This window comes from Phodopus roborovskii, unplaced genomic scaffold (assembly GCF_943737965.1).
Source record: "Phodopus roborovskii unplaced genomic scaffold, PHOROB, whole genome shotgun sequence".
In the NCBI taxonomy this organism is placed as follows: domain Eukaryota; kingdom Metazoa; phylum Chordata; class Mammalia; order Rodentia; family Cricetidae; genus Phodopus; species Phodopus roborovskii.
This window is the reverse complement of record NW_026126480.1, coordinates 18443610-18507500: the sequence shown is the minus strand read 5'-3', so window position 1 is coordinate 18507500 and position 63891 is coordinate 18443610. Positions and strand designations below refer to the sequence as shown.

Sequence of the window (63891 nt, the reverse complement as noted above, 5' to 3'; positions counted from 1 at the left end):
AATCTAGGCAGGGTCAGGGGCACAGTCTGCAGGACTCCTAGTCCTCTCCATGGTCCCTAGCGAAAATGTCAGTGCTCTCTTGCTGCATACCTTCAATTCCTTCACTAAATCCTCTCAGGGGGGCTGTTGTATGCCTCCTCCAACAACCAATTGTAGGTTCGTTGATTTCTTTGGTTGCCAGTGATGAAGCTCTAACTTATTTTTGGAACACCCAAATGAAGAGGAAAGTAAGAATGGTGGTAGGATTCTGCAAATAAAGAATTAGGTAATAGAAGACTATGGGGTCCATGTCTATCACCCCATCTCTACCTGTCTCTTCTGGTGAACCTGGTCTTTGTTTCCACAGAATAGTTTCGTCTATATACAGACACCGTGAGTTTTGACTTTTAAATTTTACAGCTTCAGTCACTGAAGAGGGACTAACTCAACTCTTGGTCTTGAGTCCAAAATTCCTATCAGGGAGACCCCTTGACCTTGCTTGGGTCAGATGTCTGCTCCAGGAACCACAGTGCAGTGGGGGTATGGTTACATAAGAACTGGCTATCCTTCATATGAGCATATGAATAGAGTGATGGGTGGGAGCGATGTAGTCACAGGGAAGGAAAGGGAAGAGAGGGAAAAAAAAAAAAGGGGGAGAGAAGGGGAGGGGAGGGGAAAGGAAGGAAAGGGAAGCTATGCAGACATTCCAGTATTTATTCATTATAGTAACCTTGGCATCCAGCATGAAGATGCCTTAGAAAGCCCATGACACTGTTGGCTGCAGACAAGAGTACCATGAGGAAGGATGAGTGTGCTGTCAGGCCAACCAGCAGAAATCTCAGCTCTACTTTTGCTTGTTGATTTGGCCAGCCTAAGCAGAACTGGGTTATCCTAGGCCATTAGATTCTGGGACAGTTGCTTCCAGTCCTCATGCTCCTAATAGGATCACATCTAGACAGATATTCAAGGTCAGGCTGGCCTGAACCAAGCTAAAGAGCTCTCTGGGGCATGGGCTTGCGAATTATTATAATGTTCTAGAACTTCCAACGAAGGCATAAGATAGTTCCTTGACTTGTCTTGTGTCTGTAGGCTTTGACTTTGTCTTTAACATAAAAGTCTGATTATAGCAACCGAAAGGGAAGATGAAAGTAGGCTCTGCCACAGGCTTTACAGTCAACACAATTGAAATAAAGGGGTGGGGTGGGGGTGGGGGTGGGGGTAGGGTCTGAGCTTACCAGAGAGGTCCTGACATCCAAAGCAACCTTAGACAGAGGTGGTAGTTTGTACTAATCCCCTTGACCTTGGCTTCCTGTTCCTGCTGTGCTCTAGCTCACAACAAAAGCGCTTGAGCCTCCTGCAGGTCAATCTGCATCTCCCCAAGGGTGAGACTTGGCAATTGAACATTAGAGAATTTCTTGAAATAAGGAAGGAGCCAGGCACAGGTAGAAAGTAGGGGGAGTAGGAGTGGATATGTCAAGGTTCAGACTTGGATCCAGGCTGAGGCCAAATTCCTGTACTAGGCAAGCTTTAAAAAGTTTCATAAAGCAGAATCATAAAGATTCTGAAATGTGGTGAGGGGAATATCCAGATGATTTTATTAGTAGGAATCAGGATCCATTTATTTGTTACCAAAAAGGTTTTTCTATAACAAGGCCCCAAGCTACAGTAGTAAGAGTTGGAGCTTTATTTCTCTCTTTATAACAGATTTAAGTCCAAGTTGGGAAGGTGGTAGAAGCAGGAGGATCAGGAGTTTGAGACCAGTTTCAGCTTCATAGCAAGTTCAGGGCTACATGAAACTATCTAAAAATAAATAAATGAAAAAAAATCAAAGCCAAAAACAAAAATAAATCCGAATTGATAGGGTTACTTCACAAGGTCAATCAAGAGCCCAGCATCCTTCCATCTTCTTTCTCTGAATTTCTGACAGTGTCACTCTTATCTGCATAGAACACAAGATCCCAGCTCTGGGAAAAAGAGAGGCCAGTATGCTTTGGACAAGCAATTTTTTGTGTGCAACTAGTTGATCTTTTCTGCCCGTACACACGAGTCACTAACCTACCTGAGGAGTTGGGAAATGGGGTCTCTGGCTGATTAGCCATGTCAGGAGAAAGGGGAAGACAGGTATGAGGGGCACTACTAGCAGTCAGGATTGCCCAGGAAGAGACAACTGACCTTAGATCTGCAAGGAAACTAAGAATTTGGATCCAGGCTTCTGTCACTGTCACCAAGATGCCACCTTGGTTGCACTTGCTGGCTCTAACTGAATCAGCAGCCTGTCCCCCAGGTGGCTCTATTTGCTCTGTTTAGGCAAATCTAAGTGTGGGCTCCAAGTGGTGGCTGAACAAGACCTCTAGCCCTGATAGGACTCAGGTATCTCTGTGACTCATCACAGGAGGTGGCCCAAATACAGGGGCTCAAAGTCTGACTTGGAGGGGCCCAGACAAGCCCTGGGTAGCACTAACTGCAGAGAAATGTAGGCTTCTAAATTGATGACTCTTTTTCCAAATTTGCATTGCTTAGGAGTTGGCAGGGCCTCTCAGACAGCTTGGGTGCTAGGTAAAGAGGAATTCCTTTGGTCTCTTGGATCATGAGTCAGAGATGAGACATGAAGACCCTACCAGAAACGAGGGAAAGAAGGAATAAACTGAGTGAGTGTGCCTTGGAGCCAGCTGTCTCCACATACCACAGCCCCTGCAGCATTGGGGAGAACTCTTTCTGAGATCTGTGTTTTGTTGGGACATGTGGCAGTAGCTTGGGGGGGACCACCTGTGTGTGGGTGTGTTCACTCTGACGAGCTTGTCGGGAAACTGTCTGTTCTCTGGGAGTGAGTCATGGTGCTCAGCTACATGGACCAAGCCATGGCAGTCTAAGAAGCTTATGGACCAGCACCAGCCTTGGGAGCATTTGTCAGAATCTGGCCTCTCAGAACCAGCCCAGAATGGCTGGAACGCTCCAGTTCTCAGTGGGCAGGAGACAAGGGGGGCAGGAATGGGAACAGGTGATACCTCATTGTGCAAAATGGGGGTTTAAGTCAAGATTCTAAAGCATCAGGTCACGCTAGAGTTCAGTTGCTGGGTATTTACAGTGACCATTAAGGAAAGGTCCTGAAGGACAGAAACTATAAGAATAAATCCAGCTGGAGACTGGAGATCACCCAGATTTTGAGAAGCCCATAACTCCGCAGAAACTTGGAGAGCTTTGCTGTAATCAGAGAAAGCTAGTTGGCTAGACAGATCAAAGAGTAGAAGGAAATAAGTGGAGGGCAAAGGTTATGATACATGGAGGGCAAGGGCAAGTTTAAAATCTCCAACATGGGTTGGACTGCAGAGACCTCGTCTGACCTATTGCTCTCCCAAGTCAGGGGCTGAGAGAGATGATGTGCATACTTCTAGCTTAATAGTTTTCCTTTTATCCTTGTCACACAAATAATTATACAAATAACTATGTAATTAACTAGATCGTTGTGATAAGCGCTGTGGAAAAAAAAAAAAAAAAAAAAAAAAAAAAGGATATAACAGGGAGATCTAGCCTAGTCTTGCAGAGACAGGCCACCCTGATGTAAAATCCCAGACTTCAGGGGTGAGCAAGAGGTGGTCCAAAGGAGGAGAGGAAGGACATTCCAGGCCAGAGACTGAACTTCTGCAAGTCTGGAGCTGGGTAGTGCTTTGGGCAACATGCCATAAGGGCAATACATTGCATCATGAGAGCAAGGAGGGGGTGTTGGTGGTGGGAATACGTCAGGAATCTACAAGAACCTGCAGAGGATGGAGGTGAGGGTTGCTTGCTCCAAAGTGCAACAGGAAGCCACTACAGGCTTGGTGGTCAACACACTCTGATTTGGTTTTTAAAATATCTTCTGGTTCTGTATTGAGCTCAGAGTGAATTGCGACACCAACACGCTGATCTTGCAGTCATGTGCAAGAAGTCATGGTCCCTGAACTGGGTCAGTAGCAGTAACCAGGATTAAGTATGTCAAAAAAACTGACAGACTGAGGACCCAGCTTACCTACCACACATGAAGCCCTAGGTTCAGGCCTCAGGGTTGCACAGACTGGACAAGTTGCATGTAACTGTAATCTCAGCACTCAGGAAGTAGAGGCAGGAGAAGCATAAATTTTTTGTTGATGTGTTTGTTTTGTTTTGTTTTGTTTTGTTTTGTTTCTAGGCAGGGTTTCTCTGTATTGTTTTGGAGCCTGTCCTGGAACTAGCTCTGTAGATCAGGCTGGACTCAAACTCACAGAAATCTGCCTGCCTCTGCCTCCTAGAGTGCTGGGATTAAAGGAGTTAATCATCAAGAAGCATACATTTGAGGATATCCTTGTTTACATAATGAGTATAAGGCCAACTTGGGTCATGTCTCACAATACCAAAACAAAACAAAAAGGGGGGCATCAATTTGTTTTCAATCAAAATAATAAGTTCTGTAGCCATTATAAATAACAAGATTCTAAACATTCCCTCCTCCCCCGTCTTTCATCTTCCCCACTGAGGCCTCTAAGTTTGACAGTCTGAGCAGAGTTAGCGCTTCCCACCAGCTCTCATCTTTCCTCAGTGGAAAGTGCAATTTCCACTGCAATGCATCACAGCCCATTGTTCAGGGCTACATAGTACTCTACAGCAGGGCAAGGGGGGGGCAATGTTTTCAGCATTTTTGTTTGATTATTGTGGGATTTTGTTTGTTTGTGTTTTGAGTTAGGGTTTTACTTTGTAGGCCTGGCTACCCTGGAGCTCCCTTTGTAACCAAGGATGGCCTGGAATTCCTGATCCTTTACCTCCTAAGAGCTAGGATTACAAGAAGCTTATAGCACACCCAAACACATTTGCCCCAGACTATAATAGATCTCGCAGATGCCCTGTTCAGTAGCAAAGTTTTAGTAAACGTGAACATTTTACCCTTTTATACTTTCTTTTCAAAATTGATTAATTTGAATAATGAAAACTTACTTTGTTTTAATTTGCATTTTCCCAGGGGATAATGAGAGTAAGCGTTTGATGGGCCCTTGAAACCTCCTGCTGTGAGAGGCTTCTTTGTATCCTGTTCAACTTTCTTTGGGGCTTTCCTCCTTTCTTTGCAAATTGCAGAAAGTCTTTATGTAGACAGCAATGCTTTTCTTTTATTCCCACATGTTTAGCAAGTATTTTCTCAGAAAACTATTTGTATTTTTCCTTTGTTTATGTTACTGTTTGACATCCAAGCCCAATATTCAGGTGTCCATTGTGTCAGTACATGCCTATAACTCCAGAAATCTGGAGGCTGAAGGTTCAAGGCCTGACTGAACTTTATTGCAAAACTATCTCTAAAATAAGTAACAACCAAAAGCATATGGAATATTTTCTTTTCCCCCTTTGTTACTCTCAACAAATTACTTGTGCTTTTACTTTTCAAACTCATTAATTTCTTTCTCTTAACACTTTTTCTAACATTTTTGTATTTTGTTCTTAAAGTAGCTATATCGTTTGGAACATAAGAGATTTTTTTTATATTTCAGGGAACAGGAATCTCCAATGTTTCTAACGATAGATAGAGCTGGGCACAACAACAGTGCACACTTGGGAGGTAGAGGCAGGAGAATCAATTCAAGGTTATTCTCGGCTACAATAGTGAGTTCCAGGCTAGCCTGGGCTGCATGAAACCATATCTCAAAAAAAGAAAAGAAAAGAAAAAGAACAAAGATACACAGCTTTTTATTAGCACCATTTTTGAAACAAATTAATTGAGATGTAATTCATATTCCCCATAATATACCTTTTTAAATCATCAGAGTCTGTTTTAAGATATTTCTATGAATTTGGAAAAGAACTCCATGTCTTTTAGCCATTACCCAGTCACTAGTCTTGGTCCCTGGAAACCGTTAACCTGCCTTCCTTTTCTACACCCCCAAAAGTCCTGAGCATCTCATAGAAATGGAATGACTCTTATGGCTTGTGTGACTATCTTTCTTCACATTATGTTTCCAGCATTCACTCATCTTATGGCATCCCTTTTTATGGCCAAGTGATATTCATTTTTGGTAGATATTCTATTTTCCTTCCATCTTTTGGCTTTTGTGCACAAATGTTTACACGGATACCACATTGTCAATCCTGGGTATATATAGTGTACATAGTGGAGTGAAATTACTGGTCAGATAGTGACTCTGTGTTTAACTTTTTGAGGCACTATCAGGCTGTTTTCCAGAGTGGCTATAGCATTTATGTTCCTGCTAGCATGTGGAAAGATTCTGATATTTGTCTATGTCCTTGCCTATATTTGTTACTGAGGGATTTATTAATAGTTTTTTTTTTCTGTGCATAAGTATTTGGCCTGCATGTATTAAGTACTTGCAATCCTTGCAGAAGCCATAAGAAGGCGTCAGATTCCCTGGAACAGTGGTTACAGACAGTTGTGAGCTACTATGTGGGTGCTGGGAGTATAACCCAGGTTATCTGTAGGAGCTGTAAGTACTATTCACTGTTAAGCATTCTCTCCATCTCCTGTCTGACTTTGAATTGGATCTAATTGGTGGGGTGTTATTGGCTTTTGAGAGCATTTCCCTGATAACCAAAGAGGTTGAGAGTCTTTTAGGTACTTGGTTTTATTATGTATGTCTTCTGTTGGAGATATCTTTGCAGATGACAACACCATTGATTATTTTTTTTCCTCTAATGAGTTGAAATGAACATTTTGTCATAGTTTAAATTACTTTCTGTACTTGGATCCATGAATTAGCCCTCAGATTCTCTGATTTAGTTAATTTCTCTGCCTCATACCATTAGATTATGGGTAGCTTTATAGAAAGTTCATTATCTGATAGCACAAATTCCTTATACAGGCATTCCTCAGATGTGTTTTCATAAGTAACCTTAGATGTTTATTATTTTTCAGATGCATTGCAAATTAGGACTGGTGTGATGGCTCAGGCGGTAAAGTTCTTGCAACACACACATGAGGACCTGAGTTTAGACTCCAGAGTCCATATTAACAAATGAAGTGAATTGTGCATGTCTGTGACCCCAGCACCACAGGCAGACAGGTGGATCTTTGGAGCTTGCTGACCTGTCAGCCTGCTGGGTGGGTGAGCTCCAGGTTCAGTGAGAGAAAATGTCTCAAAAAATAAGACGGAGAACTATTGAGGAAGATACAGGATGTCAGTCTTCTGCCTGTATGTGCATGTGCTCACCCGTATTCACACACCTATGGGAGCATGTGTATAACACACCCACAGATATGTTGCACATGAAACCTTAAGTTCTAAGAGTGTTGAATTAGAGATTCTAAAGAAAAATTGTATCAACTCTATATACTAATTTAGGGAAGACTGTTTTTTTTTTTTTTTATGCAATTCTTTCCTTCCTTTCTTACTTCTCTCTTTTCTTTCTAATGTCTAACGCTCAGACCTTGCCATATGCTTCTGACATAATATTGTCACTTTCTCCAAAGAAGACCTTTACATGTCATACATAGTGCTTCTTGTTTTTATATAACTCCTAGATATTCGATTCCTTCACCACAAATAATCTCTTTAATTCTTTTTATATTTGTAAAGGCCTGAAGATTTTCACTTAGTTATGTGTTTAGCTGCCTTCTCAATTACTGAATTAATTATGTTGCTTTTAAGATAAATTTTATTAGACTTTCTTGTTACACACGACATAGCTTCTAAGTAAACATATTTTATCCTTTAAGAACCAACTATTTATTCTCACTAGTTCATTTTCATATCTTACTGAGTCTCCAGAAAATGTTGAGTAATAGAGGCAGTAATGGGCCTGGCTGAAGCTCAGTGGTAGAGCACACTTACCCACTATATGTGAGTCCCTGGGTTTGAACCCTGGCACTGTACAACGAAACATTTTGTCTATTTCAGTGTCACTGAATGCTTTGTTAGCAACATATGCTGAATCTGGTGACTCTTGGCTTCTGTTTTGGTTATTTTGAGACAGAATCTAACATAGCACAGGCTAGCCTCAAACTGTCTGTGTAGCCAAGGTTGACCTTGAACTCCTGAGCCTCTTATCTCCATTCCACTAGTGCTAGGATTATAGGCATATGCCAGCATGCTAGGTCTGAGTTTTGACATCTGTTGCTATATTTTGTTCTTTTATTTGTTGATGTGGGTATTCATGTAGGTAGATTGTCTAATGCTGACTCAGGTTTGTAGTGTTACAATAAACCTGCTTCTTTTATAGTATGCTATTATGTTGGTACTTTCCTCATCTCCAGTTGGTTAATATCTTATTTCAGGTTTTATACTCCTATCAAGCTGTTCTGTGATTCTTTTCCCCTTTCTTTTAAAAATCAATCTTTATAAGGTTAGGGAATTAAGAAATTGCTAGCTCATAAAACAAACCAGGAAGCTCTCCAACTTTTTATATTGCCTAGTATGGTTTAAATAGCATTAAATTGGGCCTTAAAACACATAAAACTTGCTGTAATATAATCTATGCTTTGAGTTTTAAAATGTTTTAATTGTGATTATATATATATATATATATATATATATATATATATATATATATAAAATCACTGTCTCTATACCCATTACGTGTATAGGTTGGTTGTTCATTCATATTTATATTGTTGTCCAACCATTCTTCTGTCTTGAAATCAGAAGTGGTGTACCTATCAAGCAATAACTCCATATGGCTCTTCCTCCCTGTCCCTGGCAGCAATCATTCTGCCACAAGTCTGAGCACCAGTTTCCCCATGCTCTACATATTGTGAAGTCAAACAGGATTTATCTTTTTGTAACTGGCTTGTTTCACTAACCATTATATCCTGAAGGGTACCCATGTTGTAGCACATTGCTTCTTTTTAAGGTTGAGTAATATTTCACTGTATGGATATACTGCAGTTCACCCACTTTTGTATTGGTGGATTTTGGATTGCCTCCACATTTTGACTATTGTAAACAATGCTGTTGGGCAAACTTGCTTTCAGTTCTTTGGGGGTGTATATCCAAGAATAGAATTGCTAGAGTGTAGGGAATCTTGCTATGTTTTAATGACAGGCTGTTGATTTCTTTTTAAGTCTCTTCCTCTATTGGTTGAATGTGGATTTTGATTTCTATACTTGGTTTTCATAATTGTCTACCTTGCTTGATGTCATCCCTTTTCTCTAGATTTTCACAGGGCTATACATATGTATTTTACAACCTTTTAACTTGTTCTGTACGAGAGATGCTCTCTGTCCCCTGCCCTCTGTGCTCTCTCATTCTCTTCTTGTTTGTATTTGATACTGGGCATTTTTGCTTTCTATATTTCTTAGTCAAGTTTGCCCAGAAGGATTTTTTTTTCTATTTTGTTGGTCTTTTTATCAAAGTAGACTGGGGTTTCAAGTCTTCTTATTAATTATTATTTTTTATATCTTCCATTACTTTCTAGCTTTAACTTGACTGGTTTCCTTCTGTTTTATGGACTTGTTTGTACTTTTTATTTTTAAATAATATTTAATTGCATTTGTTATTGGTGGTGGAGGCATGTGGAAGTCTCAGCACATGTGTAGAGGTCAGAGGACACTTACATGAGTTGGCATTCCTACCCAGTAGGAACCTGGGATTGAACTCAGACCCTTGGTCTTGGAGGCTAGCACTTTAACTAGCTGAACCATTTAGAAGGCCTTTGTCTGTCCTTTTGTAAATTTCCCATGTTGTGTATAAAGATCATTTACTTTAAGTCTTTCTTTCCCACCTCTATTTTCTATTTTCTTTTTTATATTAAAAGCATTTAAGGGTATAGATTTCCCCTCTGACTACAGCTGTGTCTCGTAGGTTCTGCATGGTATGCTGTTGTTGTCATTTCCATTATTAGATAATTTCTATTTTAGGTGTGATCTTATTTTTGATTCAGAAGTAACTCCAGAGTGTATGCTTTCATTTTCAAGTGGTTTATGCTTTTAGGCTTGAAGTTTGCTTTGTTTGACATTAATATTTCTGTTTCTACTCCCTCTCTGCTTGCATTTGCTTGGTATATTTTTCGCCCCTTGCTCTATTTTCAGTCTTTTTTGTCACCTTGTTTTGGGAGAATTTCTTGTAAACAGCATTTGGTTGTATTTTAAATTTTAACTTACTCAGACAATCTGTTTTGCAGTAGGGAAATTCACTCTCTTTGCATTCCCTGTAACATACTGATACATGGAACCTCATTGCCACCAGGGGCAGTGGACAATGGGCCTGCTTTCTTGTTATTGTTCTGGTCAGTTTTTGCAGACAAGGCCTTTCCTATCCTGTCTGTTGGGCAAGTAAAGCAGATTGGAACATAGACTATATAAATGCTAAATACCAGTCTTACGAAGTTACAATAATTTACCCCATATTCTGTTGTTCCAATTCTTTTTTCCAGGACATCTCCTCTACAATGTGCAAGACCTTTTAAAAGTGCTTATGTGTACAGCTCAAGTCCCCTCTGGACACCACTAGATTTCAAGTTCCTGAGAGTAATTTCCTGACAATCCAAGGGTTGAGAGGTGAGATTGATGGGCTAGAAGGATCAATGCCTCCCTACAGTTAGAGCAGCTGTCTCATTCTCTGCCAATGCCACCATGGTGCTGATCTCTACCTTATTTTTTTTTCCATCTTAGCCCAGCAAGGTGACACCTTAGCTTCTAGGGACAGTTATTTCATGAGGGGCTCACAAAGCAGCACGGTAGAGTTCCTAGTTTCTTACTTTCACCACTATTCCCTTCTCAGTCTAGCAGCACATCTGAAACCATTGCTTCCTCCAGACTAGGCCTTGCAGCCTGGCCTAGTGCATTGCCTCTCCCTCAGTTTGCACCCACACACACACATACATATGCTATGGGAACCTCAGCCTGTCTGCTCACGTCCCAGTGTCAGCCATGAACTAGTTCAGTATCTTTCACCAAGATTCTGGGCCCTATGCAAACATGCAGTCTTTGTTGGTATTCTGTAGTAGTTAGGTAGTTAGGTCTCTCTCTCTCTCTGCCTCTCTCTCTCTTTCTCTCTCTCTCTCCCTCCGTGTGTGTGTGTGTGTGTGTGTGTGTGTGTGTGTGTGTATCACTCTCTGGGTCTGTGTCTGTTTGCTGTCTCTCTTTGTTGTTTCTCTGTTCTCTCTGTGTCTGTCTCTGTCTCACTTTGTCCATATCTCTCTGTTTCTCTGGTCTGTTTCTCTCTCTCTCTCTTCCCCCTCCCCCTCTCCTTCTGCTTTCCCCTCCTCCCCCCTTCCCTTTCAGCTGGTCCCTTAAGGTTCATACAGGCTCTTGCCACAGTCAGGATGGCTGCAAAGAGACCTGGGCCTCATGCAGAGTTCCCGATGCTAGTCCATATGGTACTTTGTATCAATTATCAAAAGATGCCACTTTGTATCAATTATCAAAAGATGCCTTTCCTTCTTGGGGTAGGTGCAATTTATGCCAGGCACATGGATTGGGGAGTGGAGGGCAGAGTTTCAGGTTCCAATAGCCCCCTTCACCAATTTTAGGCACGTGAACCTTCCTGGTCATACAGAGAATTAAACATAGAGAGTCTTACCTATTGGGCCTGTAAAAGAAATATACTGTTGGGCTCTGGTTCCAGGCCATATTTTTGACACCCTGGGAAACCTTGGTGTCCTGCCTCTGAGCCCCTATCTTGAAGTATACAGTTCAGAAAAGGAGAACTTCGAGCTGAGCACTGACCCCAGGGCTGACCTCATGCCCCATGTCTCCACAGACTCGAGCACACATCACACAGCAAACACAGCCTTCATGCACACAGCAACTTGGAGGAATGCAGAGCACAGTACCTTTGCAGGATGGACTGTGAGAAACAGGGAAGGGCCTCTGTGGAGAGGGTTACATACGAAAATCACTAAGACAAGAGTGAAGCAAGGGGCATGGTGGTGGCCAGGGGTTCCCAGGACACCAGGAGCCTTAACTGGTAGGTGGAGCACTTCCAAGTTTGTTTATCTGCTGAGCCCTGAAGAGCCACCTCCAATTGTCTGAGCAGGGCATGGGGAGAGAGCTCAGTTGCTGAAATCCTTGTCTCAGGAGACTGGAGTTCCAAGAGCTGAGGAGGAAGAGACAGGAGATCCTTGGGGCTCACTCACTGCCCAGCCAGTCTAGCCTAATTGTTGAGACCTTTTGTCCACAGAGATGGACAGTATTCCTGGAGGTGACATCTGAGATTGTTCTCTGACCTCCAGATACATGAGCCAACCCATATACACACATGTACACGTGCCTGAGTACACGTGCACGTACACACATACACACACCTGTGGGCACACACACACACACACACACAAATGCAGGAACACATGAGTACGCACATGGAAAGATTGTTTAACTTTTTGAAACACATGTATTTGGTTAGTTGCTGGGGCAGAGAACACATGCCATGGAGCACATATGGAGGCCAAAGAGCCACCACCAAGAGTTTATTTTCCTCTTCAGCCGTGTGGGTCCCCAGGATCCAACCCAGGTTCCAGCCTTGGTTGCAACTGCCTTTGCTTGCTGTGCCAACTCACTGTACCCCCTCCCCCCAGTAAGACTGTCAGAGCAGGAGAGGCACAAGGTAACATTTGGCACAAGAAAGATGACAATTCTGGAACTGTTTAGGATGTAGAGAAAAAGGAATTGGCAAACCCACCATGGCACGGATACACCCAGGATCTCAGCACTACTGGGAACCTAAGCAGCCAATTTGGAGGCACCCTCTGAAGAGCCTTCTTTTCATCACTAAATTGAACATAATCTGTGCAATAATTTCAGAAACTTTCCCAGATACTTTGAGACCATTTGCAAAGACGGAGGAGGGCAGGAGGATCAGTGTTACCCTCCCTCTTCTCCCTACCCCTTCATCAGAATGTGTTTTGATAAGTGGGGGCTTGAGTGCAGCATAAGGGCTACTAAGCCCCCACCACCACCAATTAAATTTTTTAAGCCTCCATGGAAGGAGTGAATATTAGTTTCCTGATTTATAAAAGCCAAATGGATTAAGCTCATTCATTGCCCGAGGAAACAAAAAGGAAATCTTCAATACCTCTGTGCACATTGAGAACTTGAACAATACCAGTCTTTGGAAAGCAGAAACCTAATTTGGGGGAATCAATTACCCTCTGTGTCCCTGCCTCTGTGGGCTCTCTCCCTTGCTCCCTCAATAGAGATTTCCTGGGAGGTAAAATGTAGAGTCGGTCCACCATAAGCACACCCCCTCTACAGCTTTGAGGCTGGAGGAAAACTAGGATGGCGTGGGTGGAGTTGCCCTGGTGTCAAGCCTATGTGTAAGTGGGGGTTTTCATATTACAGTGGAGAGCGAGGGTAGTATTGGATGTGGGGAGGTAGTGAGAGGGTAAAGGAGTGGGTGTGGGGTGGAAACTTGGGGTGCATGTAACAAAGCTCAGTGCTGGAGCAGGCAGATGACTGGGGAATTGGTAGACATCGTGGCCTCAACTACTTTCCAGGTTTGCAGCCGCAATCGCTGGGCTATAATGAAAAAGGAAGGGGTAGAATGCCAGGAAGTCACATCCTCAAAGTCATACACAGAAGCATTCTGCATTCCTGTGCTGGGTCTGCAAACTTGGTCCATAGTCACAGACCTAGAGCCACACCCAGATCCAAATCAACTCTCTCTCTCTCTCTCTTTCTCTCTCTCTCTCTCTGTCACACACACACACACACACACACACACACACACACACACACACACACACACACACCCCAAGTCCCACGCTCACATGAGAATGTTCATAGGTTGAAAACTGCATACTCTCACAGCGATGACACAAATGCCACCTTCCCTACTGGTCGTAAACTCTCCCACCCCACTCATTCCACACTCAGGCATGCGGTCACACACACATGCACAGAGTCCCTCACACGCACACACTCTGGCTGTGCTTTTGTGTTTTGTCAGAATTAATGAGAAAAGTTCCCGTGCCCTGCGGGTAATTAGTGTCCTTGGAGTTAAATAAGCTAATGGCGGGCACCTCTGGCCCAAGCAATTATGTTTGTGTATTGAATAATTGATTCAAAGGGGGGAAGGGCCGCTAATCAGATCTGAGCATAATGAATTGATTTAATTAACAGGGGAATCTGAGGGGCCCTGGGAAATGCAAGCTGCACTCTACTGAGGGCAGTGCTGCAGACTGCAAGAGGGAACCCGCGAGCGCGGCTGCAGCGGCTGCTCCGGCCCGGGCTCCGGCCCTAGCTCGGATTCAGGCTCCCGCTCCGCTCCGGCCGGGTCCCTGCAGCTCAGCCCACACCGTTGCCGCCCCGCCCGGCGCCCGCCCCCCAACGCGCCGCGCCCTCGCTCGCTCCTCCTGCGCGCCCTGCCCGCGGCGCTGCGCTCGGGGCGCCGCTCCGTCCGCCCCCGTCGGCGGCCGCGGGGCGCGGGGCCCACGCGCGACCGCAGAAGGCATCGCAGGCGCCCCGTTGGCGACAGTCCGAGCCGCGAGTCTCTGTACATCCTCCGCCCGCCCCCGGTTGGAGTCGCCTGGGGATTATGGTGTTGGACCAGGAGGACGGTAGGTACCCGGGGACAGTTGGGAGCAGCGCGGGCTCTGTCGAGGCTACCTCGACCCCAGTGGCAGAGGCCCAGACACTGGTCCCGACTGCTGTTTGGAGCTGGTTTGGAGTGTGTGTGTGTGTGTGTGCGCGTGTGCGTGTGCGTGTGTGTGTGTGTGTGTATGAATGTGATGAATGTGTGTCGAAGGTGCCAGACTCTGTGTTCTGCGATAAGCAACCCCCACCCCCCCATCCTAGAGCCTGTGAGCAGGGCATGCTCTGGCTGAGAACTTTCTCGCTCCTGCCCCCATCCGGAGCTCACAGAGACCCATGAGGGGCAGGCTTCCCGGTAGTACCCATCGCCAGCCAATTTCTGGGCCTCATTGAGTATTTGAATATTTTTCCACACCTCGGTGTGGAAGATTCCCCTAGAGGATGCTCGGACAACTTGGCTGGTGAAAGTGCATTCTAACTAGCCTTGGGCCCTCCTGTCTCTCACTTACAGTCTGGAGCTACAGGGCCTGCAGTCTCCTGCATGCCATCAGTTCATCCAGACTACTTAAGTAGTGTCCTGATGGTTGCAATTGATGGGTGAACTAGCCAAGAGAAATTTGGCATCCTCAGGGTCTCTGGCGATCAGTTTTTATTAGCAATCTCATATTCTTCTCATTTTTGGCCGTGTGGGTTGGGGTGGGGGGGCAGTTGTCAGGGCCTTAATCTGCAGCCCAGAGTGGTCAAAAACTCACTGTGTAACCCAAGCTGGTTTGGATTCATACTCCTTCTCTTAAACAACCGCACCCCTAAAAAACTGCTGTGAACTTTGTGCCTCACAAAATCTAAGTCTACCCTTGAATCTAACTAACCACCTTCTCTGTCATGGCTCTCTCAAGAAGTCATCTCTGTATCTTCCTCAGGGCTGAGGACAGACAGATACACAGCCATGCCTGGAGTATGACACAGTAGGATAGGAGGCTCAAAAATGTGGGGTTGGGAGCTGCTGATCAGCAGAAAGGGGTCTGTCTGTCTCCTCTTGGTTCTATTAGTTACTTGTCTTATCCTACCATCTCCCTTATGGTGACCGATTGTCCTGGCTTGTCCAGGGCAGTCTATTTGAGCATATAGAATCTTGTAGCACAGGGAACCCTTTCAGTCGTAGGGTAGACCTGGGTCCTCCTAAAACCCTAGCTGTCTGGGGCCTCTTGTACATGGGTGGGGTGGTTTTCATAGAGGGGTGGGGGAGATCTGTGCTGATTTGGCTCAGGCACATCTATGGCCTAACAGTTTGTGACTGCAATTTCTGAGAAGGCCTCTCTAAGGGAGTTTGCTGACAGCACTTGTCCACAATAAGTTGGTTGAGAATTCCTGTGCATATGCTGCTTCTATGCATGGAGGGGAAAAGGTAGGAATCCGAACTTGGCTAGCAAGCATCCTGATGGCACTGCAAATAATGGTTTACTCTGTCCTGTAACTGTCATATGCACAGGGAAAGGGTCCTTGTCACCCTGAATACCTCTCCAGTCACCAGTTGTGAGGTCAGTCTGTAACCCCATCTTGGAGATAACTTCACTGTGCTGAGAGCAGGGCCCTCAGGCTCAGGCATGTTGGCCAGTGTCTGAAGAGTTCTGGATTATCTAGTCTGCCTAGGCCCTTAGGCACCAAGTGAAACTGTCCTCCACCCCCAATGTAGGAACCCTTTTCTCTGGATGTTTCTGCCAGCTACAAGGATGAAGTGCTGGGACCTGTTCAGAAATATGTAAGGCAGCTATCAGCCACCCCCACCATTCTCTTCCAGGCAACCTTGGGGACTGAACAGCTGGTGTCCCCAGAGGCATTTCAAGGGCATTTTGGAACACTCTCGGTGTGTTGAAGTCAGAGTGCTGTCTCGACACCTGTGGAATGTACTGAATGAAAACTGCCTCTTCCAGCCCCAGGGCATCTTAGGATTCCATTCAGACACTGTTGGCATGCCCCTGGACCTGAAAGCTGCCTGAGATGGGGAGGGCAGGAGACTGAGACCCCCCTATGAGCTTAAGGTCACCCCACAAGTGAAGTCCCATCTGGCTCCTTCCTTGGTGTGAGCATCAACATTCGCTAAATCCCCTAAGACTTGCTGGGCAGCACTGCCACTGGGGTTCTTCCTTTAGAACGAATTGGGATGCTATGCTCCTAGCTAGGGTGTAAAGGAAGCCACCTGTGGGGACAAGAAGTCTTCACATATAGCACTAGTCCCCTGCCAATATGCCTGACCTGCTTCTCTAGCTCACTGCCTTGTGCCTCAGGCTTGGGAAGCAGGGGTCCTGATTCCTCAAAGGGATGTCAGCCATGTGGCTGCCTGTTGGGTACCTTGGAAGCTGGGGTGATTTGAGGCTCAGACAAGAGAGTGGGAATGTGGTTCCAGCTAGTTGAGTCCTGATTTGTGGGTCAGGGTCAGACCCTCAGAGCAAGAAGTGAGCCCTGGAGATCAGGGGGAAGGCTACAGAAGGGATATCTCCAGCTAGCTCAGGGGTTTCCTCTTCAAGATGCTGCTCTTGCTGGGCCCTGCACTTGCTACATTGATTGGCCTTGGTTCAGAGCAGGGAGGGGGCTGCACCAAATGGGTGGCGACAGCAACAATGAAGCCCCCCACACACACCTCGAGGGCACAGCTGTAGCTGCAGTGGCAGGGGAGAGATCAAGCCTGCAGTCCTGAGGGACAGCGAGTCTGAGCAAAATGATATATTTAACATCAAATATACTCAAGGACTATTAGGATTAAGTATTCAAGATGAAGGGGAAAGTGAAACCCTCTGAGCTGCAGATGAGGCATCTCATTAGAAACAGCTGCACTTCAGTTTCCTCAAAGCCTGACTTCCCTGCCTTGGAGTGAGGATGGGCTACACCCCCCCCCATACTCTTGTAAAGTGTGGGGGCCTCCCAGGATGGAAGGAGCAAGACAGCCTCCAGATCTCCTTTAACGAGGTAGTGCCCCACCCCACATTGTCTGGAGTACTATTTTACCTTTTCATGGCACTTTTAAAGACAGAGCAGAGGTGGCTTGTTTATAAATAGGGAAACTGAGGCAGCAAGAGAAGTGACTTGCCAGCTCTGTCATTTATTAATTGGCAGCAAATCTGATACCCCCTCCTCCCACTCAGCTTCCTACACCTTGTCAGAGTTCTCTGCAAACTGCCAGGACCAAGCTCCAAACAATTCTATCTGGAGCCCTTCTTTAACTGAAGAAAAAAGCATTTCCACTCCATTTTGGAGCTCTATAGTCTGGGGATGGGCAAAAACCAAAATACCTCTTGGGGTTTTAAAAGTGGGTGGCCTCTCTGGAGTAGGCAGCCTGGGCTAGGTTTTTCAGGGTAGCAGGGTCTAAGAGGAGTATCACTGGACGTGTCTTTCTTCCTGCTGTGTGAATTATGGAGCAAGAATTTGTCAGCTCCACAACAGAATCTTCATTTTCTTCTCTGCTGTATCCCCAGAGCCTTAGAATAGTGTGTGGCACATAGTAAGTGCCCAGTAAATATTTGCAGAAGGAAAAATGCCTTCAGGAATTTATGCTTGCTCAGAGAGAAGCTAAAACAGGACTTGCCCTCTGCACAGAATCAGGATGCTGATGGGTGGTGAGGATGAGGGTAGCAGACACTGCTGTGATCAGGGACAGTCACTGTAGAACTCACAGTAGGAGGTTTTGTGCCCTGCAGAGTAGTTAACTTTGCTAAATAACTATAGCGTCAACTAGAAACCCCAGGCAGAGCTGATAGAGAGGAGTCGTGATCAGAGAAATAGCCCTCCTGTGAGGAAGCAGAAACCAAGGTTGAAGGGGCTGGGGCAGGCAAGGGTCCACCAGACTGGCATGGGAGACTAAGAAGAAACCTTGGGACCCAAGCGCAGTCGTTCGCCGAGCTGGAGCGCAGAGGCCTCCAGGTGGCGCTGCAGAGCCGGGCAACGGCGCGTCTCCACTCCCCATTAACCCGGCAGGGAGGGGGGCCTCGGGAAATGTGTGCATTTATTCAGTAGCAGGAGTGCAAACCTCATACATTGAGGGAGAAAGGCAGCGGGAGTCGGCCGCCGAGATTCCCCCATCTCTTTGAATATAATTTCAGATTGAGATTCAGATTAAATCCGAGGGGAAAACACTTTATGAGGCTGAAAGCTGTGTCGTGCCAGAGCCAGGGTTATGAGCTATCAAATGCAATTACATTAAGACAGATTATACTGGGCAAATTGAGCCATTTAGAAGGTGAGAATCAAAGAAACGGCTCTGATCCTCTCTTCCCCCTTCTCTCTCCCTCTCTCTCTAAATTGCAGTTCGTAGTTCCTTGCAATTCTGAGGCACAAAAGTAGGTGAGACTGCTTTTGTATCTGCGAAGTGCTTCACTCCTGAATGTAATTCTAGCTGAGTGCAATCTAGGTTAAGAGCCGGACAAGCGGGTAATTAGAGCCCGCTCGCTGCCGGAGGACCGGCCTCCCAGCCGAAGCGCGCCCGGAGTCGGCGCCCTTTTCCCGGCCGAGCCGAACAGCGGCTGGACACGGAGCGCCCGAGATGATGGTGCTGGACAAGGAGGACGGTAGGTGGCGGGCAGGGGTCCCGACGCCCCCAACGCCCTCGCCTCGGCGCACGGGATGCCACGCACCGGGACCCAGGCACACAGACACGGGGCCACTCCGGGCTGTGGAACCAGTCGGTGGCCCGGGGCGGGAAGACAGACCCGGGTGGGGTGGGAGAGCTGCTGGCCTAGCACCCCCAGGTCCCGCGGTCCCCGGGCTTGCGGGAGGGGCGAGGCGTTGTGCCCAGGGGCAGCGTGGAGGCTCTGGCTGCCCCCTGGTCTCTGCGCCCTGGAGCTTGGCGCTGAGCGTTTGGTCTGCGGCTGCTCCTCGCTCACCGCAGCCATCACCCCCGCGCCCGCCGCGTAACTCGAGAGGCGCTGAGTGCCCAGCAAATCAGCTTCGGGGAGAATCGGACTAGAGAGCTTGGGGGCCAGCGGGAGCGCGGAGGACCGCGCGAAAACCAGGATGCCTGGTAGAGAGGGGAAGGCCAGCTGGGCCTTCAGGGGCCAGCTGCCCACGGGCATGACTTGGTGAGAGGGACGCCTCCTGTGCTGGCTACTACCCCATATCTCCTTGAATGTGAAGGCGGGAGTTTGAGCCAGAGGAAGAATTGTCCCGCCAAGGGCCAGAGGGAGTGGTTTGAGGGTGGCCTGGATGTATTATGATGGTCAAGTGCCTGGGTGCATTCATGAAGGCTTCAGAACTGAGGTTCACATGGCTATAGTCCGCCACTGGCAGGTGGTCTCATGAGCCTCGAAGTCTTTTTGGCTGGGGGTGCCTTGCAGTAAGTGGCCTCAAAGGTTGGGAAATCCTGGCTGCCTTGGAGGTAAAATGCAGTATGTGTCCTGTGACCTAAGACAGACACCATGGTCCAGGGAATGGCCCTGTAGGTAAGGCATGTGTGTGTTCTGTAGGTATTGTAGGTAGAGCAGGGCAAGATTGATGTCAAGCTCACTGTTGCTGGCATTTGGGTGAGGACTGGAAAGGCTGGGAGTAATGGGACATCCCCAGGAATCCTCCACTGGGTCTGTACCTTCTGTCCACTGAGACACTGTTACCATGGCTACTGCTGAAACCGGAAAGTTAAGTGACTTGCTCAAGGTCATACTGGATGTTCACTTGGCTGCAGTTTCATTTAGCTATCCCAGAGTAACTATACCTTCTGAGACACCAGCAGGAGAGGACCTTTAAAATCTCTGGCCTGGGTGGATGTATGCAGGGAAGACATGGGACCGTTAAGTCCCCGAAGACTGGCTCTTGGCATGAGTGAAGGAAGAGATTAAAGGAGGAATCTAGATGGTTCTGGACTGGCTGGAGGATAACATCATCTTCAGCAGATTCTCCTCTATCCACAGACCCTTCCATAGAGCTCCAGAAAGCCAACAGCACTGGGCTGGATCTGTTTACTATAGCATGCAAAGGAGGAGAGGCCTGAGATCCGGCCAGACAGGGAGAAAAGAGCCATTGATTTGGCTACTTTCAACAGTATTTCCTTATTCTGTGTTACTTCAGGTCAGTCATGCCCAGCTCCACAGCTTTCTTTTTTTACAAGGGTGCAGAGGGCCCTTCTTTGGTGTCTACAGGGACTTGTCACTATGAGAAATCAAGATGCATCTTTGACCAAAGTTATTCCACATTCTTGGCTCCCTAGGCCTAAGCCAAGAATGCAAAAGACCTGAGTTTTGTAGTAGGAGTTCTCCATCCAGGAAGATTAGGTGTATGTTAGCAAAATGGCATTTCTACCTCTACCCAAGATCTGTGCCCTAGAAGGGCTTGGGTTCTGGGGATAATTCTAAAGGCATTGGAAGTCTGCAAACCTTCAGACTGCTGTGTAATTGGATATTCTGGTCATGTGATTCCTTTTACCCCCACCCCAGATCTATAGAGGGGAGCTCAAAATGTCCCTTTTCCCCCTACCTGTACAGCCAAGCAATGTGGTACCCTTCATCATTGGCACTGCTGGTCTATTAGACCCTTGACAACATAAGGAAATGAGGTGGCTGGGGTCCTGGGTGACATCTTCATTGGGGAATGGGGAAAAGCTGTATATACACGCACTTGCCTCTCTGTATACCTACTGTCTAACTTCATATACACTTCTGCCCTCCCAGAATGTGGCCACCTGAACTGCGTCGCAGATGTGGTGCCCTAGGCCTTTGGGATATGTTCCTCAGTGCCTAACACAACACCCAATGTCTGGCAGCAGCAGGATTTCAGGACTCCTATTAGTCTCCCCAACACCATTTTTGTACCTGCCAGCATCTTGTTGAGAGAAGCTGGGCTCCTCTGGTTGAAGTCAGGTCTGCCAGCTGCAGAGGACCAAAGCCCTCTCTCTGCTGGGCTGCAGGGCTTTCATGTTGCACTTCTGAAAGATAATAAAATATCAATCGTTTTGCCCTAGCAACGGGTTTAAGAGACTTTCTGAAGTATTGAATCGTCAGAAAAAAAATTTTTTTTGCTTTTAAGCACAGTGCATTATTAATAAAGTAATCCATTAGGTCGAGCAGTGAAGGGTCACCACAGAGACAGAAAGATCTGTTTTGCAAATGGTTAAACTTCGGGTTTTAAGATTAATTGCTTTCATTTGGACGCTTGCTCTTGGCCTAGCTATCTCCACTTTACTGGAACTCAGGGTCTGAGCTGTCTAAATGCTGCCCGGTCTCCCTGTCAGCAAAAGGGGAGGCAAGCTCCAACTCTCCTGGAAAAACAGCCCTTTCCCTGGCATCTTCAGTTTGGGCTATCACCAGGCTATGGACTTTGAGTGTGGGCGAGGGAGACTGAAGTCCCAGGGGAGCAAAGAAAACTCCTGCCCTGAACCCTACAAATCAAATTTGACCTTCACTGATGGAGAAGAAGCCCCCAAGTGGGGACACACTGAACAGTAAGAGCTTGAACTGTGGGGGCCTGGGCAAGAGAGGATGCTGAGGGCACCCAGCTGAGAGTGCCTGCATGTTCCCAGATGCATGCTGGAGCATGGCTGGTCTGGGTCTAAACTGCCTCTGTAAAAGCCCAGCAGGATGGCTTGGATGACCACAGGAAGCAGCAGGCACATTGTGGAACTAAACACCAGACATGATTCCCAGAGCATTTTTAATAAGTAAAAAATGCTTAAGGAGGAGTGGAGCTGGGCTGAGGAAGACCAGACAGCAGAGTCTTCAATTGTTAATGACTGCTAGGAGCACAGCCTCTCCAGCTGACTCAGTTTGTCTGAGAGGTTGCTGCCAGCAGGACCTCCTGGTCTGTCCCATCATGCCCTAGGCCACAGAAAGTAGAGGCCTCCATGGCCCTGGAGTTGGAGGTGGGGAGTAGGCCCCAGTACTGTTCCATGACAGAGACCCTAGCCCATCAATGAAAAGGCAGAGCCCAGTGGGTACTACATACAGCCTTCAGAGAGCTTGCAAAGGCTTAGCATGGCATGGATGGCAGGGCAGGGCCTCCACCTGGCACTCACCTAGTGCCTGGCAGGAGGTGGGGGGTACCTTCATCCACACCTGCCACAACTAGTCTCCACAGCAGCTCTCTCTGCTGGGAGGCGCCACAAATCCTGAGCAGCAGGACAGTCGCTGCCCCTTCCTGTACAAACTCAGTCAGGCAGAGAGTCTGCAAAGATGGGGCTTCCCCACCCCTCCTGGAACGCTGGGCAAAGAAAGAGGCAGGTGTTCCACTCAGTGCTCCTGCTCCTCCATTCATTTGCCCACAGAGAGGACCGGGGGTGGGGGGGTGGGGGGACAGGGAAACAACATAAATTGGTCTGTCGTCCAGAATCCATGTCTCACTAATGTACCCAGATTAACTCAACTGTAAATTGTCTCCTTGGATGGCGGTGTCTTGCTAAAAGTTTCCCATATGATTCATGATTTGGATTGCTTTTAACGGCTATTGGCTAAGCAAGCTGGTGACTGTACAAGGTGATGCAATTGGCATTAGCGAGGGGAGGCACGGGAGCGTGTAATGCAGTCAATACTGCATTAACTACTGATGCCCAATTACAGGGAGCCTTTCAGGAGCATTAAGACCGAGGGAAGCTGAGATCACTAGCCGCTGCTCGCCTAAAAGCTTCACCCTTTGCGCGCCAGGCCGGGGCTCAGCACTGGCGTGGCCACCTGCTTGGCCTCTGTGGCTGCGGGAGCTGCCTGTCTCCCTTGCTCCCTGTCTGTGAATGTGCCCCACAGACATGTTTTTAGCACATGGCAATATGCTAGGGTCTGCCTCTCACCTCTTCTGAGAATTCATTTCCTCTCCTACCCCTTGTCCCATAGAAATCAGGCCCAGTGACAGTCAGGTCCCACCTTCTTCAATTTAAAGAGCCTCTCAGCATTTATGGATCAGACTTGGAAGTTGTTTACCTTGGTCTCTCACCCTTAGGACAGAAGGATGATTGCTGATGAACATGGGTGGCAGGACCCTCTGTGGCCCTGGGAGAAAGACTCATGAGATTCAGCCTCATCTGGGCTGCCAGCTCCAGGCAACCTGTGTTGGGGAATGGCTGTGGGTGCGTGAGCTGGGCCATCTTTCAGCAGAAGACAATGCTGTGGTGATGCATCTGGGGAAAGTGGAGCCCATGAATGATTTGAGCCATGTTGGAGGAGTTCTAAGCAAATGCAGTTTCAGAGATTTGTGGCAACTGTGCCCGACACATGGCAGACCTCTTGACTTCTCGGGAGGCCAAACTGTTGCTTGAACCAATCCCCCCCCAGGCACAGAACCTCCCAGTAATTTCTGATCAAGGCATTAGACAGACTGAGAGTTAGGACAGTTGGTAAAGAAAGGGGTATAGATATCCACCTCAGTGTACCAACTTATTAGACCTGCTGAAAACTCTACCATTTTGCTGAGCTCTGCCCGTGCAATGTGTTTTCTGCGTGCCATGTTCTGCCCAGAGTCCAGGCTGTTCTGCCTTTGTACCCTCTCACCTCTACAATGAGAACAGCTCCACCTACCTAGATTGTGAGCAGAATTAAATGAGGTACTGGCAGTGCACATACTCTGCCAATGGGAAACTCTATGGCCATGAGGGGCATCACTGCCCCTGCTAGGTTTCAGTACAGTCTGAAATAAGCCCTGGGCTCAGTCCAGTGGCCTGTTCACTAATGAAAACTGGGCCCATCTCACTGTCCTTCCTGGCTTTTGGTCATTGCTGGGAGCTGGGAGACAAACTACCTTTACTTCATACTAGTGTCTGGATTCCCAAGGCAAGTGGCATCATGGGAAAAGCCCTAATGAGCACTTTTCCTAGTCCTTCCATTAATATGGGGTGTAGATTAAGGGCCAGAGAAAGCAAGAGAGCAGTCCATGGTTATGTGGAGAGATATAACCCAGAGCTTTAGTGTCTTTCTGGTTTCCATGTACAGCTGATGTGCCCTATGTCCTGGCCCCAAGGCATGGTGAATCTGGGCTCAGATCACCAGATGAACAGGAACAACATGTCTGTCTGGGTATCCTAGTCATGGCTGACATCCCAGGGGACTGTCCTCAAATGTAAGGCTTCCCAGAAGGTGCCAATAGGTACTCAACCTTCTTGGGCTTTTGGACTGAGAAGGCCCATATATGTTATGACATATAGTTCATCCTGCTTTCCTGCATATCTGAACTGCATGGAGATCAGATACACTGAGGCATACACGAGTCCTCCCAATACTAGGCTTACTAGCTCTTCCTAAAATGAGACCTCATTGCAGGTCCCTACTCATGATACAACCATACCATGAAGGCGACTTGGAATGCTTGCAAGAGCTGATTTTGTGCATTGCTTCCAACTCTGAGCTCAATGGTGTGACATCAGCAGCTTGGAATCAGTTGTGGTACAAATAGTTGTACCAGGGAAACTGGTGAACAGCACATCAGGTCCTTCTCCTGTGTGCTGATGGCTTAGTGTTTCTTAGCACATGGTTAAGTTGTACTTAGGTGGGATTTTGTACCTATCCCTCTCTCTTCTGCCACTACCATCTTCCATCTCATCTACCATCTGTCTCCTGGTGCTTATTACAGCCAGACAACTGACCTCTGCTACTCTGACATTCATTCTGCCAAAGGCTGATTGCCAGCCCAATTGGCACACTAAGCAATGTAAACCTAATACATCCATGCTGGCTTGTGTTCCACATAGTCCCAGTGTTGGCCTCCATTCCTTTGCTCCTGTTGTTCCTCTTGCCCTACACACCATTTCCCCTTAGAATATCCACCTAGTAATAAGCTTGCTTCTCATTGGTTGGCTTGTGTTTATGCTATAAGGCGGGAGGCCACTGGGACTGATAGCGGGAGACAAATAAAAGCAGGTGGTAAGAGGAGTGAGCAGGCTGGACCAGGTTTCAGGGACAGATGCCCAATGTGAAGGCCTACTGGGCCACATCACAAGCTCCTTCCTCCTGTCCTTTTCCTAGGGATCAGTTGTGCTTTCCTAAGGGACCTGATGATTTTAGTGCAGTCTCCTAGCATGGTTCAGAAGACTTAAGTGGTCCTAGTTGAGAGCTGTGTGACTTCAGAAAACTGACTGGGTATCAGCTTTCTTGTCTCTACCACATGAGCAGCTCCTGGTATCTACTGGCCACAGATGCAATACACCAGGATGCCTCATGCCTGTGTGAACTGACATTCTGCACTGCAGTATGATTTTCATGGCTTTTTTTTGGTCCTTAGGTATATAAACATACAGCAGCTTTCGTTTTACTGATCCCTAGACACAAGCTATTGTTCAATGCATATGTATCAGTGATGGCTACATCACCAACTAAAATTCAGTGTTTTGAAACAACATTCATTTAGCTTATAAATCTTTGGGTTGGAGATTTAAGTTGGGCTTGGCTGGCAAATTTTCTGCTCCTAGCTGTGTGTATTTAAACTTGGAGGATGGATAATGGCTGCTCAGTTAGATGCTAGGGTAATGAGACTCAAGACCTCATCTTCTCACCGTATCATCTGGCTAGTTACCATGACAGAAATGGATCTAGAGAGAATGGATACATACCAGACTTCTCAAGTCCAAACTGTTTGGCATGAGGATATTGTCACTTAATGGCACAAACAGTCCATTGAAATCACAAGGTCATCCAGGTTCAAAGGATTGGGGAACAGACTTTATTCTTGAAGATAGGAGGTGGCAGCTTATATCATGAAGGGCATGACTACCAAGAGTATGAAGATCAGGCAGTTTTGGAACCAACCTTCTATCCATCTTCAGCATCCTCCCTGATCTCATTCAATGCCTATAACAGTCTTAGGAAGAAGCCTCTTTTCTTATCCTCATTTCATAAATGAGAAAATAGTACAAAGAACCAGGTGAATTGGACTCCACAGCCATTTTTTTTTTTTGAGACATGGTCCCTCTGTATTGTTTTGGAGCCTGTCCTAAAACTAGATCTGTAGACCACACTGGCCTCGAACTCACAGAGATTTGCCTGCCTCTGCCTCCTGAGTGCTGAGATTAAAGGAGTGCACCACCAATGCCCAGCTCCCCCACAGCCTTCTAATGCCAGGGCTGGACTGTGAAATCAGGAGATCTGATGGTGGAGCCCTTAGCTCATTCTCTGACTGGCTGGCTCCCTTTCCCATGCGCCACTCTTGGGGCCAAGGAGAACTCCTGGTACAACCTATTTGAGGATGACTTGGAGTGGGAAGAGGCTCTCTAGGTGGGCTCTGTGTGCTCTTGTGTGTGTGTATGTGTGCCCACACGCACATATGTGTGCTTATGTATGCATGCTCTCTGGAGCCCTGGGCCCACTCCTCCAAGGGCAAGCATGGGGTTAGGAGCATTATGAGCCCATCTCCTCTGCTTCTTCTTGCTCTCACTCTGTCCTGCAGAGTCGCAGGACAGTCTGGAAGGGGGTGAAACTCCATGGTTAGCCTTAACTTGAGCACGTATGCAGATACAGGACACATCAAAGTCATCGGTTGGCCCCTGGCCTCAAAACAGGGCAGTAAGTGGGCTGGTGAGAGGCCTGTGTACATTCATAAACCAGCTGATTGAAAAGCAATATTTCAGATAAATACAAGCCAGCGATCTATCAGTGGTTGTAATAAAACCCAGGCTTCAGGCTGTGATTTTATTTTGAAATAATAAGAATTGCTTGATTCTTTTTACTTGAGTTACCATGGTAATTCCAGCGTGGAGCAGTGTTATATTGATTTAGAAAGTGGACAGTAATATTTCTTTTGTGTTATTCTGTTTCTAGGCCTTGATTTCTAATTTCTACTTGGAGATTACTTTTATAAATTTCTTAAGTCCTTCCACTTTCTCTCCCCCCACCCCACAGAATAATTTTCCTTCCATGCGCCACGATGTTCTGAGCTTATTGGTTTGCTCTTATTTTAAATTAAACTTGCTGGTTTCAAATATTGAAATGACATCTTTGTCTGTGTCTGTACTTTGGTTTAGCAAAATATTACAGTCTGACGCTCTCTGCTTAATAATTTAAGGGAGGCTTTCTGTCGGCCCTCACTGGGTGCTGATAACTTATGACTCAACCACGCAGGCCTTAAACTCCTGACATTTTAATATTGTGCGGCGGGAGCAGCCACCCCTCTGCTCTCAGTCTCCGTGGAGAGAAATCCACATGGTACCCAGAAAGGAGTTTTAATAATTCAACCTTGCTGGTTGGCTCTCTGTGACTCCATTGAAAAAAGCGGGGAGACCCATGTTTTCTGGAGGAGCCAGGCAGCACTAGTGTGGACTCCCAGGACCTACAGCCATCACCCTGCTCCCACTCAACTCCCTTTCCTTCTTGGGTATATAAGTGAAGTGCCATCTATAGTGTCAGATGGGTAGGGCTGCCTGTGTGTCAGAGAATGCTTGAACTCTCTGGTTCACTGTTTGATTTTGGAAAACAAGTGCATCTCACACAGGTTTTAGTCAGATAGACTGGGTTCAAGTCCCGCTTCCTCACACTGGATAGCCAGGCCTGTCTTTGCGTTTCTGTGGGATAGGAGGATGGAGCAGCTTGCCTGCATCCTCAGAGCCTCTGAGAGATGGGAATGAAGGATGTTATCTGTCAGCCACCCACCTGGGGAAGTGGCCACTTCACCGGTCTCTTACTTGCCTTTAAAGATTCTGTTCCCAGATGGACTGGACTGAAGGCCTCCCTGGCTGGCAGTTGTATCTATTCAATTCCTGTGGGCCTCAGCAGCACATGGCAGCCTCTGCACTGTGGTAGCTTGCTTTCTGAAAGCCATCAGTAGACACTAAGGAAGAAGTCACAGTCAGCTTCTACAACTGCATCTTAGGGCCCAGGTGTCCAATGGGTTACCTGTACTGTTCCCAGTCCTAAGAAGTTCACCTTCTATCTGGAAGCCACAAAGTCTTAAAACAAATCCAACCAACCAACCAACCAACCAACCAACCAACCAACCAACCAAAGCCAGAGTCTCATATAGCCCAGGCTTGCATTTGTAGAGGAATAGGTTCACCCCCAGAGTAGGAAGCACACTCATCTGGAATATCCTAGAAAGTGGATGAGAGGCAGAGCTGGGATGAGGCCCCTGCCTGTCAGGAGCATGGGGAAATTGGGGAAATGACTGGCTCTAGTGTTATGAATGGAGGCTGTCACACACACACACACACACACACACACACACACACACACACACACAACCCCTACCTACTCATGTACACATAGGCCTTCTGTCTAGATCTGGAGGTTTCTGGACTTTGGAGATTTTGTTTTGTTTCATTGTTTTGTTTTTTAAGAGATGGCGAATGTGTTAAGACCAGTTAGGGGCCTACAGAGCAGCTGTCTGATATGCCTCAGTTAACCAGAGCCTGCCCTCTCTCCCTCAGCACCTTAGAGGGAATGAAGGTGGTCCTATAGCCTACCTGTAGCTGTTAGCTGTTAGGACCCCCATCCCTAGTGGCTTTGCTAGGTGAGACGAGGACAGGCCTGTAAGGCAACCTAGGCAGAGATGGCTTTACAGTTCCCTGTGAGGGAACAGGACTCCTGCAGACTAGAATGCTCCTGTAGGTACCTAGGAAGCACAGAGCTGAGGGCCAGAACTCCAGCATCCCCACCCTGGCCCATTGCCTAGTAGTATGTCCTTGGGCAGGTCCTGTCCCCATTTACATTGGCAGGGTGGCTGGCTGCAGAGGCAACCGGGACAGTTGGGCTCTTTGCTTGTTGATGGGAGGCTGCCTCTTCCAGGCAGCTGCACACCCGCCTCCCTACCCAGAAGCCATTTACCATCTGTGAGGCCTCTTCTTGGCAGGGGCCAGGACCTTGGGGAGCATCGGGCAGGGGGCAGGGCTCCCTGGGGCACCTGGTTGCAACCTGGCACCCGCCCAAGTGCAGAGTGTGGTGTTTTCACCTGCCTGTTTGCCCCAAGGATGCCTTCATGCTGCTCTTTGATCTCAGGCGAGCTTTATCAAGTTCATGGCAAAGCTGTCTTACCCACAAGAATAATATCTCATTAGTATTATTGAAAATGCAAAGTAAAAAAAGAATCCAGGAAAAAAAAATTAAAATCAGTTGAAATAATTAACACAGAGTAAAGCTGGCAACAGTTAAGCCTGCACCTGGTAAAATATGTTATTGACTAAAAATTGACAGAAGAATTGAATCTTCCTGACAAAATTTAGATCTACAGAACTTGGCTCTGGAAGTATTTTCTGTGAGAAATCATTGTCACAAAAGAAGTGACAAACACTCTAATTTATAAGATTTGATATGAGCTAAAAACAAATCATAGGCTAAGAAGTCACTAAAAAATTTACAAATAATTGCTCTTGAAAATAATAATACAATTAGGGGGTGTGGCATCATACTATTGAACAGAAAAATTGATGAGGAAATCCAATTGACCTAATGAAGCTTATTAAGAATTGTTTTCTTAATTAAAACCACCACTGTTGGTATAGTTATTATCAAAATGCAGGGGTCAAGAGCCAGGTCCTAGTAGCAGGGGTTTAATGACTTCATTTGGATGGGGAGTGAGTACAGGTGAAGGAGGTTCAGAGTGGAAGGGCAATGCGAATCATTTGTCCCAGAGAGAGGCCGAGGTGGTGGCCATAGAGGTCAGTAACTAGAGCCCAAAGCATTGTTGCTATGACCATACCGGTGATCATGGACAGAACTGTGCTATTGTGAGCTGTGCCTTGGTTAGCAATGAAGATTCATGCTGAGGTTAAGGGGAGTACTTGGGTGGCTTTAGGCAGAATCAAGACTATCATATCATTTGGACCACTCTGTGGAGAATGGGTTGTAAAGGATAAAACTAAAAGCAGAGAATGTGGCATACAGTAGGAAGAAGGGGTCCCCTTTCATTTCAGCCTTGCAAATGATCACTCTCCACTCCTCCAACTTACATGTCCTTTGTACCTTCCTTTAGTTTCCTTCCTAGCTTGTTGCCTGAGCCTGTGGAGAAGGCAGTAGAGAGGGGTCTGGTTTGGTTATGGAGGAGGCAGTTAATGTCTTCCTACAAGGAGAAGAACCTCCAAGGTCATGTGCCCAGACAATCTGTAGAATCTTTAAAAGAAATAATAGCCCCATGCAGGTCTGACTACTGCAGAGGTGGCTTGCTGGCTTAGGAGGTGGCAGCCACAGTTTTTATCCCATTTCTGCTTTGCCACCCTCTGTCTGTGAGATCTCAGGGAATTGTTCTATTGCTCACTGCAGGGTGATCCTGGACAGACCACTTAACTTCTCTGATCCTTTGTTTCCTTCCATATACATTAGAACCAAGATCATGCTCAGTGTTCCCTGAATGGATCTCAGATGAGAGACATATTTTCATGTGCTTTGTCATCTGAGTGTCACTGTGCTCCCTGAGGAACTATTGGTGGCTTTGGAAAGCCAGGAGCACCTGCCATACCTTCATCCACCTCTTCCTCTAGACATCTCTGTAATGAGATATCCCACCCACCCGCACCTGTTGCACTGACCACGCCTATTGGGGCATGGGGACAAATGCAGGTGTGACTGGGGGACTAGGTCTGGGGTCCCAGACCCCAGCTCTCTCTCTTACTTCCTGGTCAGAGACAGAGAGCATCCAGAGGTATCCTTGCGATGGGAACCTGTATCAGTCATCTGTTTCTGGTGTAAGAGACATCCATTAGCCTATCGTTTCTCAGATTCTTATTTACCGTGCTTTATATCTCCTCGGTCCTAGTCTCCCTGGGGCCTGAGAAGGGAATTCTTGAGAAGTATAGATTAATTTTCCTAAGGTGTGGTTTCCTGATTTGGCACCCCATGGCGAGTTCATGGAGACACACATGAGCCAGCCTTGTGCTTAGAAAATGGATACATAGCTGTTGATATGAAGGCCCAGACTTCCTTCTCACAGACCAGAACTATGCTGTCCCCTTATGAGGCCATTTCCTCAGGTGAGAAGCATGGAAGCTGGCCTGCCTTTGTGGAGGTGAGCTGTTGATACAACCCTCAGCCCAGACTCTGGGGCAGGTGGCCATTTCCTGCCACAATGTGTAACTGGCACCTTGCTGGCTAGAATGCTTTATCATTTTGACTCTCTTAGGCTAGCCCTCCAAGGGCATCCTTGCCTCCTTCCCTTCTGGCCTTATATCTGGTATCTGAACTTCACACCACCCTGCCCAAGGTGAGGCTCACAGGTCCCAGGTCTCTTCTCAGTCTCCACTATAATCTAGTAATTGAGTGCATGCCATTATAACCTCTGATGATCCATACAGAGCAAGCCACTCTTCACATACCACTGTGTATAGTCACACAGCCCCACACAGAACAGGTTCAAGATTCTGAAAGGGACCCTCCCCAACAGGCATGCCCTCTTGGCAGATAGGACATAGTCTTTGAAGGACATAGAAGCTTCAACAGAGAGCCCATCCCTAGTGGTCTAGAGGTTAAGATTTAGTATTCTCAACAGAGTCCTGGGAAAATAAAATCATACAGTTAGTTCATCCTTCCTTCTCATGATCCAATAATATTCTACTGCATATAAATGTTTATTCATTTGTCAAATGATAAATGATAGACATTTGGGTTATTTTTCCTTTTTGGCTGTTGCACACATTGTTCAGACCATTTTCATTCCTCTTGGATGTATACTTAGGTGTAGAATTGCTGGGTTATATGGAAACTTTGCACTTAGAATTATTTTGTTGGCATGTGTGCACGTGTGAGGGGATGTGTGCATGCCATGGCACATATGTGGAAGTCAGAGGACTACCTGACTTCCTCGGCTTTACCTCATTTGAGACAGGGCCTCTTGTGTGCACACCAGGCTCGATGGAATGTAAACTTCTGGGGATTCCCTGCCTCTATCTCCATGTTCTTGTGGGAGGACAGGGATTACAGATCCAGCACCACTGTGTCTGGCTCTTATGTGGGTTCCAGTGATCAATGCTTTAACCACTAACCCAGCTCCTCAGCTTAAGACATTTTTTCTTAAATGGACAGTGCTTAAGAGTGTTTGTAGGCAAAGTTCCCTGGCTGTCTGAGGACGTGAGGTCATCTGATCCTTGCTGGGTTCTGGGATTCACTGTGACTTTTCCAGCCTCGGTGTTCTGATCTGTGAAATGGGGCCAGTGCTCTTTCAGCTCTCCTCAAAGGTGTTGAAAAGTAAGTTCTACTTGTGTTGCATGTGAAGAATTACAGGGTCTTCTTGCTTTCACTATGTGTACTCTTTTACCCTGTGAGTCGGGTATGGCTGCTCTTGTTTTGCTGATGCAAAGGTCATCACTCTCAGAAAGGCTAAATAACCAATCTACTTGCTAGTCAGTGGCAGAGCCAGAACTCAAACCCAGACATATCATAATCCTTAGACTCTGACTGATCCCTGCCTTGAATGCATCCTGATAGGGATCTCCCTGAACAGCCTCAAGTTCTCTGCTTACTCCTGAGCACAGGACGTGAGAGCCCAGATACAGTCAGGTATAGCCTCCAAGGCAGAACATGCTACAGAAGGAACAAAGTCTTTGCTAAAGTCTTTATTTTTAGCTGTGAGGCTGTGGAGAAATTGCTGCACCTCTCTGTTCTGTATTTCTGCACCCCAGAAGCTGAAGCACACATAGCATATTGTCACCTTGGAAGGGACACACAGGAAGAAGTATCCCCCACAGAAGGCATTAGGTAAAGCACTCTGGGCAGTTGAAGGGGATAGAAGATGGTGTGGAATTATCATGAAGAAGTGACTGGCTGCTCAGAACAAGCTAGAAGAAAGAGATTCTATTCACACTGACTGGGAAGGTCAGAGGTACCTTGGAGATTCCAGTGTTTGCTTGAGTCCCTGGAGCAACCTCCTCTGGTACCCCTGATCCTCAACCCCTCCCCCCAACACGCACTCTGCCTGGTGATGCCTGAGGTGAGGGGGCTTGCCTGACTGCCTCAGTTAGCCAGAGCAGTAATAAAACACTTTAAATTTATTGTGACATTTGGATTTAATTAAAAAGTACATACTTAGAGAAGTAGAACATAATGGGGAGAGAGACAGGGTGGCTTTTCCCCTCCTTTCTTCCCCAAACTAATTAGCGTTGTATTTTAAATTGTTTATGTGCCGCTAATCATCGTAATAAATCATTTATACTGAAAAAGACACACTCGGCTGTGCCCGCCGCGCGGGTTCCGCTCGCTGGGCTCTATCGTGAACAAATTGATCTAGAAGTGAATTTATTAACCACTGGGGAAGAAATCATTAGTGCTTTCTCTAAACATTCCCCAGGTACGCTTTATCGCCACAGTTTATGCTGTAACTAAAAGGAGCATTACCCAGCCCTTCGCTGCAATTTCCTTGCAAAGCCAGCAGCCCATTCCCAAGCTAGGGGGTCCCTGCCTCCTCTCCCCTATGTGGTCTGGGAACCCTAGCCCCTGTTCCCAGTGTTTCTTTTTAAATAGGGAGCTCCCTGTGAAGCAGGCTCAAGACCCTGTTGCTCCTATAGTGGCTATTTGTCCCCTGCTGAGTTGTTCATGGTCATTGGGGTTTATGTTGTAGGACCACCATGGTATAGAGAGGCCAGAGGTTTTGGAGAAGTGGGGAGGAGGCTGTGTTTGCAGGGACACTGGGATCAAAAGCTTGTTAGAGGGTGGCTTCCCTACCCAGAGCCTGAGAAGACATCAGCTGTGGGTTGACTGTAGGCTAAGAGGGGCCCAGGTGGGAGCACAGGACCAAGCTGGGATACCTGGAGTACATACTAATGATTTGAGCCTCCAAGACCTTCCTCTTGCAAGCTCTGATGCCTTCTCCAGAGTTTGACTGGAGTAGTCTGTTCTGCTAAGTTCCTGGTGAGGCCAATGCCATATTGCTGTGGCCACACATATTGCTGTGACTTCACAGTCCCCCAGGAATGGCCTGAGAGATGACAGACAGCTTGACCAACAGGCAGCTCCCAGCCACAGATACCATGTTGCACAGCTGGTAGCTCTGCTGACTGCCACATAGGGCCCTCTCACTTCCCTGGGGCTGTGCTCCAGGCCCCCCTGCTTCCCCAGTGCTGGGGCTGTATCCAGCTCTTCCTCTTTTGCTGGAAGGAAAGTTTGTTTTGAACAAGGATCTTCTCCCTAGGAGCCCATGGCTGGTCTAGAATCCATAGCAATCCCACCTCTAAGTCCCCCAACCAAAATGCTTCCCAGAAGGTTGGGCCCCTCCCAGCTCTACAGAGAAAAGGTGTCAGCAGGAAACCCCAGTCCTATGCTCTTTCAGCTAGTCCCAGAAATCCCCTGTTCTTTTTGTCCTGGTGACAAGGTGCAGTTCCCCCTCCACTGTCCCTCTCATAGTACTAGCAGGTGCTGTGCTCTGTTACTTCAGAAAGAAGCAAAGCCCAGCAGCTGGGGTAGACTGAGCCGGGCTGGAGGGTTCCCCTCTTTGTGCCTGGAGAACATATTTAAAACTTTGAATTCAAAATTGATTTTTGAAGGGCCCTAATCTCTGCTCCCTCGATGCTCACGGTATGTCTGCAGCTCCTGCCAGACTCTCGTTTTCTGGTTCAGCGCGTTGGTGCTCACGTCTCTGATGCTGTGAAATTGAGACTCGTCTGAGAGTCTGGGTCCTCCTCCTCCTCAGTGAAGATTGTGGGCCTCTTGGGAGCCCCATATTTCATTAGATGGGTGATGCTGGATTTGCAGGTGCCCAGAGTGTAGCTGAGTCACCATCTGGGGAACATAGCTTCCACACACATCCACCCTGGTCCCCCACAGGTGTTCTGCATCCTGGGATGGGATTGGAAGACTCTAGATGAAAAAGGCTTGGGCCTGATGTTCCCTACAGGGAATTCCCCTTCCCCCAGAGGGTGGGGCATTTCTTCCCATTGGCTGCTAAAGCCTCAGCCTAGGCTATAAGGAGAAAGTAGTCATATCAATACACCCAGAAGACCTTCAGATAAGAGCAAGGGAGGCCAGAGCCGTGTGAGGAGCCAAGGAGTCCAGCACAGAGCTGAAGAGGATAGGACTGAACTGTTGGCCTCCCACTGACCTCTGAACCCTGCGGTGCCGCCTACCACTCCCCGAGGGGGTCAGAGATTTTGTGTGTAAAGAGATCATGGAGTAGAACCCTGGGATTCACCTCTCAAAAATTTACTTCTAGAGAGCTCAGTCAGTAAAGTGCCTGCTGTTAGAGCACGAGGACCCAAGTTTGATCCCTGGCACCCATTTAAAACACTAGTGTGCAAGCATATATACAAGGGGAAAAGTGGCTTGTGGCAGACAGGACTAAGTCTCTTCTTTTTTCTTAGGGACACAGAACCACAAGTGTCTTAGGCTCTGTGACAGGGAGGCAGCAGTATGCCTTCATGACCCCCCTCTCTGGGGACCTGCCTGCATAAATCTACCCACTCTAGACAGAGATGCTTGCCAGTAATATCTGGATAGCTGCCATTAAGTCTCTTCATTTATTGAAGCAATGCCTAGGACTGCTGTCAGTTTTGGTGCTGGGATAATAGTGGTAGATAAGATAGGGCCCCAAGAATTGCACCTTCCTAGGGGCTTCAGTGCTTGGGAGAGAAGCCCATTATTTTCCCAGTAAATTCTCCAAAGGAAAACAAAAGCAATGGCCAGTTGCTTTTGAAAACTCAAAAGGAAATGGCAGGCAGGGATGGCTGGGTTAAATAGGGAAGTGGGGTGGACACGTTCTCTCTGTTGATATTGAAGCTCCAGGATGGACAGGCAAGAAGCACTGGAGGGCTGCAGTGTGCTGGTGCTGAGCATGGGACGGAGATGGAGATGTGGGGGCCAGACCATGTGAAGCTGTTCCAGGCCTCACGCAGAGCAGGTGTGCCATGCTCGGTGTACAGAAGCTATGGAAAGGTTTCAAGCTAGGCAGTGACCATCCTGGTTTATTTAGAAAGGTTTCTTCTGCTGAGTGAAGAATGGGTTGTAGTGCACTAGGCTTGTGGGATCTATGCCCAAAATATGGTGAAAGATGGGAGTGGGGGTGGTGAGGAGGTACCATAGGGTAGAGTGTTTGATGAGCATGTATAAAGCCCTGGGTTCGATGCCCAGCACTGCATCATAAACTGAGTGGTACATGACTGTAATTCTGTCACTCAGGAGGTAGCGTCAGAAGGATCAGAAGTTCAAGGTCGTCCTTGGCTACATAGTGAGTTCCAGGCCACCTGAGAGCCACATGAAACCCTGGCTCAAAAAAAAAAAAAAAAAAAAAAGATTGGCTCTGGAGGTAGAAAGAAGCAGCTAGGATAGGGAGTACAACGTGTGTGTGTATGGTGTGTATATGTGTGATGTGTGTGTGTGTAAGGTGTGTATATGTGTGATGTGTGTGTGTATGGTGTGTATATGTGTGATGTGTGTGTGTGTATGGTGTGTATATGTGTGATGTGTGATGTGTGTGTGTGTATGGTGTGTATATGTGTGATGTGTGTGTATGTGTATGGTGTGTATATGTGTGATGTGTGTGTGGTGTGTATATGTGTGATGTGTGTGTGGTGTGTATATGTGTGATGTGTGTGTGTATGGTGTGTATATGTGTGATGTGTGATGTGTGTGTATAGTGTGTATATGTGTGATGTGTGATGTGTGTGTGTACAGTGTGTATATGTTGTGTGTGTGTGTATGGTGTGTATATGTGTGATGTGTGTGTATGGTGTGTATATGTGTGATGTGTGTGTGTGTAAGGTGTGTATATGTGTGATGTGTGTGTGTAAGGTGTGTATATGTGATGTGTGTGTGTATGGTGTGTATATGTGTGATGTGTGATGTGTGTGTGTGTATGGTGTGTATATGTGTGATGTGTGTGTGTGTGTGTGTGTGTGTGTGTGGTGTCCTTGAGTTCCTCTAGGAACAGAGGGATGGTATGGGGATGATGGTTCAGGTACTGTGAAAGGGAGGTTGAGCAGGGCACAGAGGTCAGGCTTGGGTTGGCAATCAGAGCTCCTAGCTTAGAACTCTAGCTTTTAAGCTATGTCTGAAATTTCAGGGAAACAAACAAAAAACAAAACAAAAAAACAAACAACCCCCTCCCCCAAACAAACAAAAAACAGATACCCATTCACCCATTCCTGACCCAGTGAGGGAGAAGCCACATTGGATATCTGCACCATTAACTTAAGCCTCATTCCAGTTAGGGAACTCTAGCGAGCATGCACAGCTTCCTGTATGTCCAGGTCCTGGTTAAGGGCCTACAGAAGACTTAGGAAGACTGTGGGAAGTCAGCCTATGAGCTGCCCCAGAGTCTTGGGTGTTTCCTCCTCCTGGCCCTTCTACAAGTTCTCAGCTGGTTCCTGAAATATGTGTGTCTTATCTGACTCTCTGAGCTTAATCCCAAGCTGTTAGAAGATGGGGCCCTTGAGGGCAGAACCTCATGAATGGGATTAGTTTTGTTATGTGTGGACCCTAGAGAGTTCCCTCACCCCTCTGCTGTCTGTAGTACAATGAGAAGACAGATGTCCATGAGCCAGGAAGCAGGCCCTCATCAGACAGTGATTGGGCAAGTCGGTCCCTAGTCTTGACCCTCCCAGGCTCTAGCCTGGGAGAATGAACCTGTTGCTTACAATCCACCAATCTGATGTTGTGTCAAAGGTGCCCCAGATGGATGGAGACTGCAAGGCTGTTGTTTCACACTCCAGGCTGTGCAGGGTCCAGCTTTCTCCCCAAACCCTGGCCTTGGCGTTTCCATCTCTAGACACACTAAGATCATGGAGGCTTCAGGGTTTAGATGCAAGGTGCTAAGGACAGTTGTCCTTCTCCAGAGCCCACTGCAGAAGGGCCTCTTGCTTCTTACTACTCTACTGGAAATGTTCTCTACCCTGCTGAACCCAAGTCAGCGCTCAGCCTGCAAGCAGCCCATCCTGATAGCCATCCTTGGAATGTGCTCCAGAGCCTCTCCCTTAGGGTTCATATGGTCCAAGAAAAGTTCACTTTTCCACGTTGTTTAGGAAGAAGATAGTGTGATGCCACCCATGTTCCCAGGCTAGAGCAGGCTGGGCATGCATGCATCCTGACAGTGACCAGTCTCTGTGGCATCTTTGATCACTCCCAGGTTTGCCATGGAGCAGATGGCATGAGATTTCTGAACACTGGCTCACAGTGAGTGAACCTACAGTATGCAGGAAGGGGTGATGTTCTGAAGAGTTACCATCCATCTGTGTGGAGTAACACTGGAGGCAGGTGATAGGGATGCTACCAAGCAGTCCTTTCTATTGTACACTGTCAGGAGACACTTGGCAATTTAAAGAAAGCACGTGTTGTAGAATTACATTTCAGCGTCTTGCCCTGAACCCTCCAGAACTCTCCAGGGCTCCTACCCATCATCCACATGCAAGCCCCCAGCTGTGCATTAAGCATCCCCCTCCACTCCTGTCACCTTGGATTGGAACCCGAAGTTCTCACCCCTACAGCTCTGCCTCTTCGCCAGGACCTAGGAAAAAAATTGCTGGATCATAGCATAGATGTGCATTCTCTTAGCTGATTGTCTCAAGCTATTGTGTCGAACTTTGTTATAAGCACTTCATGGCTATGACCTAATTAATCTCCCAAATAATCATTTAACATAGTCTACCCTCTTTTAGCAAACGAGTAAATGGAGGCAAAACTGGGAGTTACCTGACCTAGTAAACACCATGCTTCAAATGGACTCGCAGAGGTCAGTGATGAGAGGTGACCATGGCCATGGGTTCCAACAGTTGTTCGTTCTCCTTGGCTTTTGATTCAAATGAGTAGGAAATGCTATTAGTTCAGGCCTCACCTGCCACGTGGCAGAGCCTGGGATAGGAGTGCAGTGAGACGAGAAATTGTGGAGATAAAACCCGTGTGAAATGGAAGCCTTCTCACAGGCTGCACGGGCCTGTGCAGAATGGAGTTACTTCTGAGAAAAACGAGATTCAGAGAGATGCGGCAGAATTAGATTACACTTTCAAATTTCCTTATGGAAGAGGTTTGATGCCCAGGAGGGGCACAGGCGGGCTCTGCTGGGGTGGAATGGGCCCAGGTAGATGGCTAGAGCCCCGATCTATGAGGCCTCTGAGTCCTACTGCCGGCAGTGGAGGTGGGAGGGGATGATAGGGCTGAGTGCTGGAGGCTCTCATGCTCTACAGGGATTCAGGTGGCCTCTGCTTCCTTTTGTCTCTATGGTGTCAGGTTTTGTTCAAATCAGAGTCTGTATAAAGAGTGATGACTGTGACATCCCATATCTGTGTGCACCTGTGCCACAGTGTGTTTACATCAGCACACCAATACATGTGTGGACCCGACCATGCATATGAACACTTGCACACATGAATGTGTTTTTGTGTGCGTTATTGAGCACCTGGTGTGTGTACGTGTCAGTTCCAGGCTGGGCATTGATAGAACTGATGGGAGAATGAAACAGGCAGAGCCCCTTCTTGTGTGGCCCTTGGCCAGTGTGATACCATGCCTGTGGAGGAGTATTTGTGTGCTCTACTCATGTGTCCTGTGGCTGAGTGCATCTTCATACTTTCCAGTGTCATCTAATCTTCATGAAGTCTCCTGCGTGAGTCTCCTTAGCACCTCATCATACAGCCCCACAAACAAACAGGGCTGACTTCCTCCTTAACATGGTCTCACTGACTAGTGGACTGGCCTCTGGATGACATTGTTATTTGGCCAAAGCCTATGTGACTCTGACCACAGTGGCAAGTTCCTATCCATTTTCTGCTCTGCAAAGGGAGTGCCTGTCCCTGATGTGGGACCCTAAGGTGGGGCTGTGACTAAACTTTCCAGTGTACTGAACTAGTAACACTTGTCTAGCTTGACATTTAGGCTCAGCTAGTCCGAAGAACTTCTGTATAACTCACAGGGAGCTCTCTGAGACAAGTATTCTTTTCTTCTTTTGGTTTTTGGTTTTGTCTTGCTTTTCAAAACATGGTCTCACTATATAGTCCTGGCTGTTCTGGAACTCATTCCGTAGAACAGGCTGGCTTCAAAGAAGAGATCCACCTGCCTCTGTCTCCCAAGTGCTGAGATTTAAGGTGTGCACCACCACCCAGCAGGGGTATTGTTTTCATACCCATTTTACAAAGAGGAAAACTAAGGCCCAGGGTTAATGAAGTCTACAGGGGAAAGTATCAAATGATTCCAGATCAGGGATAATCTAGAAGTAGCTGGCTTTTCTGCCTCAAAAGTGCTGATGTCTTCAGACACCTAGGAATTCCTTTAGGTTCAAGTGAATTAATGTCTTAGCTAGGGTTACTATTGCTGTGATGAAACCAAGGCAACTTGAAGAGAAACAAGTACATTCCACATCACTGTTCATTACTGAAGGAAGTCAGGACAGGAACTCAAACAGAGCAGGAACCCAGAGGCAGGAGCTGATGCAGAGGCCATGGAGGGGCGCTAATCACTGGCTTGCTCATCACAGCTTGCTCAGCCTGCTTTCTTACAGACCCAGGACATCCAGCCCAGGGATGGCTCCACCCATAAAGGGCTGTGCCCTCCTCCATCAATCACTAATTAAGAAAATGCCCCACAGGATTGCCTACAGCCCAGTCTTAATGGAGACATTTCCTTACATTGAAGCTCCTTCCTCTCAGATGGTTCTAGCTTGTGTCAAGTTGACATAAATTAGCCAGCACAATAGGGAAATGTAACAAGTGACCCAGGAAATTGTCATAAAAGATGTTGGGAGACCTGGTGAAATCTGAATGAGGGTGTGTATATTAGAGAATAAGATTCCAGTGATAATTTCCTGGCATTGTGGTTGTTTTCGGTAATGTATTTAACATACCAAAAGCATTTTAGGGTCTAGAGACCCCATGTCTGAAACCAACTCTTAGACAATTTGTGAGGAAAAGTTGTACATGTATAAGTTTAAAAAAAAAAGAGAGATAGAGAGACTATAAAAAAATGGGCACATGGGAATTTCTCCTATCATTGTAATTTTCCTGGGAGCTGAAAGATTATTTTAAGTTAAAAAGAAAGCTGAGTGTGGTAGCACAAGCCTGTCCTCTGCATTTTTGAGAGGCAGGGGCAGGAGGAGCAGGAGTTTAAGGGTGTCCTCAGCTGCACCCTGAGTTTGAGGTCCAGGTGGGCTACCCAAGAAAACAAACAAGGGCCTGGGGTGGTAGCTTAGCAGTTATGAGTAGGTACTGTGTTTGCAGACTACCTAAGCTCAGTTCCCAGAAGCCGTGTTGGGTAGCTCACAACAGCTTGTAACTCTAGCTCCAGGGGACCCAGTGCCCACTGTACTCACATGTACACATGTACATATCCATATACAGACACATATGTAAACTCACAATTAGAAATAAAAATCAGAGGCTGGAGAGCAAACTCTTGCAGAGGGCCTGAGATCACATCCTAGTACCTATGTCAGGTGGTTCCCATCTGCCTGGAACGCTGGCTTCAGGGGTGACAATGCTTCCGGCCACCACAGGCACTGGAGCTCACATGCACACATCCACACTGACACACCCAGACACAAAGTTAAGACTAATCTTAAACTGGATGGTTGGTGGTGCCCACCTTTAATCCCAGGGCCCAGGATGTAGAGGCAGATGGATTTCTGTGAGTTTGAGGCCAGCCTGATCTACAGAGTCAGTTTCAGAACAGCCAAGGCAACACATGAGATTAATCTTTTAGGGAAAATGTAAAGTTCAAAATGATAAAATGTTTAAAAGAAGCAAGTACCCAATGGAATAGTATCTTCATGGAGTATTTTGTTCTTTACCCCATTCCAGCCTTTGGGCTCTGGCCTCAGGTTCCTAGCTTCCTCTTGACCCACTGTCTGTAGACAATGAGAACCCATGGCTCCTTCACAGGAAGGAGGGGCTGTTCCAGGCCTCTAACTCCCCAAAGGTGTGCACTCCTAGCCACTAGCCTAGATAACCCACAGTTGACTCTGCCCATTAGGGAGACAGAGAACATAGCCTGGACAATGGCATTACTCCCAGAGCAGTGGTGAGCACCACCCTTGGGGTAGAAATTAAGCAGGGTCCATGGTGAGGCTAGAAGGGTACCAGGAGCAGCAGGAGCAGCTGGCATCTGCAGGCTCTATCCCCAGGTATCTATCACTGCAGCCCAGTAGGGGCATACCTGCCATGTGGCCCGCAGCCACCTGCAGCAGGGTAGACACACTAGGGTGGAAAACTGGTCTTGCAGAAGGAGGCTGGGGTGGGGAGGGTGCTCTCCTATGATTCAGGGCCATAGTAGAGCCCATAGGCTTTGCTATTTGGAGAAGCCCACATCATCCCACTGGAGAGGAGCAGCCTGAGTTGGACTGCATAGGTAGGAGCTGCTAAGGCTGTGGGGGGAGAGTTTCTTGTGCAGAGGGCCTCTCTCCAGGGTGAGGGGAGAGTCAGGGGAAGGACTGATGACCTGTCTGTCCCACCTCATCAGTGGGGTATCTGACCTTTGCCCCAGATTGCAGAGCCCAGGAGTTTGTACAGTCCTGGAGCCTTTCACAGACCTCTCAGGTACTTCACAGCTGCCGAGTTAGAACTGGAAACTGCACCTGGACAACTTCTCCCACATCCTGGCCACCTCATCCCCAGTCCTGCTGCCTCCCTCCTTAGGACAGAGAAAGTCTGGAGTTCAGTCTGTTTCCCCCTCTACACCCTGAGACTGCTGAAGAATCCTGTGACCTGGACTCTGGATACCAAGGCAGAGACCACTGATGGTTTTGGGAGAAGCCTATCCCAGCAAAGCCTGTGGTCAGGTTGTCCAAAGGAGGTGGTCTGGCCTCTGGACCTTGGTTTCCTCATCTGCCCAGTAAGGTAAATGGAAATAAGCCCTTACTTCCCACTGGAGTGGTTCCCACTGGAGGGTGGCACATGGGCTAAGCAAACTGATTCTTTTGCCAGGTCCTGTGTGTGTACCTGAGCATGTGCCTGGGCATGTGTGTGGGCACAAGCAGCCTCCATTGTTAAAGATGGGTGTTTTCATGCGTGAGTAGTAATTATTGGGTAATGCTTTAAAACCTTTCCTGAAGGAGTGCAAAGCTTTTTTTTTTTTTTTTTTTTTTTTTCCCTTTCCTGAAGTCAGGAGTACGTTAAAAGGATTACCATGTAGATTTGATTTTTAGATAACACTAAAATGGATCCCAAATGGACTTCAGCAGAGGGCTGCTATCTTCCTAATGGAAAGTGCATGGCCCGAGGCTCTGCTCCCAGAGCCAGTGGAGGAGGGGCAGGAGGGTCTGCAGGGGGCTGGCTGGCTGGCTGGCTAGAGGGGGCTGGGGAGACATGAGTGGGAGACTAGGACTCATTTGGGCAGCAGGAGGTTGTAGATATACCCCCTTAAAGCCCCTTTACTTCCCTGGGAGTATTTATGTCTCCCCTAGCCTGGCCCTGTAGAGCCAAAACCACTCCAGTGGGAAGCAAGGGCTTATTTCCATTTACTTTACTGGGCAGATGAGGAAAGCAAGGTCCAGAGGCCAGACCATCTCCTTTGGACAACCTGACCACAAGCTTTGCTGGGATAGGCTTCTCCCAAGACCTGAGCCTTCCTCAGTGAAAACCATCAGTGGCCTCTGCCTTGGTGTCCAGAGTCCAGGTCACAGGATTCTTCAGCAGGCTTTCCAATTCTGTAACAGTTATGTGGAGCCCAGGAATCAGAGTTCACACTGCCTTGAATAGACTTTTAAAGTAACTTGTGTGTGGTAGGCCCAGCTTGGGTACAGGTGAGATGGAGATGTAGGGGAAGTAGGAGCAGACTGTGGTGTCACTCCTCATGGCTCCTATTGGGTTCTCAAGTGTGGCCAGCCATGCTGAAACCTAAGCTCAGAATGAGTGCTAGCTGTTAGGCAGAAGAAGGGCTGGCACAGATACTTTAGAGCTGGGGTCCCTACTGCCCCTTTACATTTAGGAGTATAACATAATATGCTAAATGCTTTCACCAATGTGGATGCAGTTACTCACCTACCTAGTGGTAGACATCCAAGTCCAGGACCCCAGAGAGGCCAACCCCACTACATGCCAGGTGAGCAGGGAGGAGAGCAGTCTTGTTGAGGCTGTATGGCACTACCTGAAGATCTGAGTTAGCATTTATATAAACAGCTATACAGACTGGGTGCCCTTCCACAGGCCCCAGGGACAATCTTCCCATCCTTGGACCCCAAGCTTCCCCCCTAATTTCCTATACTTTATCCCTCCCTGTAGGCCAGGCCTTAGAAGGAACTTCTCATGAGGTCTGCTTCATGGGCAGAGTCTTTGTCAGAGGAGACAGAGGCTGACACTGGGACAGCCATCATCCTGAATACTGTCTCTCATTCAGACCAATTAACCTTTAGAGCTGCATTAAGGAAATTAGGTGGTGAACTTCCCAGCTAACAGATGGTCCTATAATGACTAGAGGAGGGAGGGGGAAGGAGGTCAACCTTTGCTTGCTGGGGGCAGCCATGGGGCCTCCTCCTCCATGCCCTCACCTGTCCCCTTGGTCCTATGCTGCCATAGGTCTGAGCTCTCTTCTTGCAGAGAGGGCTTCCCTGACCTCTGGCCTCCCCTCCTCTCCAGCAGGCATCAGAGCGGGGTGGCTGGGTTGAGAAAGCACAGGAGAAGAACAAACCCTAAAGCTGTCCATCTTGAATTTCAGTTTCCCCATCTACAGGGGAGAGCATTTGCCTGGGAAACTGAGGGCCATTCTGACCTGACATCTGTGAACCTAGGGTCTCTAGGTGGCAGGCTGTCATCCCCTTCCTTCCTGAACAGGGAAAGGAAAATGACCAGGGAGCGTGGGGGGGGGGTTGGCGCAGCAGCTGGGCCTTCCTTCCCTCCCTCTTTCCTTCAGATCAGGCCAGACGGAACTTTGACTTTGACCCAAGCATTCCTGAAGGGAGTCACACACAGCCCTCAGCTGCCACTCTGAGCCACCCCTTCTTCCCAATAGAACCATTCTGAACCTGTGGATGGAGGGTGAAATGGTCCAATGCACATTGACAGTTGTACTTCAAGAAAGAGTGAAAATGGGAATCTTAGTGGAACACATCCTTAGATCTAGTGTGGCCGGCTTTGGCTGTGTTAGGAGGACATGAGTCTGCCTGGATCAGATCACACAGGTGGCAGTGGCTGGGAAGGGAAAGGCCCAGCAAGGCCAGCAGCCTCTGGACCTCTGGAGGGGTCTAAACAGGACAACAGCATGGTATATTTCCCAAAGTCCAGGCTTGGGACTTGGGGCAGAAGTAGAAAGTGAGGACTCTTAGGAGCCTCTACTTAGAGGGAGCAGTGGAGAAAAAGACACACTCCCCATCCCAGGAGAGGGGTATGCCCTAGATCTCCAGGTCAGTCCCATGCCCATCTGTCTATTCTCCTATATCACAGGTGTGCCGATGCTCTCCGTCCAACCAAAAGGGAAACAGAAGGGCTGTGCAGGCTGCAACCGCAAGATCAAGGACAGGTACCTGCTGAAGGCCCTGGACAAGTACTGGCATGAGGACTGCCTCAAGTGTGCCTGCTGTGACTGCCGCCTGGGTGAGGTGGGCTCCACTCTCTACACCAAGGCCAACCTCATCCTGTGCAGGCGTGACTACCTGAGGTGGGTCCTGCTGCTCTGCCCTGCTAACACAGTGCTATCCTTCCAGGCTGGTGTGACTTGACCCCAAACTCTAAACCAGTCAGCCTGTGTACATAGCCGTGTGACTGCCCCTTATTCATCGCCTTATGTTAGCCCTGTGAGCCACCCCAATGCAGGCTTGTGTCTTTAACTCCTATCCAAGCAGGCACTAGTAGCACTTGGGTATCAAGATAATCTTCCCATGAGTGTCAGCCTGGCTTCAGCCTTATGAGTGCCAGCCTGGCTTCAGTCTTATCCGTCTCCCTTGGATATTTAGGAGGGGACACCTCAAAGGGGCCTGGAGGAGCAGATGAAATAGCCCAGACTTGCCTGGGCCTTTCTCCCTTGTGGAGTCTCTTGCCCATCTCTCCCCAGAGTCCTCCTTTCCAGGTGTGCTGGGATTAGGCTCTCATTTGCCTTGGTTGGCAGGGAGCCACACCCTAGGACAAGGATTGGCAGTGCTTTTTAAAGACCTGGGTTTGAACCATCCTGAGCCTTTAGCTTCAGACCTTTTCTCCGTTTAAACCCCCTATCCCCGACCAACCTTGCATTCTTCAGAGCTCTTGCCCCTCTGCCACAATAATCTGGTCCCCCGAGGCTGTCTTCCCCAGCTAACCCCTCCCTTAGGCCATTTATGACATCAGCAAGGCTGGAAGGAGGCCATGAAGCAGGGGCCTTGGCTGAGGCCCAGCACCTGCATTTGGCTCTGTCACTAGCTGCTGGATGTCGGCTGGGCAGCCTTGTGGGGAAGGAAGGCCCATCACATTAATTAGCAGGATGGGGTGAGAGCTGGTGGGACTTCTGCTCAAGTCAGGACAAGTTGGAGGGGGCAGAGTTATCTGGAAACTCCCACCTTCCACGAAGAGACTGAGAGTTACCTGTCTGCACCTTTCCTTTCCAGTGTTGTCTTTAGCTTCAGCAACAGATTTTTATTTATTTATTTACTTATTTTAAGAGATGGTGTTTAGTGCTTCTAGGGTAGAGGGAGGAATTGAGACTGGGAGGAAGGGTTAAGGATTCTCTTGGGAAGTCAACACCCAAGGACATGGAAGGAAGCCCTTCAAGTCTGGAGCTTTGGGACATCTACCTGGGTAGTTGAATTAGCAGGCTAGGGTGAGGTGACTGTACAATTGATGGCCTGCCAACAGGACTTGGAGGAGCACCATGGTGTGGTGTGGGCTTGTCAGGAACTCTAAAGCACCACAGCATTCTGGGCCCTGTCAGCCATGGGGGCTGAAGGCTTTCCGCCTGTGCTCTGGTAGAGGTAAGGAATGACTTCTAGAGCCAGGTAGGCCAATACGTTGGGGAGGGGTGGTTGGCAAGAACCTGACCCTTTGCAACAACTCCTGGGCAGGCAGATGGTGTGGCCCAGCCTTTGTCTGCCTTTATCTGAGCCACCAGGCAGCTCAGGCCAGTGAATAATGGAGCCAAGCTGGTCTGCAGGTGCCTGAGCCTACATGGACAAATCGGGGATTAGAGGGCCCCACCACTTGCCTCTTAGCCCCCTTGCACCATTTGGAGCTTGCTCAGCGGAAAGGAAGCAAGGAGGAGCTTGGTTGCCCAGACCATTAGAGCACCAAACCAAGAATTTCCATGAATGGGGAGGGAGTGAACTTCCTGTCCCCCTGTCCCCAGAGCTCTGCAGCCAGCAGCTGAGAGGAGGGATACCCTCTCAAAGAGACCATTGTGCCAGCTTCCCTTGGAACTTGCTTTGAGTGAGAAACATCTTTAGGCAGGCTGTGCTTGTCTGGCAGCATCATTGTACAAACAGATAAACTGAGGTTCCAAGAAGGAAAAAGAGGCATAGATGAATGACACAGTGAGATTATAGAAGAAAATTTCATAATTTAATCTTATTTTTGAGATGTGTAAGCTAGGCTGGCTTCTACCTCCCTGTGTAGACATAGATTACCTTCGATTCCTGTTCCTCCTGAGTGCTGGGTTATAGACATAAATGACCACATAGGACTCATGGAACTGGGGGTGGGACCCAGGGCCTCTTGCTTGCCTGCCAAGCACTCTGAACTTCAGCCCCAGAAAGCACTGTAATTTTAAAAGCAAGAAGTTAGTATCATAGATCACTCTCCCAGAGGAGCCAGACATGTGCCCCTAGTGAGTTGTTTATCTCTCTGTGACTCACTCTTATCCTGAATGGGGATGATACAAGTGTTGACCTCAGTGGGCCGTGTTGGGATCAAATGAGGTGATTTTTTTTATAAGCTCTTAGCATGTCCCTGAGCCACAGGTTCAGTTAGGGTTAAGGTTAGGCATTGCTAAGTGCATAGTCTTGTGAGTGATGTTTTATTCTTTGACGGTTGGGATAACTGGGGCTCTAGGAGGTTCCAAGTGACTACCTGAGGATGCACAGCCAATGGTGGACAGATTGTCTCTGAAATTTAGGCTTGTGTGGGTCTGGAACCTTTGCTTAGGGGCCAGTCTTTAGGGACCCTGGTGGAAACCTGAAATGGGTATAGGGTGATGGTGTCTGCTAACATCTGACTGTAAGTTACATAGCCTCCCTGGGAAGTGAGATGCCAGTCTTTTGGAGCTTAATCTAGCAGGATCTCAATATGGTAGTTAGTTTTTGACTAGGAGCTACGGATTGGGCAGGCCCCTGGGTGGAAGCAGCTCCTTGGCCAGTCCTTGAATCCTCCATGCCCTTTCCCTGGCAGGCTTTTTGGCACCACAGGAAACTGTGCTGCCTGCAGCAAGCTGATCCCAGCTTTTGAGATGGTGATGCGAGCCCGAGACAATGTGTATCACCTTGACTGCTTCGCCTGCCAGCTCTGCAATCAGAGGTGAGTGCCAGACCATCAGCCAACCCAACACACTTCCCCAGACCTTAGCCTGAGGCCTGCTGGCTGGGCCAGGAGTGCTGAAGAGGCATGCATGCAAGTGTGATTTCTTTTGTGCATATAGCTGAGTGTGCATGCTGTCATTGCCATACATGTGCATATGTGTGTATCTACACCCTGTAGTCAGATGTGTACACTCCAGGACTGGTGTACATATATTGGTGGCAAGTTTCTGTATGAATTTAATGATGGGATATGTGTGCATTTTCACAGTATGTATACTAAGTATAGGTACATTTGAGGGAGGGTTTTTCGTGTCAGGGTCTCATGTATTCCAAGCCACTTTCAAACTTGATATGTAGCCATGGTTGACCTTAAACTCCTGCTTCTACCTCCTGAGTGCTGATATTACCTGTATTACCATGCCTGCTGTATTCATTTCTGGGGATTGAACCCACTTGTGTGCAAGCTAGGCAAGCACTCTACCAACTGAGCTACATTTCCAACCCAACCTCTACTTTTTGTGCTTGTTTGTTTGGAGACAACGTCTCATGTAGGTCAGGCTAACCTTAAACTTGCAGTGTAGCTGTGGATAACTGAACTCTTGATTTTCTTGCTTCTACTTCCCCAGTTCTAAGAATGCTGGGATTGTCGGAGTAGGCTACCATGTCGAATATATATGTGCTGCGCTTGTGTATGTATTTTAAATGTTTGTGTACACATGGATACTAGTGCATGGGATTGGTGTGCAGTTGTGCATGTGACTGTAATTGTTCATGCACAAGAGTGTGTGCATACTGCATGTACATGATGAGGTGAGAATTTTTATGTACTTGTTTTAAACGTGTGTGAACAATCTGGTATCTGTGTGCATATTTTTTTTGTGTCCTGTCTAGTGAGAAGGAGTTTCTAGGCCCACAGAGTGAGAGTTCTCTTCAGGGACTGCCACTCCCTCCCCACTCCACTCCTGTGAATCTGGTTCCAGTCCTCACTCTCTCTCTTGTGAGTTTTTGGGTCTCACCTACTATTCCAGGCCTTGAGGAATGTAAGGCCTTCATCTCTGACTTGGAACCTATCATTAAAAAGCAGGACATCTTCTCAGAAGCCCCAAGGCCAGGCAGGACTTCATACAAATGTTCCCAGGTTGAAGTCTAGAAGGAACACTCAACCAGGTTTAGTACCGGGAACACTAGGCTAGCTGGGTGTTCTGGCGAGCCGCCCTACTAGCGGCGCTCTGTGAAGTTCCATCGCCACCTGGTGGTTGGACTGAGATCCAATGCTGGGACTGAGTCAGTGACCCTAGGGCTTAAAGTCTCAGCCACCAGGAGACATCTTTGAGGGGAAGCTTGAAATCCCTCAATACTTCCAGAGGACAAAGAGACCCAAGTGTGATCTCCCTTGGGTTGGAGAATAAATTGTGGACCAAGGTCACACTCTGTTTAGAGGATGCAAGCCCTAAACTGGGAAGGCAAGGGATGGAAACAACCACTTCATCCTCCCTCCCTGCTTCCTCTCCTCTCTCCTCCCTCCTCCCCCACCCTTCTCCTCTCTGTCTAGTTATGGTTCTCTGTCCTCCTGAACCTTCTCTGGGACTGGGCTGAGTTATCTGAATTCCTCCTGCACCTCCTTGAGTGGCCTGATGTGGGAGGCCTGCGGCTTGACTGTCCCACCACCCCAGGCTGCAGGGGTCTGCTGAGAGTAATTGATCAGGCTTGCTGTGACATTTCTTCTTTGCCCTTAGAAGGTTCCCAGAGCTAGCTCATCAGCACCACCACCTCCCCAGCATGTCCCACCTTCTGGGCCAGGCTGGAACCTCCTCTTACTGGGACTTCACCTATAGCCTTTTTATCTCTTCCCTGGATTTTTCTAGATTTTGTGTGGGAGACAAATTCTTTCTGAAGAACAACATGATCTTGTGTCAGATGGACTATGAGGAGGGACAGCTCAATGGCACCTTCGAATCCCAGGTTCAGTAACGCCCTGCATCTGGCCTCCAGGTCCATCTGTCCGTCTGCCCGCCTGACCACCTGCCTGGCAGGCCGGCCAGCCACTCTGCCTGCGCGAGCTGGCCAGCGCTGTCCTACAAGTTAGAACTTCATCGTCAGTGGGAAGGTGGCTTTTCTCTACCACCACCCATCTCTGCAGGCCCTCCTGGGGCCAGGCTTGGCCTGTACAGTCTGTCTTCTGTATATAAATGGGAACATTTATTTTATGAGAAATGTAATGCGATTTTATTACTGGCGTGGATTAAACTTATGAATGTTTCCGGGGACATGACTCTGTGTTGTTCACATGACTGACAACAGCTGCCTCCGGTTGTATGTCAGCATATGCTGCTGCCAGCCAGTGGGGGAACAAGCTTGGCTTTAGGGATCAGAAGGAAGGGGATAACTTAGAGTGCTCTAGCCACAGGTGAGAACTGAGTTATCCCTCCCCTCCTACAAAGCATACATCCTGGTGCTGTGCCGAGCCCTAAGAAGAGGGCCAGCATGACCTTTTGTGTTCTTTTAGCCTGCCCCTCCTCATTGGAATCCCTAACAAAGTGACCAGCTAGGGAGCCAGTTCTGCCCTGCTCCCCAGTAGAGCCGCAAGTCCCATAGTGTGACAAGTGTCCTCCTAACTCCCCTTCCCTTTTACAGTGGTGGACTTTGGAGCCTAGAGCCTTGTTTATCAATTAAGAACAATTATGTTTCCCTTCAGCTTAGGTATGCTGGCTGGAGATGATCAGTCAGTCACTCAGCAATCCTCAGTCTACTCCCAAGTCTTAGTTGTATGCCTCTATTGGAGTTAACCTCAAGGGAATCAGGCATGAGGTTGAATCACTGATGAGACACAGTCTACCAGGGACCTGGAAAGCTGAAGCCTCAGTAGAGGGAGGGAGAAGAAAGCCAGGAAAACTGACAGAGCACACCAGAGGAAACAGACTGCTACTGGAAAGACATGAGATGGGCCCATTCTCTGAAGCAGACATTGGCTGTGATGATTCTTGAGAGTCTGGGACAGAGGAGCCAATGGACATACTGTCAGACAGACACATGTGCAGACAGGCAGAAGAGACAGGCAGGCGAGCCAGCAGGCAGACAGCCCAGGCCAGAAGACAGCAGGACCTGCAGCAGACAGGCAAATGGTGTGGCGTTCCTATCTGCCTGGCTGAGCTGGGCTCACCCAGAGTAATGGGGTTAATGCCACAGTGCCGGGCACAGTGCCTGGAAGGAGCAGAGCAGACCATGGGTATCAGTAAGAAGCCTGGTCAGGGAAGTCTGGGTGGACAGGCTGTCCACCCAGGCCCTTGCTTCTCTTCCTTAGGGCCACAGCCTGGAGCCCAGTGCTGAAGGAGCCTGGCTATGGCCTCCAGCTATGGCTGCCTCTCCCATCCCTGCATCAACCCCACTGCTCCATTCTGAAGTGTGGAAACAAAGCTCTCAGGTGCCTGGAAGAAACTGCTTCTCTAGGTCCCGGTTTTGTGGCCAGTGGAAGGAATGGGTAGAACCAAAGATCATGGTGTAGAAATTCTCTGTGAAGGAGCTATACCCACGAATGTGTGAGAAAGGAGAGGCATAAATAGATAAATAAACAATTGAAAGAAAAAAAAATAGAGCCAGTGTGCCTGGCTGCCAGGGGTGTTCGTTGTGTGCGTGATGTGGTTGAATATAATCAGAGACGGGAGGACGGCTGTTCACCATGATCAGTCTTCTCCTTCAACTTGAAAAAGCAGATTATTTTCCTGGATTGTAGCACAGTCCTCTACACCAGAGTCTCTCTGGGCTCTGAAGGTCCAGGGTGCCTGCCCCAAAGGCCTGACTCCTAACTTCAGAGTTTGCTGTAGATAAAGTTGTAACACAAGTTAATTACATGGTTATGGGGAGATAACAGAGCCACTCGAATGTAGTTTCTGGGCAATTACAATTGCTTCCAACAGAGTTACCATATTGCAGCCATGAAATAACTTGTCATTCTGCGGTAATTATGTAATTAACTTGTCTTACCACTCTAGGTTGCACAACAATTAATTCACTCACAATAAGATAGACTCAAAATCAGACAGGCGGCATTTGAAAAGCCCCCAGTAGAGGAGTTGGCCTTCTAAGAAGCCCCCAGACATACTCTGTCCACCCTCTGACCTTATCAGGGGGCCTTCCCAGTTCCACACGTCCCAGAACATGCCAAGCCCCAATTTATTGCTCTTTTACAACCATGCCTGGAAGTAAGAATGATCTGATTGCTTATGTAAGCCAGGAGACCCAGATCTCCACTGTGAAGTGTTGTGCTAACCTCACCATGCTGGACATTGTGAGAGCATGAATAGGATGCACCTCACCAGGAAGCCCCATCAGTCCACAGATGCTCTTAGGCAGACTGAGCGGGCCTGACCTTAACCATATGAGGCCACATGAGAGGAGGTGGCAAAGACTAAGCACTGTCTCATGAGGAAACTGAAGCAGGGCAGCAATGACTGCTGAATCCTAGGGATTATGCATCTGGAGGGGATTTGTGCTGCCCATCGGTGACTTAGAAAAAGCCTCGCCTCCCTTACCCCAGCCACAGGTAGGAGAAAATTAGTGAAGTGCAGGATAAGAGTCGACCCAAATTGGTTCTCCTTGGTGGCTGCAACCCACAGATGATTGAGGGTTAGAGACAGAGCTACAACCATTGGAAGCTGCATCAGATCTATCCTGGGCCATGTGGCACTTGAGCTTGGACTGACTTTGCACTATACATAAAACCCTCCCATAGGCAGCCCCGGGTGTTGGGAGGCTCCATCTCCTGTCTTCCTTGGCAGCCTCATATCAGAAATAATATCACAGGGCTCCTGGGCCCTCATGCACAGTGGAATCTGTTCTTGTCCCTAGTCCTTGATCTGAAGGTGAACCACAGGGCAGTTTGGAAAGAATCTTGATTCTAATCTTGATGCTGCCTGTCATGAACTCTCACATGGGTCTTGTCTCCTAGATCTGATCATGGTAACCTTTTACACAGGAAGCACTGGTAAAACACACATGACATTCTTGTCCGGGGGGGGAGCTCATCTCTATGAAGAGATGGTTGCTTCCCTCAATTTCTGCCATCAGAGGCCATTCATGATCGGGCTAACCAAACTGGCACTGAGTGATGCCCAGAACTACCTACCTGGCATACCAAGTGAGGGCAGGCCCAGGAAAGATGCTTCCTGGCTGCAACTGTTCATCACCCTTGGAGAAAATGCCACAGAGATAATGGTGTTGGTGAGTCAATATTTAGCTATCTTTTACCTTTAAAGCTCCAATTTCCTGAAAATGAATGAATATAGATGAGCTGATATGAAGATAGGTGGGTTCAGAAAAATATTTGGTCAAGCCTAGTTTATCATGAGTGAATAATCATATGAAACACACACACACACACACACACACACACACACACACACACACACACACACACACCTCACTCACAAAACCAGAAAGGAATTGCTTTACTCAGAAACCTCAGCCACTTGTTATTGCTTCTCGAGATCCCTGGGGGCAGGCATTCATAATGCTTTAGTCCACCTAGGGTCTCAGTTTCCTGTCCTTGGAGCAGGAAGACAAAGGTTGTCCCAGATCTCTGACTATTGGTACCACAAAAGTAGATTACTTTTGAACTCTGTACATCATTTTTGTCGCCCAGTTGTCTTCAAATTCGTAGCACTCTTGGCTCCTGCTATCACGTTTAGATTCTCTTAAGTTCTTGTAATGTCCAACATGGACTCCTAGCTGAGCCCAGTGTTCAAATTGTAAGCTTCATGTCAAATTCCTTCTACCCCTTTAGCCACTTGTGTGCCATTCTTAGAGCTTGGGACATCTCTTAATGAAGCTTCTTGTACCTGGGTTCCACCTTCTTGACCCTCCAGGGTTTGAGTGTGACCCAGAAAGACGGCAGTTGCTGTTTGCAGCTATAGAGGGAAGTCTCGAACCTACTCTGTGTAGGCTCAGGAAGGAGGGGGCTAGGCACTCAGGAATGGAACGGAACAGTTTTTAAGCCCTCTTTCCAATGGGGCTGTGTCAAACAGGCTTGCATTCAGTTTGGACTGTCCCAGGTGGTTTCTGATCCTGGCATCACTCCTCCATGAGAGCTGGTGGAAGCCCTCTTGCTACTGAACTTCCTCAGACTGCCCACTTCTCTCTCTTATCAGACCCTAGGCTGCACACATGCCTAAGGACTCCAGTGGATGCTGTCCAGACTTCTCTGAGTCCAGCAAAATCAAGTATCCATTTATCCCCTGAGCCTAGGCTTGGCAGAGAATCCAACACCCCTTGATTTGGGTCCCTTTAGCTGATTGCGGTTCTTTGTGATGGGGATAGTCCTTTTCCTCTCCCTTCCATCTTTGACACACAAACCGATTCCAGAAAGGAGGTAGTCCAAAGGGTCTTGACTGAAGGTTAGTTACAGATTCTGGCCCAAGTCTGCTCTGTAATGTGGGACTGGAATTTCCAGTTTTTGAACAAGATTGGTTTTGTCTCTCAGAGCTGGAAGATGCTTGGAGGGACCAAGTCATGTTCCAGGTCATATGTCCTGATGTAGTGGATCTCACCATTGCATTTAATGAACATAAAGACTTCCTATGGAAGTCAGAGGGCTCCAAAGAATCCCAAGACTCCCCTTCTCCTGTCTTAACTTCTGTGCTCAGCTGCCAGTCCATGGCATAGGTGAGATCTGGGGCTACACACTAACAGAACAGACACAAGGAACAGAGCAAAGAAGAAAGAAAGAATATGAGTTGATGCCTGGCATGATGATACACACCTGTCATCCCAACACTTAGGGAACAGAGGCAAAAGGCTCTAAAGTTCATTTTAATCCTTAGCTACATAGGGAGGCCAAGGCAGGCATGTCTCATAAACACAAAGAGGACTTGGAGAAAGGAGAAGACTATGAGGTGAGGAAGAAAAACAAGAAGATGAATAGATCAGGGATGGGAGAAGAGTGTAGAAAGAAGTTCCTAATTGCTGAGATGAGCTTAATAGAAAGGGCAGTGTGGTATAGCATTGAAATGCTGGCTCAGAAGCCAAGTGGGTGATATGGTTAGGATCATAGCTTCCATCCTGGCAGCTGCTCAGTCTGGACTGGGTTACTTGAGTCTTGGTTTACAGAGGAGAGTCATCCTTTTACTTAAAGAAGAATATTGACAATTCCTAGTTTTCAAAGTTGCCATCCTGAGATGTAGAAGATAACATGGACAGCACTCATGGCTTCAGACATGATGGTGAGACCAAAAAAGCACTTGGTGTAAGAACTTTAACATTCCATAACTGTATTATGTCTACTGGTTTGATCTGGGGTCTACCTCCAGGAGAGTTTCTGAGCCCCTCCTATGCAAAGTCCTGACTCACATACACAGACTTGGCCTCATCATTGCAGGCTGTCTTTGGTACCTTCATGCTCTCAGGAGAGAGCATTGTACCCTGGAGCAGGGAGGACCAGGGGAAGTTCATCCCACACTGGCCAAGTGGGCTTTCATAGATAAGATTATACACAACCCATTTCAGTCTCTTTGCATTGTGTCCATCACTTGGCAGTTAAAAAACAAAAACAACACTCCCCCAGAAAAAAACAAAACTGAGGCCCCAAGAACTTTGTGAGTTGTGTAATCTGGATTTGAACTTGGGCCTGGTCAAACTTTACTTTTTATGCACGTTACTGAGAGATGAAAATCTCAGAGGCAAAGACCTGGGCAGTAGGAGTATCTGAGAATTCAGAAGTTAATTTTACTCCTAATGGAACCACAGGCCTGACTGCAATGGGGAGATACTTGGTTGGTTAAATGCTTGTTTTGCGAGAAGACCTGCATTTGATTCCAAGAGGCACATTAAAATATGAGCATGTACTGTAGACTTGTAATCTCAACACTGGAGTGACAGAGGCAGGTGGATCCTAGCCAGCCACCCTAGCCTACTTGACAAGTTCCAGGCCAATGAGAGACCATGTCTCAAAAGGTAGAGTGTATGACTCCTAAGGAATGATGCTTAATGTTATCCTCTGACCTTCATGCCCATGGACATACACACCAGATTGTTCCTGGGTGAAGACAGGGCCTGACATATTTGTCCTCCAGTGCATGTCTTATCCAAGCATAGCAACATTGGATGCTAGATAGGATAACCAGGGCAAGCTCCTCATCTACTCCCTAGCTGGGATCCTATCAGGGAGGTGGGTCTCAATGCAGCATTCTCCAGTCAGGAAGCAAGTCCATTATTCAATCAATTGATAAGAATCCGGTGCTTGCTACATGCCAAGTTTGGTGCTAAGAGCTGAGGAGTGAAGGTACCAGGTCCAAGGCAATAGTGTAGAGGTTGGAGGAGGAATGTGCATTCCAAGGCATGGAGCAGCAGAGAGAAGCTTATTTAGATCAAGAGGCTTTAGGATGGACAAAATAGTTCAGTGAGTAAAGGCATCTGCTATTAAGCCTGATGACCTCAGTTCAATCCCTGGTACTCAGATAGAGAGGACCAGCTCCCACATGTTATTCTCTGACCTCTACAAGCACACTGTAGCACGTGTGTGTGTGTGTGTGTGTGTGTGTGTGTGTGTGTGTGTGTGTGCGCACACACACACACACACACACACACACACACAGATGGGAAGATGGGTGGATAGATAGATAGATAGATAGAATAGAGTGGTCTCTGCTCACCCACCCATAGAGACTACCTTACCCAAAGGGCTCACTCTAAGGTACACTGAGAGTGCACACTAGATTTATCTAGCTTGAGGACTTGGTGTCATTATCCTTCGGGCCCCTGCCTGCCATGCCCTGTCCTCCAATCTATGACTCTGCCTGCCTGCCATGCCCTGTCTTCCAGTCTAAGACTCTGACTGGACACAGTGGATGGAGGACAGGAAGCTCTATGTAGCCCCATCACCTCCTCAGTGCACCATTCCCTTTGGTTTCCAGATTAGTAAAAAAATATTTTCCCTAAAATACAAAGAAATTGGGTTTGGGTTCTTGGCTGCTATCACCCATCTCCCTGTTTCAGCTAGGGACACATTGGCTGGATCTATGGTTTCTGGAGATTCTCTTGGGGTCCTGGTGAGATTGTTCTGAACACTTACAATTACTACCCAGAGCAGAAGATGCATCCAGAAAGCAGGTTTCTCTATACTCTGCATGACTAGTTTTCTAGGGAAAACGACAATTTGCTATAAAAGCAGGAATTAGCAATGCCCAAAGGGCCACAGGACATTGGGAGCTGGCAGGACTAGCCCCACTGTTCCCTCTGGCCCCTCCTAACCTGCCTGGTTTGTTGTGATGGGGAGGGGCTATGAGCTGAGGCTAAGTTTTGGATTCTGTACCTTCTTAGCACCTGGAACAGAACTAGCTTGAGGCTGCTGGGTTCCCTTAGCTGTGACTCACAGATAGGGGTGGGGAGTAGGGGTGTCCACTGGGTTTTGTCTGTTGCTATTGACAGCACCGCCTAGAGAAGGGGTGTGCAGGCTGGCTCCAATGGACCTTATATCTTCCTTCAGCGTGGGTTTCATCCAGGGCTATGGGTTTCCAAACTCCTATGAAGGTGACACTAGATCCTCCACTCCTTGTCCAGGGACACCAGGCCACCTTCTACTCATGGCCTTGCAGAGTGAAGGAGTGAGGCTGTCTTTGCACAAGGGAGAGTATGGGTGGTCACTAGTTCCTTCGGACTCAGGAGTACTGAGACCCCCTGCTCTCAGTTCTCACAGGTAGGCTGTCCTTCTCCTTAGGACTCCTGCAGCCCCAGCCTTCCCTGTATGCCTTCTCTGCACCTGCTTTCTTACTTAGAGCCTATGTGGGAAATAATCCTTGTATTCATTATGTGACCCCCCCCTCCTCTGCCTCTCTGCTTTCATTAGAGACAAGAGAGCTAATTACCACCCCTCAGAGGCCCAGCTACAGGCCATTTAGAACTGACACAGCCCTTGAAATGATTTAAAAATCCCATTCTCCTGCAATGAAATTGGCCACCCTTCCCTCCTCATTAAGGCTAATTACTAAATGTTTCACATTCAAGGAGGAGCCTTACTCTAACCCTCTACCCAACCCCACCTCAAGAAGTGGTTTTCCATAGAACCTTCCTGGGCAATAGCAGAGGCTCTCCTGTATCTTGACTGGCTTTTGAAGACCCAATACACCACAACATCCTATGGAATCCCCAAAAGTGAAGCCTGGAGGGATCAGGTTGTTGGAGGTAGATGAAGTGGTGCTGAGGAGGAGGGGAAATCTGCAGTTAAGAGGGCACCAGCACTCCAGTAGCTCGCTACAAAGTTGCTGACACCAGACCAGAACAAGAAGGAACTTTTTGCATCCTAGAGGAAGTCAGTCAAGGCTGGGTATACTCCATGGAGTTCTCCGTGGTGCTGGATTTTTTAGACACTTTCTTAGGCTCAATAGTGGATGCTTCCCTGCTTAAAACCAGAAAACTACTACTATTATTGATGATGGTGGTGGTGTTGGGGTGGTGATGATTCATTGTAAAATTAATAGTGTTCTGTGGCTTTTCCTAGGGAGATGTGGAAATCTAGAGAGTACCATAGATGGGACATTGATGACAGACCAAAGAAACTATTTCATCTAAGTCTAACATGGGAGATCAGTGGGTTTATTGGGGTTCTTTACAGGAACAGGAATAACTTAAATGGAGCTATATCACTGAAAAGCTCAGCTCAGCATGGATGACGGCTGACAAAAAGCTGCATTCCTGCCGCTCCTATGCAACTGATGGGCAGCGGCACCAGTCTCCTCTTTCCAGAAACTGTTCACTGTTTTTATAACCTTATGAAACTTGAGACTTTCTCAGCTCCATGGGCCTTATAAGCTTTGTTAGGCTCCTAAGTCTTATGAGGCTCCCTCTTGAATCGAGGAGGGAACATTTCAGTTCAGAGGAAATAGTTACAAAACACCAAATTAATAAATAAGATTGCACCTGTTTTTCTAGGTAGTGTTTGGTATAGCTCAGGCTGATCTCAAACTCACTATGTGGTCAAGAATGGCCTTGAGCTTCTGGTCTTCTTGCTTCTACCTCCAATGTACTAGGATTAGAAGTATATGCTGCCACAGGTTTGTGCATCACTGGGGGGAAAACCTAGGGTCTTAGGCATGATAGACAAACACTATCAGTTTAACAACACCCCCAACCATCATTCTTTTTTCTTAGCTCTCATCCTTAATCTCAGTCTAAATTGATTATTTCCTAACATTTGTTCTTTGAATTAGGATTTCTAGCTTAGGCTCTGAATTCCACCTGGCTCTGCTTTTCTGTATTTATTGAAGACTGGAAGACACAGTCCTTAAAGTTCTTCTCCTGACATCTGTCAGAAGCCTTTCATTTGCTTTCCAAGAGACGGGTGGTGTGAATGGTCCCTGCACACCTTCCTTCCAACCTCACCAGTAGAATATGCATGTTAATGTTTAGCTCCAAAGTGAGCTCTGTGTGGAGGGGCAGTATAAGGGAAAGTGGTGTTACCTGCTCTGTTAGAGATGCCAAAGCCTTCCCAGTGTGCATGTAGGCTAAGCAGGAATCAGACCCTACATTCCACTGCTGTTTTGTCCCTGCTGACCCCCAGCCACAGACACACTTCAAAGAGTGAGGTGCTATATTCTAAGTCCTCTTCTGGATTCTGTCAGTCCTGCCTACATTCAAGCTTTGCTTTCTGGTGTTTGTAAATGAATGTTCAAGCAAGGAGAAAAACTCTTATGTTCTATGTATAGGAAGAAGTACCCATTTCAGAGACACCTCCCCCGATAGACCTTACCCCATCTGGGTGATGTCTAGATCTCCACAACTCCTACCTCTGTTTGGTCTAAGTACATTCCACTTCTCAGTGTCCTATCTTCTGTTTTATGCAGTCAACATTGCAGATTCCCCCGTGTCTCCAGCAGCTGTATCTTCAAGGAGAGATTTGATACTTATATCCTCCAGTATTTTCTGCCATAGGAACTAGCCCTTCTTCAGAATTTTCATGACACAATTCCCATTCCCCACTCTCACTATGCTAATGGTCCACATGTGAATTGGTCACTTTCATGTCACCATAATCACAATGCCTGGTTGGAAAAAAAGGCAACAACTGGAAGGAGGAAATATCTATTTCAGTTCATGGTTTCAGTCTATCATATCAACAAATGCATAGTGCTAAGAGCATGTGGCTGTTCACACGTCAGGAATTAGATGCCAGACATCACCTTCAAATGTCCAACCGTAATGACCCACTTCCAGCACATAGGTCCCACAGCCTTCTTAAACAGTGGAATCAGGTAAAAAACTACACAAAGCATGAATCTGTAAGGAACACTTCTGTTTTGAACCATGGCAGCATCTAATATGCCACAGAGTTCTCTGTCCCAAGAAGCAAAAGAGCTGAGATCTGTTCTCTCCTGGGCACCACTTACCTGCATGGCAGTTTGTGTACCTTTCGTCTGTACAATAGGAAACGGCCCCAAGAAGAGTGCTGAGGCATAAAACAGTGAGATGATTTAATTTATCCACCCCCCCACATCCATCCCTCTGTCCCGCCTTCCATTTATCTTTTTATCTAACCAGTGTCTAACACTGGTTAAGAGAAATACAAAAGATAAATGAAGCCAAGGCCCTTCCCTCAAAAACTGTCACAGAGAGGAGAGTCGCAAGCTAGCCCACAGAAACATCACAACTCATGCTCAGAACAGAGGCTGTGGTGAGAAGGAACAGAAGGGGACCAGCAGTCCAGGGGAAGAAAGTTTCTGAGCTCTCAAACACAGGTGCTTGAGCATGTCAAGCGGCAGTAGAGACAGGAATGGGAGACAGTGGGGCCATAGCTTGGCATGCTTGCAGCCCAGAGGCCCAAGAGGTGACCTGTAAGGCTGATAACAGGGCTCTCATATCAGGCCAGGGGGATAGAGCTTCACCCACAAGGACACAGGGAAATGTAACAAGGACATGAACAGATCTGCACTCTTTGAGAGACCATTCATGGATGGTATCAAGGGCCACATGGAGGGAATCCAGGGGTGGGGACAGAGTAGACAGCAACTCTGGAGACACCATTCTGTCATCCAGGTAAGGAGTGGGTGGTGCATCATATACTCTTCATGAGCCCTTCCTTGAAGGCCGTTTTTGTGTTTTGTTTTTCAAAAATAAAATTTGAGGTAAGGGCTCTTCATGTAACTTAGACAAGCCCAGAACTTGCTATGTATTATAGCCTGGCCTTGAACTTTCAATCCCTCTGCCTCAGTACCTTGCATGCTGAGACTACAAGCTATAACACTTTTTTTTTTTTGGATGGGAGGGGGAATTGAGACAAAGTCTCCTGTAGCCCAGATTGGCCTTAAACTAGTTATATTGCCTAGGATGTCTTGAACTCCTCATTCTCCTGCTTCCACCTCTCAAGTACTGGGATTCTATTAATCCACCCCCAAGGTCACCTTGACTACTTTTTTGTCTTATATCCACAAAAACCCCCACTACAACCCTCTTGGGGGTGTCAGAGATCAGATGCTCCCATTCAACCAAAGTTCCCTAGGTCTATTTTTCTGTTTAGAAATCCTCCCAGATTACCCACCAGGGATTTCAGCCACTCTTTACTCCTCAGACACCTCCCCCCAGAAAATAGCATCAGGAAGGATGTTCATATTAGACAGATGACTTTACCAAATTCTATGAGCCATGGTTCTCTTCTCCATCCTTTGCTAGCAGGGCATTTGGGGCTTGCTGAGAAATGAGTTGAGAGTAATGTTAGTATTCCCAAATGGCAAAGGTGGAGCATTTTTTATGACTAGAGGGTCCAAATGAGATCAAAACAGGGTCAGGACTGAGGAAAGCCATCTGCCTACAATCCCATCACTCAAGAGTGTAAGGCAGGAGGATCAGTCCTGGGCTATGCAAATACTCTATTGAAAAGAAGGGAGATGGGAGGGAGGGAAGAGAGGAGGGAAGGAGGGGAGGAGGGAGGGAAGGAGGGAAAGAGGGAGGGAAGGAAGACAGATAAACAGTACAACCACTCCAGGTGGTGTCTATCAGACAACTAGGAGGAATGTACCTCTCTCTTGAGACATTATTGCCTGAGGAGAGGAGCCATAAGCATGCTGACTGTAGCTGGGGCTAGAGCCTATTCCATGGGAAATACGAATCTGAGAAATGATAAGCTGATGGATGTTTATTTGGGGAGAAATCACTTACACCAGAAACAGATGACCATCGCAGGTTTCCATCCCAAGGATGCCTCCAGATGCTCTCTGTCTCTGACCAAGAAGCAAGAGAGTGAGTTGGGGTCTGGGACCCCAGACCTAGTCCCCCCCAGGTCACACCCGCACCTGTCCCCATGCTCCAATGGGTGTGGTCAGTGCAACAGGTTTGGGCGGGGTGGATATCTCACTATAAGAGCCCACCTGTGGGCCCAGTGCATCAATCCAATGGTCAACTAATAGCCAGAAGCTGCATGTTCTGCCGTTTCACAATATATATTGTTCAAAAACCTGAAATTTCTTCCCCCTGAGTTAACTGTTGCTTGGAGACTCCTCTGCCACTCTGGGCCAGTGGCTCACCCCAGCAGTGCATTGTTTTCCAGCTGGAGTAGCACAGAAGATCCTCCTGCTCAGTTTTCCTAACAGCTCTGACTGGGGGCTGGCATATTACTATCCACACATTGCAATCAAAAAAGTGACTTGTGACTTGTCATACCCCAGCCTCTGTGGGTGAATTTGAGACTTCTTGGGGCCTGGTATTGCCAAGGGGACAGAGATGTCCTTTCTGGAACCTAGGGTGCCCTGTCTGGTGAGAAGGTTCCTGTGGAAGGATGGGAGAACATTGATTAGGGAAGTGGGGGAGTTTAAGTCACACTGATTCCAAGAACTGGTCCAAAGGAAGAGGCAGAAGACTCCAGGAGGTTGGGTAAGGGTGGTTGCCTTCCAAGTCCACAACCAGACACTCTCCTCTATCATGCCCTGGAGGCAGAAACTGGGACAGTCAGTTCTCCTAGTGTGGTCAGGTGCCTCTGGGCAGATATCTGACCCCACTCCGAGCCCCCACTTTTCTAGGAAACTACAAGCAATGTTCCCTAAAGACCCAGATGGGACTTGTGACCTCCAGGGAGGCCAGAAGGAGGCACTGCACTATGCACTAACAGAAAGGCAAAGCAAGCTTCAGGGTTTTCCTAGCAGTTGGCCCGAGGCCTCCTCTTAGTAATCAAAGGGTGGTGGTTGTTGTCAGTCAGTTCATTGCCATCTAAGGACAGTTGTTCTCAATTTGACACAAGCTATGGTCATCTGGGAAGAGGGAATCTCAACTGAGAAAATGTGTGCATCAGGTTGGCCTGCAAGCAAGTCTGTGGAGTATTTTCCTGATCAATGATTGATGTAGGA

General features: G+C 47.6%; 1 protein-coding gene across 2 annotated transcripts; it reads left to right on the top strand.

Annotated features, from left to right (window-relative positions):
- Nucleotides 1-14236: 14236 nt before the first annotated feature.
- On the top strand, nt 14237-50841 carry Lmo1 (LIM domain only 1). Of its 2 annotated transcripts, XM_051192643.1 has the most exons (5): nt 14238-14421; nt 18695-18954; nt 45543-45756; nt 48447-48572; nt 50440-50841. In XM_051192643.1, exons 2-5 carry the CDS (start codon nt 18930-18932, stop codon nt 50543-50545), a joined length of 471 nt encoding a protein of 156 aa, XP_051048600.1. In that variant the 5' UTR covers nt 14238-14421; nt 18695-18929; the 3' UTR covers nt 50546-50841. The 2 variants fall into 2 exon arrangements, with proteins under 2 accessions (XP_051048601.1, XP_051048600.1); XM_051192644.1 differs by lacking the exon at nt 18695-18954 and having other exon boundaries at nt 14237-14421.
- The last annotated feature ends 13050 nt before the right edge of the window (nt 50842-63891 follow it).

Excerpts from the sequence above, each read along its gene's own strand:
- Lmo1 (XM_051192643.1), top strand. The coding sequence starts at position 18,930 with ATGATGGTGCTGGACAAGGAGGACG. Across the intron at positions 18,955-45,542 it reads GGTGCTGGACAAGGAGGACG|GTGTGCCGATGCTCTCCGTC; the intron begins GTAGGTGGCGGG and ends CCTATATCACAG. Across the intron at positions 45,757-48,446 it reads TGCAGGCGTGACTACCTGAG|GCTTTTTGGCACCACAGGAA; the intron begins GTGGGTCCTGCT and ends TTTCCCTGGCAG.